General features: G+C 41.0%; 2 protein-coding genes across 3 annotated transcripts; both read left to right on the top strand.

The window, feature by feature from the left end:
* Positions 1–1,743: 1,743 nt before the first annotated feature.
* RPS10 (ribosomal protein S10) lies at positions 1,744–8,953 on the top strand. 2 transcript variants are annotated; one of them, XM_048498066.1, is made up of 6 exons: positions 1,744–1,887; positions 2,992–3,141; positions 4,034–4,205; positions 7,409–7,486; positions 7,694–7,749; positions 8,860–8,953. In XM_048498066.1, exons 2-6 carry the CDS (start codon positions 2,992–2,994, stop codon positions 8,899–8,901), a joined length of 498 nt encoding a protein of 165 aa, XP_048354023.1. In that variant the 5' UTR covers positions 1,744–1,887; the 3' UTR covers positions 8,902–8,953. The 2 variants fall into 2 exon arrangements, with proteins under 2 accessions (XP_048354023.1, XP_048354024.1); XM_048498067.1 differs by lacking the exon at positions 1,744–1,887 and adding an exon at positions 1,902–2,022.
* A 9,530-nt stretch (positions 8,954–18,483) lies between these two features.
* On the top strand, positions 18,484–56,589 carry NUDT3 (nudix hydrolase 3). Its single transcript, XM_048498065.1, has 5 exons — positions 18,484–19,138; positions 45,565–45,675; positions 48,004–48,048; positions 48,493–48,577; positions 51,971–56,589. Exons 1-5 carry the CDS (start codon positions 19,040–19,042, stop codon positions 52,141–52,143), a joined length of 513 nt encoding a protein of 170 aa, XP_048354022.1. The 5' UTR covers positions 18,484–19,039; the 3' UTR covers positions 52,144–56,589.
* The last annotated feature ends 4,359 nt before the right edge of the window (positions 56,590–60,948 follow it).

Genomic DNA, 60,948 nt, shown 5'->3' with positions numbered 1-60,948 from the left:
ACCTACGGGAGAACATGCAGAGAGAGTTACAATGCACTTACCTACAAGAGGTAAATATTTGCTCAGTGTATACATTGTGTTCCCCAAAAGGTGCTTCATTCCCACTGTGTGAGAGCGGGAGGCTGGAAGGAAGGCAAAAGTATCTTATGAAGTGTTTTGGAGCCCATCTGCAGTTTGCTTCTGCTGCAGAACTTTATTAATTACTGTCCTTCTGTTTCTTGGACTCTTTGCAGACAGCCATCCAAAAATGGTGGAGTGCAGGAGGAATTCTACCTGCTTAAGTTGGAATGTGATTTACAGTTGCAGTGATCTGTGTGTATTTAGCTACTCTAGCCTAGTCAGTTCACTAACAAATGTAAGAATATAAGAAGAGCCCAACTAGATCAGACCAGTGATTCATCCAGCATTCCAGTTCACATGGTAGCCAACCAGTTGCCCTGTAGAACAAATAGGATGTAGAGGACCAGGCCTTCCCCTGTCACTGCTTTGCAGCACTGGTATTGAGAGGTTTACTTCCTCTGGATATGGAGGCTTCCTTGGTCACCATGGCTAGTAGCAATTTTGACCTTCCCTACATGCATCTGTCGAATCTTCTTTTGAAGCTCTCTATGCTCGAGGCTCCTTCTACTACCCTTGGCAATGAATTCCACAGTTTAATTGCTCGTTGAATAAAGAAGTATTTCCTTTTGCTTGTTCTGAACCTTTTTCCCAATCGTTTGTTCTAGCCTGGCTCCTGCATCTTTTTGCAAGCTGCTTAACAGACAGTTGTTTGAGTAGCACAGTTGCATCCATTGTGGATATGACATAATAGAGGACATTCTGTGGTCTGTCAATACAGCTTGCAAAGACACAGGAACCTTGCTGGAGACAGCTGGAATCCCATTCATCTTCATTACTTCCATAATTATATTTGATGCTATTCAATAAGTGTAGCAATTGTTTTACAGTATCCACTGATAAATCTATCCTCCATGAACCTGTCTGATCCCCTTTTAAAGCTGCCTATGCCTCTTGCAATCATTACATTGTCTGTGATATTCTTATTGATCCTAATGAAAGCTATTACATGACTTTCCATTTGGAAACTGTCCTCTTGCAGTCTTCTCTGCTCAAGAACATAACTTCCAAAAGCTACCAAACAAGAATAAAACTTTTGTTGATTGCATAAAGGAACATATTTTTACATAAGATTAATAAGAAAACATTTATTCAAATAATCTTATACTAACTTGCTCTTAATCTGTGGCAGTTTTATAACATCTCCCATCAATAGGATCTTGGATAGAACCTCGCAGGTACTTGCAAGGGAATAAGCAGAATTGAGATTAATTTGTCTTTAACTTTATTTCAGTAATTCCTAGGAGTGTAATATTCCCAGAAATTTTGAGAAAACATTTTTTAAATCCCCTCTCCCTGAAAAACTGTAAATCTTGGGAAGCACTGAAATACACTTAATGCTTTCTTATCAACTTTATATTACTGCTTTAGCATCATAAAATGCATAATTAATTATTCAGCACATAAAACTGTACAATTCACATATTTATGGAAAAGAGAAGAAACCCGGGGGGCAGTCAAAAACACAGAGTGGGAAGCGATACTCCAGAGGCACTCAGAGCCTTACAATAGCTGAAAAGTCAACATGACTTTTAAATTTAGCCTTCTGAAGAAATTTCTGATTGCGCTTCAGTGGAAATCATTGTACAAACATTTATCAACCAGTCGCTTTTCTTTGGCAGCTATGAGACTCGCCAGTCTGATAGTGAGCAGGCGCTTTTAGGCTCTCACGTAGCCACCTCTAATCGCAGAGGTCCTTTTGAAGCAGGAAATGGTCACATTGCGCATGCTCCTTCCTTTTCAGCGTCTGAGCCCAAAGCTGTCGCCACGGTAGGGCCTTGCTCTGGCAGTTAAATCTTCTCTCTATCGGCCCCATCCTGCTGCTAGTCGGGCAAGCCTCGTTCCTGGCTGCATCTCTGCCTTTTGTTCCTCTTCTCTGCCGTGGTCGTTGTGGTCAGAGAAGAGGTAGAGAGCAGAAAAGGGGGTGGGGAACAGGACAGCATTTGGGGAGGCGGAAATCCAAGGCAGGCCTTGCTTTTTTTCTTTTGTAGCGCGAAAATGCAAATAGGGCAAACTTCATTGTCTCTTTTTTGTGCGTCTTGGTGGTGTTTCTCCAAAAGCGAAAGAAAATGGAGGGAGAAAAGTAATTTCAGGCTTTTAAGTGAAAGAGATCAAAATCAGGCTGATTGCGTTGTGTGATTGTCTGATATTCATTATTTGCATCTTGCATTTTCTCCCCTTTTTGGGGGGAGGGTGGTGGTGGTTACAGAAATCAATTGCTCCTCTTCTTATTTTATACTCCTAGTAACAACTCTGTGTGGTAGGTTGGCCTCACCAGAGTAACTGGCCCAAGGTCGCTTACTGAGTTTCTGTTATACAGTGGGGATTTGAAACTAGGTCTCCCAGATCCTTGTCTGACATTCTAATCAACATTAGGGCCCCTTTCGCACACGCAAAATAATGCATTTTCAAACCACTTTCACAACTGTCTGCAAGTGGATTTTGCTATTCCGCACAGCTTCAAAGAGCACTGAAAGCAGTTTGAAAGTGCATTATTCTGCATGTGCGGAATGAGCCTAGGTGTGCATTTTCAAAGAATATATATTTATTTGGATGCAAGTTCTGATATGAAAGTTCTTATGCAGCCTTCTGATAAAAGACTACAGCCAACATTTAACTGATTTCTTGTAGTTGCTAGCAGGGGGTGCCTTAACAGTTGGTAACTAAAAAGGAATTTTGCGCATGTGATGTTCTCTTACTATATTTTTGAAGACACGCACAACATTTCACTGTAAGCTTTGCCTTCATGCTGCTCAGTGTTTAGGCAGAGCAGTAAACAAATGTGTTAGATTAAATGACACAACTTTTCTTGATACAACATGGGGGTTCATTACTTGTAACTGTTGCTGATATCTTAATTTTTATGTCTTGCAGATGTTGATGCCTAAGAAGAACCGTATTGCCATTTACGAACTCCTTTTTAAGGAGGGAGTAATGGTAGCAAAGAAAGATGTTCACATGCCAAAACACCCAGAGCTGGCTGACAAGAATGTGCCCAACCTTCACGTCATGAAAGCAATGCAGGTAGAAGAGCCTATAGACTGTAATTGCCTGTTTAACATGGAGACAAAAAAGACAAGGCAGTATCAGTTTATTGCCATAGAAAGGACCCTATTATGTAAACATGTGTGACTTGATGATGCAGTGTGCTGCAGCATGGTATCTGCTTGTTAAATCTGCCCTGTTCCTTTTGTGCCCTATATTCTTTCTCTCTGTCACTTTAATCATGTTTTAAAAATTGTCATTAATGTGTTGTCAGGTATTCAGGGTAGAAACTTCTGTTACGTTGTTTAGTGTAGCTTCTGACACTTGCTGTCAATAAATGTTAGTGTATAATCAACTCATCCTTGGCTACATCAATCTCCATTGGAGATCTAGGAAAATTTAAAATTTAACAAAGTGACAGTACCATGTGGCTTGTCAAACAAATATGAAATTGCTTCAACAAATTAACAGACCTTTAAACACAACAATTTTATATCAATTAGAGATAAATCAAGTGGATATATATGTTTATGTATTGTGCAAAATCTTCAGTGCCTTTCAATAAAAGCACCCAAAACAGTTACAGACAGTGTTCAGTAAATAAAGAAAAGTGAGAAAGTCCAAACAGCAAGGCAGAGCTTCTTTATCCCATTTGTTCTTCTGCGTATGTTGTAACTGCTGAAGGTCTTTCTTCAACTTGGGTGTGTAAAAAAATAAGCAGTTTCCTCAATTAAACTGTGGGCCTTCTAATGCAGGCTGGATCAGTTGAGGAGGGTGGGGGTCTTGCAGTTGGCAATGTGTAAGCAAGCTCACTGAGCTCTAGTCCCCTGGGTCCTAAGATCCAACCAAAACACAAATATCTAAATGGCATGGGTTACACTAGCTTCAGCTGTTAATCTGCAAATGGAGTAACCTACAGTCTCTTGTTTAGTCGCTGAAATCCCGTGGCTATGTCAAAGAGCAGTTTGCATGGAGACATTTCTATTGGTATCTGACCAATGAAGGCATCCAGTACCTGCGGGATTATCTCCATCTGCCACCAGAAATTGTGCCTGCCACTTTACGTCGCAGCCGTCCTGAAACTGGCAGACCACGACCCAAAGGTAAGCGCTGGCTGGGAAAACTGGTTTTTCATTTACTTAAGTGGTACTTGCCCTGTGGCAGGCCTCCTTTGCAGTTACTGTCAGTTGAAAGAGCCACATTAACATTCATCCCTGGTGTAAGACCTGCACCTCTGGGAGTCTTTTAACTTAAGTACTACAATGGCAGCTGTTTCAAGGTGGGAACCAGTTTCTAATCATAGGGCCTCCCCAGGCAAGGACCATGCCTGGTTTCCTGAAACTCGGGATAGATGCTAAACTGGGGAGTGATGCTCAGAAAAGCGACAGGTGTCCAGGGAAACAGCCAAATGAAGCTCCTGAGACATTGAGTGACTTGTGTGGTTTTGAGGTGTTGAGGAAAGCAACGTTGCATGTGTAGATGTGCTACTGACATAGTCTCTGGGTTGCTTTTTATTGTCAGGAAGAATTGTAGGTAAGGATGTACTTGTGTATGTTAATATTGTTAGAAACATTTGGGGACATAGTTGCTGCACAACTTATGCTTATTAATAGTTATGCTAAAATAGTATTTGAAATATATATATTCTACTTTTCTCTAAAGCCAAAGCTCCTTAAAATTGAATTAACGGTGTATTTACATTAATAGTGTAACAAATACATTACTATTTTCAGCATACATGCAGCTTATTGTAAAATATAAAACATTAGTCAACAAGGAACATACTGTATGGAGACCTGAAATCACTTTCTAGTAGCTATAATCCCAGGTAAACAAACAGCTGGGCAAAAGAGCAGTCCTCCTGAAGACCCCCTGTGAAGAGGTCTTGTGGACTTCCCCAGTCATACAGTAGATCAGGAGTGGAGAAAACATGTGAACAAGCTGCAAAGGTGTGCACCCCAGTGAAAAGGAGTAGAGCTTGCTGCAGCAAGAAGTGCCAATAGTGTGAATACTCATATGCAGTTATGTGTAGCATAACAAATTGACAGTGGAGTGAGGCTACATTTGTACTGAATACAGATTTTCGCAGCTGATTAGGCTCTTGACTTTAGCACAAACCTGTGCTAGGATTCAGTTCAGATTTTTCTAAGCGTCTGCTGGTTTTGCTTGTGGAAGACCTCCCACTCTTTCTGCGAAGTATATTTCAGACTGTCGTTTAGAGAAAATGAGATGGATTCTAATGCCTCCTAAATTGGAAGCAGCTCTTGTACATGTCCAGGGCAACTGTATTTCATTGAAGCAAAGTTAAGTAGATAGTATTGTGAAGGAGCTTGATTTGGCAAAATACACATCAAGCTTTCAAGTGGTAACATCATTTTCTGGAAATAAACAAGGAAGTGAGAAAATGTGAGGTGATAATGCCAGTATGCAGATGCATTTGTTCTAAAGTGTCCCCCCACATTGTAGCCAACTACTTCATGGTCCCCGTGAGGGGAAATTATTTACACCAGTCCTGGGATCATATGCAGTTCTAACTGATCACATTTTCTCCTGTCCAAGTTAATTCCTATTGATGTTTAGGCATATTTAGTGTTTTCATGCCATTCTCTTTAGATCAAAAGAATATTTGCATTTACAGATTTCGAGTGGTTCATGAATACTACTTCTAGGTACAATGGACACTTCTCTGTTAGTGGAGCCTTGCTTTGGTGGTAAAAGTGTGTTCCATCAACCTGGAAGGCTCTACTGTTATTTAAATTTATATCCTGCCCTTCCCCTTGCAGGCTCAGCAGTGCAGATCCTTTGGATCCAACCTAGTGAAGTCTTAGTACTGTTGGGTGCACTTGTGTTATTACAGAATTCTAACAATGTTAGTTTGGGCATGATGGTTTTCATCTGACTGTATCCCCAGTCATAGTAAAAACATAAATCACTTTTGAACATAAATCACTGTTTGATACTTATTCAGCCTTTAAGGGAAGCAGATTTTGGTGACAACTTGGAACAATTGGTTTACAGAGACTTCTTCAAGGTTACATTCCATTTTTGTGGTGACATCCCATGTAGCTATTTGTTGTGTGTGCCCACCTGCCAGGCAAATTAGACTTCATTGCAGAGACTGATGCTGGTAGGGATTTGCAACCACAGAATGAAGATGGTGATAGTTGCTAAGAGCTCATATAATGCTCGAATCAATTAGGGTGATGCTTGTAGTATTTCTGTGTTTTAACAAGGAGAACTTAACTTTCCCCATTTTCAGATGGTAAGCTTGGCTTCCAATACTCATCATTTTATGGACAATATCTGTCTTGGGGATATAGTTGTGATTCAGCAGAGCCCTCCTAAATCAAATCAGTGGTCCATCTAATCTATCATCTTATTTCACATACTGGCCAGTCAGTTCTGCTAAAAGGTCCACGAGCAGTACATAAGCCAAGGCCTTTCCCTGGTGTGGGCTTCTAACACTATTTAGATATTTACTGCCTGTGAAAATGATTAGTAGCCACCTGTCCTCCATGAATCTGTCTAAAAGGTTAGTAGTGCTTTTTAAAGGCGAGGCATGTTTTGTTTAGAGTCACTTTGTAACATTTCTTGGCTTTCATGGAGATTTTTCTTGATAGCAGATTTTGACACTTCTGATATGACTAAAAGAGTAATGTTTTATTGTACCATTGTTTCATTCTCATGATTGGTTATGTAACGTAATATTCTCCTGTTGAGTCTTCCATTTATACAATAGGTTGCTAATACGTGCACATTTTTCTCTCTCTCTGTCTCTCTAATATATGGATATGGAGATCATCATGCCTTGTGTTTCTCAAGTTGGAAACAGTAGCATGGGCATGTCCTGGATTTTAAGGGACTAGGTTCAAGTGAGAGGGAGTAGTTCAGAGGGTAGTGTAATGAATAGAGTAGGCAACATGAAATACATTGTGGACAAGTGCTGTATAAGGACAAGGCAGTGTACAGTCAATGTATAGTACATTGAACTCTTGTGCAATAAGCATGTGTCTTCTGCTAGCTGTGAAGCAAGGCAGTTGTAGAGGATACAGATCAAAGGACTTGTATCTGACTTTATGGTGGATAATGGTTGAACAGTTGCTTTAACTGAGCCATTGATATTATGAAGAAATTCCATTCTGGCATAGCTTAGTTGTCCAGCTTTTAACAGTACTGTGTTGTAAATAGCTCTGGAAACTTTGAATGATACTTTAGCATTTTCAGCAAGACCCTCTTCATTAATTGTGCATTTTGCTGTATTGTTGCAGATTCCTTTAAAAAAAATTAACTGCCATTCTGATTTCAGGATTGGAGGGTGAACGTCCTGCTCGCCTTACCCGTGGCGAAGCTGACCGGGATACATACAGACGCAGTGCTGCTCCTCGTAAGTGCTGAAATTATGGCTAAAACGATAGAATGGCCAATCTTTGACTTTTCTGTATTATTCCTGTCAGAGATGACAGAGGGTGGAAAACGGTCCACAAATCTCGATTGGCCTTTTGAACTAGATACAATGATGAAAAAACTTTCAGCTATTTAAGCTCGGTGTGATACAGATGAGCTCCTTCCAAATAATAGTTTCTCTTTCCAGTTGGTGCAGACAAGAAAGCTGAAGCTGGTGCTGGGGCAGCTACTGAATTTCAGTTTGTAAGTATTGTCATGCAGAATATTTACTCTTGTACAAAGGCAATGCTTTCTGGGGGAGATTGAGGCTTTTTTCTCTACCTGAAGTTTCCTGTCAGGCCCAACCACTGTCTGGCCGGCTAGTGTACATTCCATAGTTCTGTTGATACTGTCTGGAATTCTCCCAAATTTGGGATGTGCACTCAGACTAAAAGTAGAAGTCAACTAGGACTGGGTAGTAAAGACCACAGTGTGAGTGTACTTGTGGAGGACAAGGCACATACAACCATTGGTGGTCCCAGGTGCACATTAAAGGATGCATTCAGCTAGTTTTAAAGCTTGGATGAAAATCACCAGCAGATGGAAGTGGGTTTACAAATATACCCTAACCCTGAGCATAGGGGACTCTTGGTATGCTAGGATTTTGTGCTTTGTGAAGTGATAGTACAAGATTCCTGTACTATTTATCCATTTTAAAAACCAGATAAATGGAATAAATAGTGGATATAGTGGTTTATGGTTTTATAATCTGCCCTTTTCATAGGGACTCAAGGCAGACTGTGCATAGTCAGCTTATGTGTGTGTATAAATCTCCAGTGCTGTTTTTGTACTAGCTAACTTCCCCCTGATTTTTTCCTGCATTGTCACAATGCACCTTGTAGAGGGTTTTTCTTGACCTTAGATTTTTGTTGTTTGATGACTAATCAATACAGTGTGTCTTCTCCTGCCAGCTCAGTGCTGAAAACACTTTTATATGCGATGTCTTTAATCCTTTGTAATGCATTCCATTACATTTCCAGTTTGACCAGGTTCTTGCTTAAAAACCCTCACTCACTAGAAGTTGTACAATGGTTAGAGGCTGAATGTTCAAATGCTGAAGATGTACCATGCTGCTTTTCTCCAGCATTCTCAGACCATGCTTGCTAAAGTGGTCCCTTTGGGTCCTTGTATTTGTTATAATGTAACTCTTGCAGCATCAAATCTCTCATTCTACCCATCTTAGAATATAGGGACCTGTATTAACTTTCTTCAGACAAGGGGTGTACAGGCACCAAGGAGGCATGTAAAAAACCAGAATTTAGTTTAATAATTACAATTTGCTTATAACATGTATTTTTCTTTTCCAATTTGCAGAGAGGGGGATTTGGGCGTGGACGTGGTCAGCCGCCCCAGTAGAAATCTGCAGCTATTGGTCCGTTTTGTGTATAATAAATAGGTGTCAGTTTCACTGATTGTGTCCTTCATTATTTCAACTTTGTGAAGCCTGATGCTGAAGTGAAGTATTAGTGCAGTTGCTAACCTCCAGTGTTACTTTTGTAATATAAGAGGATGATCCTCAAAATATAACGAGGAGGAGGAAAGTAGCATTATGGACAGATCATGGGTGTGTGTGAGTATTGCATTCTGATGAATGCCCAGAAGGCTCTAATTGGTGATGGACTACAGTGGCTTCCATTTGTCTAGGGGACAGATGAACCCAGCACTATTTGTTGGCACAATTCTCTGTCTTGATGCCATTCTTTCTGTGGCCATGTCCTCCATACCCTGCTATTGCCCTTTTCCTTGTTGAATATGTTACTTAAAGACCTGGATCCTGGAAGAACAGTAAGCTGCACAATATAACTGAATGTTATAGAGCTCATTGCATCTTGCCCGATCAAGCCAAACACTGGAGGAAGTTGATTTCAATTCATAAGGTATCCTGTTAATTCTGTAAGCTACTTAGGGTAGAAAGAGAATTTTGCCTCAGCCTTATCATTTGGGGGATTTACCATCTGATTGTGACCCCTCTCCCCTATAACAGGTTAAATCCAAAAACATTACCCTGAATTTAAGCTCCCACCATCCTTCAAGTCGGGGACCTGCTCCAAACTCGAGAGACCCCATGGGCAATAGAGGCGCTTTTGCTGCCTGCACATCTGCTGGGCGAGCCAGCAGGTGCAGAACCCGCAAGCTCAGTTGCTTGCTGGTTCTCAGAAGCTGCCCCGCCCTTAAGACCCTGGCTGGCTAGGAAGATACTCCCCACACAAGCACTGCAGCTGAGGGATGTAGTATGGCCTCAGACAAGCTGGGTCATTGACCAAATAGGTGGGGAATTCCACCTAAGTGTGATAGACCCCCAACCCACAGCACCACCTAGCATATATTTACATTGAAGATCACTGCCCTCCCCCCCTCAGGTTTTGGAGTCAAAATGTCTAGTTTTAGAGTCAACAGTATTAATACTTGTGATGGTTTGTTTGAGAGCTTGTCTTTGAGATACTTTATTAGTCTTTGTGAGAACCATGTTACGAAGATCACCAAGTCATTTCATGGAGGTAATGACTGGCAAAAAGCCACCCAGTTATCCAGTGCCTTTGATGGCTATTTATGGGTAAACCTTTAAAAGGAAACTCAGTGAAAGAAAAAAGTTGAGTGCAAACTTGATCACTGAAGGATGTCTTGTCTGTTTGCTGATTCCATAATGGACTACTAAAACATACAGTGTTAAAATGAACTCGAAATCTATATGGTGTGTAATACACAGTTTTGCCAGTAGATGGCAAACCAGTATAACAAGGTACAAGTCTTTTACTAATGGTCCTAACTCAAGTGTGTTCTGAAGGGGAAATTTAAACTCCAGAGGAGGGAGCGAGGACCACTGGCAAAGGCCTTTTTAGAGAGCCTGTTTCATTTGAAGATACAGAGGAATTCTGTCCTAAGTGCTATGTTTTGATGCCCTTTTGTATTGAGCCTTCTACATTTTGCAAGTAGAATAACATCTTGTGGTTGAGGGCAAGCACTGCTGCAATGTGTGGTATTCTGCAGTAAGCGCTGCTGTACACATAAAGTCAACAAGATCTAATGGAAACATTCCTGGAATTTCCCTGTTTTATCTCTGTTGTGGCGAAATTCATATCTGTGAACAGATGAGAAAGCTGGATTACATGATTGAAGACCCTTAAAACTGATTATGGGTGCGACGGAGTAATGAGCAATTGAGTTAAATCTGCTAGCCCAGCATATTTGTACAAACAGAGAAATGGGTGCAGAATTCAGAATCTTGATGTTTCCACTTTCCCCTCCTTAAAACAAGTTGCAAGCTCTTCGGACTACAAAGTGAAGCTTCCATTCACCTAACATCTGCTCCAAGCTCTCAAAAGCCTCTTTTCCAGAGGATACAACTTCAGTGGTTTGCATAGCCCCTTGCTCTCCACTAAGGTTACCAGAAGTCAAATACATTGTTGTAGCATGTATATAAAATATCGTATTTAGATTTGAATTTGAATATTTTACCCTGTGTTCAGCTCACCCCAGAGGCTCAAAGCAACTTACAAAATGAAGTAAACTCGCACCACTTAAACCTACAGCTCAGTAGGCCCCAGTACCTCCTTGAAGCAGGTAACCCCAATGGTGATCAGCCCCAGTGATGGTTCCATCAGGGGTCTGACAGGACTGTGGCTGTGAACCGTAGATGAAGAGGTAAAAGCCAAGAGTTCTTTCTCTTCTTGCCATGGGCTGTAAGCTGCCTGGCTCTCTAGTCGCACTATAGTGTAAGGATGTGGTTAGGTTGATGTGGTTTAAACGTTTTGATGATGTGCAGTAGAAGAATATTTCATTGGCTTAATTTAGATTAGGGTTAATACTGTTTTCAGTTATTTGTAGAGGATCTGAGTTAACTCTCTGGTGGTAAATAGGAAACAGCTCTTTTTCTTTTGAGTCTTTTCAGTCATGTTTTAATATGTCATGTTCCGCCAGGCGTTTGGCCAGCCTGGTTAAAAAAAGACATCTACTGTGTCATCTAGCCTCCCGTGGGCACAAGGGAGGGAGGGGAGTAGTCAGACGCCATCCACATTTAAAAATGGGTTCTGTTTTATATAATTGATATTAAATTATGTTTTAATGTTGTTTTAACCTGCTGTGAACCGCCCTGAGCCCTCAGGGGGGAGGGCGATATATAAAACTAATAATAAAAAAATAAATAAAATAAATAATATGAACTCCGCCCACCCCAAAAAATGCCTAATGCTTTGGGATCATAGTGAACGCAAGTCTTGTTTACTCATATCTGAGCTTGTGCAGACGAATATGGAGCTGTGTTGTGTTCCCTGCTTAGTTTGAGCAAGCTGGCATGTTTTCTACACTAGCTAATTACATGGATGTCTGGAGGGCATTTATTTTTGTTATTGCTCCTGCTCCTCAGTGGCTCAGTGGTGTGCTTTTAAGGCATTAAAAATCCCAAAGACTCTGCAGTTCAACTGCCCCTCCCCCAAGCCTTCTCATGGAATGTATTTAACTGAACCAATAGTAACAAAATGCAATAATCTAGCAATGACTGACCTTGAAAGATGGTGGTGAGAAATACCCCATTCAACTTCTGTAACTGAAATAGCCTTCTGGCCCAGATCTGATGAATTTTTAGCTGAAAAATTAGCATTTTTCAGCTGGCCGATATATTTTTGATTTTTTTGTGCAACTGGGAGTTAGGGTATACTTGAAGCTGTCTGTTGTTGTCCTTTTGAAAGAGTAGACCACCTTGCTAACCTTCAAGTTATGCAGCTATTCCTGTATCTTAATAGAAGGCTGATTCAACTTAAGCTAGGCTTTGCAACTGCTACTTGATGACTGGTTGATTTCACACTGCACTGGACTGGGAGGTCATAGAGAAGGAAAGGCCATGGAAGGGCCTTTGTTCCAGAAAGCAAGAGAAATTTGCAAAATATGAGCAAGAGGTCACAAAGAAAACGACATAGGAGCAGAAAAGATGGTATGGGCTGATAGACAAACACTGAATCTGCAGGGAAATTATTAGCTAGACATTTCAGCATGTATAACAATAAAGGATTCTTACACGTACTGAAATGTGTAATGTAAATTGTCACTATATTCTCACATACTTATGTTACACTATGTGTAATTTGGCTCTGGGAAGGCATGATAGTAGAGGACATACATGTTGCATGAATACACAGTGAAAAACATATAGTGTCCAATAACTTTTGTGTAGTAGATTTTTATTCCATCCTTCCAAGAATTCAGAGCAATGATGGAATTCTTCATCTTCACAACAACCCTCCAAAGTAAATTAGGTTGAGACAGTGGCTTGGATCATGTTCACAGATCATATACAGCTTTCTCACTCGAGCTGCAGCCCATAATACCCAAAAGAGGTTGTTTTGGGCTGCCTTGTGGGCAGAAAGAAATGTTTCTTGCCTAAATCTCAGGATTGGCCCTGGATTTGGGACCACCAAGGAATACTAGAATCTTTATGCAGAGGAAAGCAGTGGCAAACCGCCTGTATTAGTCCCTTGCCTCTACTGGGTTGCTGTACATTGGCTGTGACTTGATGGCACTTTACACACAATCCTTAATAGATGTGTGGCACATTTCAAAACCTTTTTCTTTTGCTGGAAAATGTAAATAAACTTCATGTGTCTTTTGGCTGTTAAGCAAGTTTTACCCTGGAATATGAAGTTTTCATATGGGAATTCTCCAGGTGCCTTGCCTAGATGCTCAGCTAAATTTGAAACAGCCCTGTTCCTAAATCCCTAGCATTTTGCTTGTGGAGATACGAGATAATATTCTGCCCAATTACTTTCTGGGAACCAAGTATGCGCTGTGGTTAAATTAACATTCCTATTTTGAAGTTCAAAAGGACAAAGCAAAGGTCCTGTGTAATACAATAAAAGTCCACTAAGCTAACAGGGACCGGGATGTGTACCACTCTTGTCCAAGCTTGAAGGATAGTGAAATAGAAATCCCATATGGCTGCTCTTCCAAAATGTACAAAAGTTTGTTTGAACAGCAATAGTTTGAAACTGCCAGGGCCTGCAGTCTGCTCTGAAAACTGGCTGCTACAAAATGCCCCAGTAGTACAGGCAGGGCTATGCAAATTTGTATAGTGTCTCCTGGGTTCTTCAGTCTACACAGCTCTGAAAGTGCAGACAGTTGCTATTTCAGCAGCTCCCTGGAAGAGAAACAGTAGTGGTAGAGAAGAGTAACCAAAAAGGCCTCTTCTTCTCCTCAAGTCCTAAAAGAAAAAGGAGTTAAAGGAAAGATCCTCACTGAAAGAAGATTTTGTGCCAGGAGATGGAACATTGAAGGGCCAGAATGAAATGGCTGGGGCAGAACTTCCAGTGGCTCTAGAAGGCCCCAAATCTATAAGGATATGTCTCAGGCCGTAGAATAGCATTGGTAGATCTCCTAAGCCCATGAAGAGCTGCCAGACAGAACCAACCAGCTTACTGGAGGCAGTTCAGTCTCCACTCCATCCAGGTACTCTAAACTTTGGAGAGGGAGCAGGAGCCATCTCTGATATTTTTGGGGCAGACACTGCAGTCTCAGGTGCCATAGGAGACTAGGCTGGAAGAACCAGGGAGTTTCAAAATGGCTGCTGCACCATCTTTTCCTAGCTGTAAATTAAACTTAATTTTAAAGCAGTCAAGACTTTTGCTGTGGTGGTGGGAGAATGTGGGCAGTGCCCCCCCCCCCGCCCCAGCCACCAATGAAGCTCTTTCCCCCCTTCCCTCTCTCCCTGTGTCTCTTGCTCTCCCTCTCCCTTTGTCTCTCTGTTTCCCTCCCCCTTTCTCTTGATGGAGGCTGCACTACTGAGTAGTAGTGTGTGAGAACAAGATCTTGGGGTACGGGTGGACAGTAAGTTAAATATGAGCATTCATTCTAATTTGGCGACAAAAAGGCTAATACGATCTTGGGGTGTATCAACAGGAGTGTAACATCCAGATCACAAGAGGTTGTGGGGAGCGGTTTGAGAGCTTGCCCTGAGTGCCATTTTCTGGAGACAAACCAGTGGTGGGATTCAGCAGGTTTGCACCACTTTGACAGAACCAGTTGTTAAAATGGTGCTTGTAAAAAACCAGTTAAAATTATTTGAATCCCACCACCGGAACTGGTTGTTAAATTATTTGAATCCCACCACTGGGATAAACCCCTGCTTTTAATTTACTACAGGCCTTTGCTCAGGTAAAGCAGCCAACACAACTGTTCTTTACATTTAATTGATGTTATTCATAGTATGAGAGTAATGTCTACCCATGCCTAGATTAATAGAGACTGGAAGGATAAGGAGATACCTCCTCCTACATTCTCTAGGAGAGCCCACCAGAATGCAGGTTTAGGGGCCACACTTTGCAGTTGCTGGGGGCAGTCAGGTTTCTATTTCACCCCAACCAGGAAGTAGCAACTAGGTTTTCAGGCTGGAACACTAGTTAGAGGAGAAATGAGGGCATCCTTATCCATTAATGGAATAATTCTCTGTAACTTTGCTTTCATCATTGCAAATAAATGTACATATTGATGATGGCATACAGTGCTCTGATATAATCCCATATTATCATTTCCAAGAGCAACAATCAATAGTATTAAACATCAGTGTGTCTACATGTGTTAGTTTGTCATGCAGTGGAGTTCAGAATGACTGTTCCATTTGTTTTCAGTACAGATTAACATAGTGGCTATTGCATTCAGTCCCTTCCCGACTGATTTCTCCACCTCTACATATCCTTATTGTAATACATTTATACATCTAAATAAATCTTGTGATATTACTGTCATGATGCCTAATGAAGGATTAATGTAACACTGAGTTTCTAAAGTGGTATATCCGTGCAACTGTTGGGCTACTGAACTGGTCCATTGGTGCAACTGCACAAAAGCAATACAAGAAAAGAAAGAAGTAGGAACTTTGTGCATTCATTTAAATAGGCAGTGGTCAGTCCAAGTAGGTCAAGGGGAGGGTGCATAGATCAGTTTCCTAGCTATTGCAAAGCAACAGACTTGGAACAGTAAACCACATTACAGAAAAAGGCTGGCAACTATAGAAGTGAATCACTTTAGTATACTCTGTAGTTATACTGTTTGCATGAACCAAACATAGTGGAAGTGAGTAGTGATCTCTGATCATGTGAAGCATAAAAGAGTGAAGAACAGTAACAAATGAGAGAAAACATTTTAAAATGCCCTTGATTTTCTGGAATTGCATTCATTATGATGGAGTGTGTGGATAGATCTCCACCATGTGGATAGATCTTCAAGGTATAACAAACTCTCTCTCCACCTTATCATGCATAGACATTCAGCATCAGGCCACAATTGCAAAGGGGAGTTTATACATCCCTTTCAAATTTCTTTTCAGCTTCCCCCTTGACCAAGTAATATCAATGTGTTCATTAAAACTTTTGATATCATTCTTATATAATAAATATATTTTGATCAGTAATTATTACATCAGTCCCTTTTTAGATGTAATGCTAAATACCAGAATGTATAAAAGGACTTTGATATAAAGTTTCTTACACATAAAATCATCAGTATTATTAAGGTCCTCTTATCCACATTATGAGAAGAGAAGACTCACTGGAAAAGACAATTAACACTAAGGAAAGTTGAAAGCAGCAGGGAAAGAGGAAGACACAACATAAGCAGCCCCTCAGTTTTCAAGACTTGAGCAAGGCTGTTAATAGGATATTTTGGAAGACATTGATTCATAGGGTCACCATGAGTTGGAAACAACTTGGCACTTAGCACACATTCAATTTACTATGGATTGAGAAATGGCCTTGCTGTCATAAATAAGTACTCCTGTGGTTTTCCTTTATATAGTTTAGGAGGGAAATATTTTGTATTGGATGGCATGTAATGGGAATTTTCTGGCTACAGAGTATCTAATCAAGCAACACTGCTTCCAAAGTTAACTTGTTTGCTACCATGGAAAACGTCTGTATAGTCAGCAACTTCCACATTAAAAGATCATGGCTCAACAGTGGAATAGAGAAGTGAACAGTGCTTCTGACTAGGCTTCTCAAAGTTCATATAACTTTTGTCTTAATGTTTGTGCAACACTTGTTGCCTGTTATTCTGGAGGCTGCTGAAGAAGGAGGTACCTCAATTTGTCATGTGGTGTAGGGCTGTTAGTTTTCGAAGAAGCTTCCTTTATATTGTTGAAGTCATTCAAAACAACATGTAGTCCATCTGCAGGAACACAGTGGATAAACTATAAAAAGGATGTATTGTCGAAGGCTTTCATGGCCGGAATCACTTGGGTGCTGTGCAGTTTCCGAGTTAGCATGGCCAGTGTTCTAGCAGTGATTCTCTCCCTGGCGTTTTATGCTGCATCTGTGGCTTGTATTGGTCATCTTCAGAGTGATCTTCAGATCCTCCTGAAGATGCTCAGCCACAGATGCAGGCTAAAATGTTTCCCAGCTCAGGAAGAAGAACTGCTGCTAGAGACACTGGCTCCTTACAGCTCGGAAACCACACAGCACCCAAATATAAAAAGGATCTTAACTTCCAGTTCCAAGTGCACAGAAAAGCTGAAGTTATTAATCAGTTAGGGAAAGACATTCTGTTCATTTATTTGGAGATATTCTTCATGTACCTTGCCTTTCCCTCCAATGTGGAACATAAAACAGCTTCCATGGGACCCCTCTCCTCATTTTATCCTTGTGAGATAGGTTAGGATGAGAATGTGTGACTGGTCCAAGGTCATCCAGAGAGCTTCTAAAGCAGAGTTGGGATTTCAACTGGGGTTCTCGGATCACAGTGGGAAAGGCAGTCTATAAGTGAAGTAATAGCTCAGTGCTATATCGTATACTTTTAGACACATAGCTAATACCACAGTCATAATCTGAGCCCATTTATTTCTGTATAGGCTGCACCAAAGGTTTTTTAGCACTTTAAAAAATCAACAAACTTGTGTGGCACAAACTTTGATAACCCAGAGCCTTCTTTTTCACAGGAGCTTATTCCACAATAAATTAACCGTTAAGGTGCTGCAAGCCTCTTTATTATTTGGGTGACTACTTCTCTGGAATTTGCTTGCAGAAGGACCCACTTTCAAACCCTAGCCTCTAACCTTAAAAAGAGAAAAATGTTGGAGAGGTCAAAGCAGAGTTCCAGACCAGATGGAACAATGATCTGTTTCTATATAAGGCAACTCCATATGTTCATAATGCCAGATTCTTAACAGCATCAGGCTTCGGGGCCTGACGTCATGGTGGACTACAATCCGTGAGATTTTATGTGTAAAGGATCTCCCATATAAAAAAGCCAAGTTCTGCTCCTTGGCAGATTAGCTACATAGACAATAGTCTGAGGTAGTATAAGTAAACTTGCACTGCTGCTGTGGCAATAGAATCTTTTTATTAGACATTTCCACCTGAATTTATGTAGAAGTCCCACCAAGTAAGTGGGCTATATTCCAGCGTCCGAGTTGTGAAGGAGGATAATAGCACAGACTTTAAAACCAACTAGCTACATGAGGTTCTGCCTGTGACCATTGTAGTAACCTTCCACAGAACATTCGGTATCGTAACATAATGTTGCCTGAAAGATCTAGAGGGGAGCGCGCCACATTTTCTCAGTGATAAAATGTTGCCGCTTGTGTGGTAGGTAGACAATTTCCTCACAAAAGACAGAAGAAAGGTCCATTAGTTTCAGTCCTTCGGTAAGGGAATCGAAAGAGTAAATTCTCTGCCACAGGTGTGATTTTCTTGTTTCTCATAACGCTACAGAAAAAGACGACACCCTTTCTTCTGCTTCTCTGAAACCGCTCTCTCCCCGCCCTCTTAATTTGAGGCTTAGACTTCTGTTTCGCTACGTTTTTGGCGTGCCGCTGCTCTTCGCAACGGCGGCATTGTTTCTCTTGAAATAGGCGTTTTACGCAAAGCTGCTGTCAAACCAGCAGCCATGTGCAAAGCTACACGATATCTGACTCAGTCTAGCATTCGCGTACGGAGGTGGCGTGAGGATGCAGCGGCGGCGGAGCGCGGCAGGCGCCCCGCCCCCTTATTCGCGAGACCGTTTTACTGAACGTAACTGGGCGAAAGCCTCGCGCTGGGAGACGCTCTGCAACGGGTGTCCAGTGTAGAAAGGGGCGAGCGATTCCCAGTTCACGTTTACGCAGCTTGCGCGGAAGCCTCTGAGCGAGAAGGGCTGGCCCGCGCCATTCTCCGCCCGGTGCCTCTGCGCTGTTGACGTAGCTTGGCCCAAGATGGCGTCGCGGTCGTCGTCGTTGGCGGCGGTGGCCGGAGCGCTGGTAGCAGCAGCGGTGCCGACGTGGGAAGAACTGAGAGGGGAAATGAGGCGGCGGGCGGAGGGTGGCAGCATTAGTAGCCAGTAGCGACCGCACAGAGGGGTCTCCCTCCCTCCCGGCGCGTGAGACCGAGACTCTCCGGGATAGCGGGTCCCCCTCCCCCCTCAGACCAGGAGCCCCCGACTGTTCCCCTCCCAACCGCGGAGCCGACGACACCCTTTGCTGGGCTCATCCCACAGCTGCTTTCCGGGTGGCTCTACCCCCCCGGCCTGCCCCCAGCAGAGGATGATGAAACTGAAGTCCAACCAGACTCGCACCTACGACGGGGACGGATACAAGAAGCGGGCGGCTTGCCTCTGCTTCCGCAACGAAAGCGAGGACGAGGTGGGTGAACGAGCAGACACCGAAGTGGGGGTGGGGGTGGAGGAGAAAAGTAAGGGAACGGGGAAGACGGAGAATTAACGGACGAAGAAGAGCGTCGAAGGGGAGATAGTACAGTATTGGGATACTCGACATGCAAGAGAGAAAGAGGAGGTGTGGCAAATGGGAGGCTCTCATGTAGGGACTGAATGGGGGGGGGGGAGGCAGCTGCGTGGTGTTGCGAGACCCAGAGGCCAGAGGAGGAGCTTGGGAGGGTGGGGGATCCCGGAGGATTAGTGGGGCGAAAAGGAAGCGAGGCTGAGAAGGGGCGCGTGCGAGCAGTGCACTTTCGTCTGTAATCTGTTCTGCAGAAAGCGTATATCTTAGTAATGCTGACCTGTAGTGGCTAATCGAGAGTCGACTCGACGCCTCTCGTTAGCACCTGTTCCTTGGGTGTAAATCATGGGGGGTGGGAAGCGGAGGTTTACAGTCCATTTCCAAAAAGTCTGCTTGCTATCTATTCTGTTGAAGGGAGACACTCTCCCTCCTTTCTCAAGAGGGTGTGTGTGTGTGTGTGTGTGTGTGAAGTAGATAGTGTTACATGGTTTATTCAGACATATGGTCCACTTCGTTCTGTGGGATTGCTCCCAAGTAAGCATCACAGGATTGCTGGATTGTTGTTTCTCCATGCGAAGTCATTTGCCTGCTACGAACAATTACTTCATTAGGAAGAGCTGAAAGTCTTAGCTGGTTACGGAGCCTTGCCCAGGTATTTCGCCAGTGTCTTCACTAAGAGGTGCCAGAAATTAATTTCTGAAAGGGTGAAATATGGAGAAACTATAGTTTTAATGGCTGGGAAGGGAGGAAATGGATGTTTTAACTGCAATTATTTGATGAGTAAGGAGAAAGAATTGAGAGTTAGGAAAGCAAAGTAAAGGTAAAAATGGAAAGTGCCGATTAGCATCGAAGCGTAACAGGAGCACCAGCATAAAGCCACGGCTGTGACCTGATATGGCACATTTGCACATAATACACACACAAAGAATAGGAAGTACATGGCTTCAAGAAGCTGCATTTAATAAAAACATATGTTGTTAAAACAAAAATTGCAGTGTTGTCTTAAGTATGCAGAACAATAACAATTGCCTGTGCAGATGCTATTATGTTTGAAAGTGGGAAGGAAGTAGGAACTTTTCCTTCTCTTATAAAGTTTTGTTAGGGCAGTGGTTCTCAACCTTCCTAATGCCACAACCCTTTAATACAGTTCCTCGTGCTGTGGTGACCCCCAACCCTAACATTTATCCATTTTACAGATGGAGAACACTGATGCAGAGAGTCTTAGGCGACCACTGTGAAAGGGTCATTCAGCCCCCAGGTTGAGAACCATGTGTTAGGAAATCATGTGTGTTGATGGCATAGAATACATAAATACTAACAGTTATAAACCAGTTTCCTGTAGGACCACATTTTCAGAATCTAAAAGTATGACATTTTTTCCACTATTGTGACTTCAGTGCAGTTCTGCAAGGGGGATATGCAGGTGCAGACAGGCCATGGAGATCTGACAGAAGGCTTCTAGAAGCTTTTGAGCACTTGAATCCTGCCTACCCTCCAAAGCTGAGAGGAGGCTGATCTTCCACCCGAACAGTCATGTGGAAGGAGGTGGGGAGAGCGCTCCTCCCTCAGTTCTCTCTTCACTGCTGTGGAGAGAGAACCTGCTTTGCTGAGCACTTTGGTTTTTTTTACTTCAGAATTTCTTTCCTTCATGATCTCTTTGTTCGAGAGGTATGTCAAGTGCAGCACAAAGATGGGTCAGAATGATAAGCATGAAGTATGCCGCTTCAGTCTTGGTGAGACCGTTGTTTCTGATACATGTCCCTCTTGCTGCCTGTTCACTCCAAAGGCCTGGCCTGAACAGGCATTGAGGCTTAAGGCAGCCCTGTGGGAAAAGTCTCTCATTTTGGTGGATATTCCTTCCACAAAATATATACACCTTTGGTGTTTTCAGTTGCTGCAATTCTGTCTTGGCAGTCTTCTGAGTTGACTTTTCATGGCAAAAGAACTGTTTTGGAGCACCCTGTTAAGAAGGTAAAGAAGAACGTTATAAGTACCTCTCACAACAAACAACTTGTTTCTCAAACCCAGGTCTCATTGCCATCACATCCACAGTTAAATTACCTGGCTTTCCATTGGAGGTATCTTCTCAACGTCGATTGTAGCCCTTGCCTTGATCCCAATAAACCGATCCAACGCCTCAGTTCATCAACCCAAGATCTCGGCTCTGTTCTGATCTCTTGTCTTCTTGACGGTGAGATCCACTAGTTCCATGTTGTCCATCTTCTTGACACCATCAGTCTACTTGTTGGAATGGCTATCATAGTTGCGGTTGGAGTCTATGAGCCTCCAATTGACATTGGTGCATTTGTCTTGTCAATCGCAAGGTTTCCTGCATCCTTCCCAGTTATCTCTTCCTTGTTGTATGCCCCCATGCGCTCATTGGAATATATGCTCCCATGCGCTCATTGGAATATGCCTCCTCAGTGTTGCATCTCTTCTTGTTGGTTGAGATCAACTGTCCACCATCCTTAGATGTTGAAATATGATTTTGTTTCTTCACCCCACTCCCGTCAAGATCCTGTTGATAGTTACCCCTTGAAGTCTGGCATTGAATATAGGCACTGCAATTCAAGAACGATATTGACAAGCTGGAACAAGTCCACAGGAGGGCAACCAAAATGGTCAAAGGTCTGGAAGGCTGGACTTGTTGGCCCTTGGGATCTCTTCCAACTCTATGATTCTATGATACTGTCATGCCTTTTCCTGGAGACAAGGTCAGAGATTCATCTCTAGTTCATCCATAGGAGAAAGCTCTAGTCAGAGCAGCTGGTTTGAATGACTAAAGCCTTGGACATTGACTATGTTCTGTCGGATCTGATGTCCTAAATCATGAGTGTCCTCTATGGTGCCAATACCCTTCCTTTAATTAAGGGCATTCAAGAAATTGCCAAGGTTGTCTGGGTTAGATCTTTCTCTGATCAGGCCTCTATGAAGAAAGTGAAGAGTTTGTATAAAACCAAACAATAGAGATCTGAATTTCTGTTTCACCACCTCACTCCTAATTCCTTAGTCATGAAGGTGCTACCCTTCCAGTATACAGCTGGTTGCCACTCATCTCCCATTAATAAAAGAGGAGGACATTAGACATGTTGGGTTGAAAGGTGTACTCTTCAAATGCATTAGACCTCACAGTTTCCAATTTCACTGTGGCAATGGGTTGCAATTATATGTTCCTTAGGGAACATGTGTTCCACATGATTGACTCCTTACCAGATGATAAAAAGATGCTGGGTACTTTTCTTATTTTCTGAGGGTTCCAAGTTAAGAAAACAGTAGTTAAATGCTGCATGATACATGGCTGACAGAGCCAGCAGAGCTATGGCCTTGGGAGTGGTTTTTAAGGAGGGACGCTTGGCTCAGGTCTTCCTCATTAGGAAGGGCCAGAATTGAAGACTTTCCTTTCAGTGGTAAGACCTTCTTTAGTGAGGAGATGAATACCATCCTAGATAGGCTCAGAAAAGGTCTCACTATGAGATCATTGGGTATTACTTCCCAGAGCACTACATTGTTTAAACAAAGGTATTTTCCACTTAATTCTGTCCAATATCCCAATGTCCAATTTTACAATATAGTAAAACACATTACAACCAGCAATTCTGTTTCCGATCTACATCCATTCCCCAACATCAAGGGAAACATTTCCAACCCAGACAGAAGGGGAGACAAGGTGGTCAGTCTCCTGGGATCCCCCATCTAGGGATAAGCAGACACATGACTATAGGACACTGAATGTCATTTTTGTGATGGGTCGCCACTGTTGTTGGTTCATCATCACTCAGGATTGTTGAGTTCTTTCTATGATAAACCAGGTTATTGGTTTTGTTTTAAGTCCTTTCCTCCCTGTTTTTTCCACCATCTCCTTCCGAGACTTCTTCACCACTCCTGGCAGCTGAGATTTTCATGCTGCTGTAAAAGGCTGACATCAGTCAAATCAGCCCTCCCTTTTCTGAAAAAGAATTTTATTTCAGGTCTTTCCCTGTTGAAAAGAAGGGTGATAGTAAGAGGTCATCCTGGATCTCCATTGTATTAATACGTTCTTGCATATATCTTTTGGCTCCAATCCTTCATACCTTTACAAAATGTTTGTCAGCCATAGTGGCCTTTCTAATTTTGAAAGTGTGCTATCTATCCCTACTTAGATAATTGGTTATTTGTTGTCACTTCCTGGACATTACTGGAGTGTAACTTGGCCTTTGCCTCCCAGAGACTGACTAATCTAGGTTTGCTAATTAATACTGAAAGATCCTATTTAGAACCTATATTGAATATAGAGTTTATTGGAGCAATGTTGGATTCAGTTTCACAAAGGTTTTCTTACCAATGGCATGGTTCAAGGCCATACGGTCTTTAGTCACTGTCTTTTCAATAATAGATTTCATTTGCATCCAAAAACTCCTGGGATTTATGGCCTCTGCTACTTCTGACATTCTGTATGCTAGACTGAATGTGAGGTATTTACAGAGTTGGTTCCTTTGGTTCAAACATTGATTCTCAATGTTGTAAGCTCTCAATACCCAAAGTGATTTTAGGTTGCTCCATTGCTGGGTGTCCCTAGATAATTTGCTAAAACTTGTACAGTTAGGAATTTTTCCTCATGTCCTTAACATTTACATTTTCCCTAATGTTTCCCTAATCGGTTGGGGAGTTTTCTGCAATTTCCTGCAAGTTTGGGGTCATTGGACAGAGGATGAATTTAACATGTATATAAACCTGTTTGAAATCAGAATGGTCAGGTACGTTCTTGCATCTCTTTCAGTCACAGGAAAATGTCTCTTCATTGCAAAGACATCACAGACAGCTGCCAAATATTACATCAACAAGCAAGAGGATATGAGATCCAGGTCCCTCTGTACTGAGGCCTCCCAATTTTGGCAGTGAACCATATGTGAAATTTCCCTGGTGGCCATCCATGTGGCTAGAGAGAGCAACACTACTCTTGATTTCCTCAGCAAGTGGGCGTTTTCCACTCATGAATGGTCTTTGAACCCTCAACACTTAATTCCCATTTTCAAAGAATGGAAGTTCCCTCATATAGACCTATTTTCCACCAAGACCAGTGCAAAGTGCCTCCTCTTCTGCTCCAGGATGGGAAGGGGCAAGAGCTCCCTGAGAGATGTTGTTCAGCTATACTTGTTGGGTCACTTGTATTATGCTTCTTTCCCTTCCATCTTTTTCACAAGATCATAGCAAAGGAGTTCTCCAGCCAATCAAGAGTGATCCTCATAGCCCCTTATTAGCCAAAAAGGTTTAGATTTTCCACCCTCTTCAGGTTATGTCAGGAAAATTTCAGGGTCCTTCCTAACGAGGACAACCTTCTCATGATAGGGTCTATTCTCCATCACACCTGTCTTCTCTGCACTTGATGGCCTGATTTATCCAGTTCAAATACCAGATTTAGGTAGGGTTGTGCAGGTGTTAATAGCATTGTGAAACCCCTCCACATGAAAGTTCTGTACTTCCAAATGTCCACTATCCCAAGGTCTGGGGCTGAAACCTGCCCTTCACTGACATTTTAAAATATTTCTTGTATTTAAAAGATACTGGTTTAGCTACTTCTATCAAGTTTTGCTTTGCTGAAATTTCTGGATTCCACGTACCTGTTGGCCCTTATTCTGTATTCTCAGCACTTGATTCCAAAAATATTTTTGAGACCTAACTAATCTATAGCCTGTGTGTAAACCTCCTCTCCCTGTTTGGAGTTTGTCTTTGGTATTGTCACAGATTATACATAAACCCTTTGAGCTTCTGACAATGTCTGACTTGTCATTTGTGTGTTATAAAGTTGCCTTCCTGGTCACTGTCACCTCTGCCAGGAGAATAGGAGAGTTACCTACTCTCATAGTAGACTCTCCATTCACCAGATTGGATCCTGCTAAGGTGGTCCTATGTCCTGGTTTAGAATTTAGGCCTAAGGTAATTTTCCATTTCCATAAATCGCAACACCTGCTGGTGTTTTCCCCAAATCCCTAAGTTCAAAGGTAAATTATCACTCCATACACTTAAGAACATAAGAACAAGCCAGCTGGATCAGACCAAAGTCCATCTAGTCCAGCTCTCTGCTACTCGCAGTGGCCCACCAGGTGCCTTTGGGAGCTCACATGTAGGATGTGAACGCAATGGCCTTCTGCGGCTGTTGCTCCCGGTCACCTGGTCTGTTAAGGCATTTGCAATCTCAGATCAAGGAGGATCAAGATTGGTAGCCATAAATCGACTTCTCCTCCATAAATCTGTCCAAGCCCCTTTTAAAGCTATCCAGGTTAGTGGCCATCACCACCTCCTGTGGCAGCATATTCCAAACACCAATCACACGTTGCGTGAAGAAGTGTTTCCTTTTATTAGTTCTAATTCTTCCCCCCAGCATTTTCAATGAATGCCCCCTGGTTCTAGTATTGTGAGAAAGAGAGAAAAATTTCTCTCTGTCAACATTTTCTACCCCATGCATAATTTTGTAGACTTCAATCATATCCCCCCTCAGCCGCCGCCTCTCCAAACTAAAGAGTCCCAAACGCTGCAGCCTCTCCTCATAGGGAAGGTGCTCCAGTCCCTCAATCATCCTTGTTGCCCTTCTCTGCACTTTTTCTATCTCCTCAATATCCTTTTTGAGATGCGGCGACCAGAACTGGACACAGTACTCCAAGTGCAGTCGCACCACTGCTTTATATAAGGGCATGACAATCTTTGCAGTTTTATTATCAATTCCTTTTCTAATGATCCCCAGCATAGAGTTTGCCTTTTTTACAGCAGCCATTCATTGAGTTGACATTCCCATGGAACTATCAACTAAGATGCCTAAATCCCTTTCCTGGTCTGTGACTGATAGCACTGACCCCTGTAGCGTGTATGTGAAGTTTGTATTTTTTGCCCCTATGTGCATCACTTTACATTTTGCTACATTGAACTGCATTTGCCATTTCTGAGCCCACTCACCTAATTTATCAAGGTCCGCTTGGAGCTCTTCGCAATCCTTTGTGGTTCTCACCACCCTACATAATTTGGTATCATCTGCAAACTTGGCCACCACGCTACCCACCCCTACTTCCAGGTCACTTATGAATAGGTTAAAGAGCACTGGTCCCAACACGGATCCTTGGGGGACGCCACTCCCGACATCTCTCCATTGTGAGAACTTCCCATTTACACCCACTCTTTGTTTCCTGTTTCTCAACCAGTTTTTAATCCATAGGAGGACTTCCCCTCTTATTCCTTGATTGCTGAGTTTTCTCAACAGTCTCTGGTGAGGAACTTTGTCAAAAGCCTTTTGGAAATCCAAGTAGACAATGTCCACCGGTTCACCCCTGTCCACTTGATCCTGTCCTCCTAACTTGATGTTAGGAGGGCATTCCTTTTTTACTTAAGTCATACAAAATCTTTTCAGCAATGCAAAAATGCTTTAAGGATCCTAAGAAGGGAAAAGTTACTTCTTCCCAAACCATTTCTAGTTGGGTAGTTTCTGCCATTATGTTAGCCTACTCCAATGCCAAGGTGGATTATCCACTTCAAGTTAGGGCTCATTCTACCAGGTCCAAGCCCCTTCAGCTGCTTTTCTTGCCTGGGTCGACCTTTGTGACATCTGTAAGGCAATGATCTGGTTTGCTACATCCACTTTCCTCCAACATTGCTCCACTGATATAGATTCCAGGCAAAATGCAGCTGTTGGGAGAGCCTGTTACAGTCATTATTTCACTACCAAGCCCACAACTGCCTCCATGCTAAGTGAGCTTGGTATGCTTCCATGTGGGACTGCACTGAAGATACAACAATGAAAACAAAGTTGCACTTACCTGTAACTGTTGTTCATTAAGTGTCTTCTTTGCAGGTATACATCTCTCTCTGTTGCTTCCAATGGTATTATTCCATAGTGGTGATGTGAGAACTGAGGAAGGAGTGCTCTCCCCATCTCCTTTCACATGAAAATTTGGTTGGGAATTCAGCCCACTCTTCTCCATAGATGTGAGAGCGCTCCTAGTGCTTCAAAGCTTCCAGAAGCTTTCTGGTCAGATCTTTGTTGCTGGCCTGAACCTACGTAGTCAGTCCTGTATGCACAGAAGACACTCAGTGAACAACAGTTATAGGCAAGTGCAATTCTCCCCCCTCCCCCATTTTTGGTAGTCCTTAAAGGAGTAGTCCTGGGTATATTTGCGAAAAAGCTTCATTGGATTCAGTGCGACTTCTGAGATAACGTGTATAAATTTTGGCAAAAACTGAACTCACTATAGGAATAGCTTTTCCAAAGTATAATTGAGAAAATGAGAGACTTTGATCCTCAAAAGCGAGCCTCCCCATTAGGGAAGCACACAGAATGAAAGATTTACAACAATGGAGGGTGACGTGAATTGGTATGACATGGCATGGGATTTGGCAAAGGTCTACTGCTTCCATGCTCAGTTGAGCACATCATATGACCTGGCGGAAAGAAATTTGATTCTGGATGTAAAAAAAGAAACTGGGATAAAAGGGACTGATTTCTTGCCAGACATTGCCATCAGAAGAATTGGGATGGAGTTAGATTAGCTCATCCTGAGTGCACTCTTCTGTGTGGTCACTGGAAGGAGTGAGCTTGTGCAAATAAATACAGTAGTTCCTTTTAGTTACAGCATTGATTGTGATATTTGGAGTGCCATGCCATGAAATAAGCCAAACGAGAAAATGTGCTTCTAAGCAATTTACCAAGCATAAAATTCAAAGAGGTTATCTTGCCAGTCTTTTGCAGCAGAAGCACAAAAGAATATTGTTTTTAAAGTGCCTTTATGTTTTTATTTAGGATAAGTTTAATTGAAATCTATATTTGTATAGACTGTGGTAACACATGCAAAGCTCTGACTATTTTCTGTCTTATTGATCCTTGCAAAAACATTTTGAAGTACATCAGGTTTTACTGTACCTGCAGATGTGGGGCTGAGGCATCTTACCTACAGCTATGTGCTGATCTAGAGTTGATTTTTTTTTGAGTAACATTCTTAGCTACTTCACTGTATCCTTTACTTAAGGTTCCCACATAACAGATTAGGGTATGGGAGAAATGGCAAAATGGTGAATAGTTCAATTATGCACAGGCAGGGCTTTCATGCAGTGGGAAACAGATCGTTCAAGGTGAGACTTCATTAGCTTCTCAAGTCCACTGATACTAACTAGGCTGTAAGTTGCAGTACATGAACTGGCCATCTGCCGGATGGTGCTGTAGACCAGAAGCTTGGCTGCAAACTATCATAGAACTATTGTAGAATGCAAATGCGACTACAAATGTAAATGGACTGATAACCCCACCCGCAATACAGTGCACTCAATCACACCTTTGCATAGCAAGTTCCACCTAAACACTTACCGATTGGTTCCCCACCCTGGGACATGGACAATATATACCCCACTAAACATTCCCTTCTCACTAGACACAGTGTGTAACAGACTTCTCTCAGAGGTGTATCTTGAAAACCCACCACAACCAGTTGAATCCAGCTGTGAAAGCCTTCGACAATATATCGTAGAACAGAAAATAAGGTTCCTTGGCTTGTTTGCTAAAGGCCTTATTTCTGACATCTGACGCCTTACAGGGTGCTGTTATTGTTCCATTTACTTTCATTTAGTTTATTGTTTCCTAGATGTGTATCTGTTATATCTCCAATAGAACTGAAAGTGAATAATTCCCTGAAAGGGAATAGAATACAACTTTTTTGATAGTATGAAGAAATAACCATGTTGCTGTGTTGTCAGTTAATTTATGTTTTGAATCATGATGGTTGTTATTAAAATTTATTAGTGAGTTTTCTTCATTATCCAAAGTAGAGACAACATAAACATTTAAGAATCTTTAGTACAGTTCCTTTTATGTAATGAACAGTGAGTGGCTCAAAACTTGCAGAATGTAACATATCTGCCTCCATCTGCTGAGTCTCCTGAAATTTTGCTTGTAGGGATAAGAGGATCCTTTCAACCCACTTGGTGGCCAGAGTGGGGGTCTGCATTGGGTGCTGGTTTTAGCGAAATCCCCACCCCTCTGCTGAATGAAGGGTACTTTTTCAGTAGACACAATCTACTTCATTTTCTGAAATGACTACATATTAAAAGTCATATCAATAATAATTCTATTTCACTATATAAATATTCTCTTATATAAGTGTTTTGCTGTTAAAAAGTAATAATGGCTACAAAATCTAACATGTTGTAATGATTTTGTGGTGCTGGTTAGATATATAAGGAAGCTGTATTTCTCCAAGAGAATATTTTATGTGCACGTTTGCATTCTTGTAACAAACTTTGCTATTGTTATTCTCTATAAGCATTCTATATCACAGCTGGATGTCACTTGGGCTGACTACGAATCACTGGAAAACTCTGATATACCTATTATATCTATTTTGGCTTAATTGATTTCCCAAAACATGTGACTTTAAAGCTTGAGATCTTGAGATGTTTTGGAGGCAATAACCAGTGAACTGCATCTTAGCTAATATTTTAACAAAAGGGTGTTGTGTGGTTTCCGAGCTGTATGGCCATGTTCTAGTAGCATTTTTTCCTGACATTTCGTCTGCATCTGTGGCTGGCATCTTCAGAGGACTGATGGTAGTTAAGCAAGTGGAGTATATACCTGTGGAATGTCCAGGGTGGGAGAAAGAACCATTTGCCTGTTAACAAGTGTAAAGGGTGCAGTTAGCAAGCTTGATTTGCATGTGTTGGATGGTATCCACCCATTTAGCATGTGAGTAACCATGAAGATAGCATAATCAATTAGTAAGGGCATCTGCATAGTAGTTGCCTAGCCTTTTGATCCCTTTGATTGCTTACTGCCTGGAGACATCCTTTGTCTGGGTGGTGTTCATTAGTCACTATCTTGATTGTAATGTTTTTCAGTACTGGTAGCCAAATTTTGTTCATTTTCATGGTTTCTTCCTTTCTGTTGAAATTGTCCATGTGCTCGTGGATTTCAATGGCTTCTCTGTGTAGTCTGACATAGTAGTTGTCAGAGTAGTCCAGAATTTCTGTGTTTTCAAATAATGTTCTGTGCCCAGCTTGGTTTATCACGTGTTCTGCTATTGCCGATTTTTCTGGCTGAATTAGTCTGCAGTGCCTTTCATGTTCTTTGATTTGCAGGGCCCAGACACAGTTTGTTTTCAAGCTTTGCTGGGCAGTCACCTCTGTCCTTCATTCTGACTCTGCTATTTGATAACTTTGCTGAAAGGTCATGGATAGTGGAGTATTAGAGTCTAATTCTTGATATATCCTCTCACAGATGAGCAGTCTCTAATGGGACTATGTACACCACAGGGAGCTTTCAGAAAGTGTTGTCTCAATTTTGTAGTTTTTTTAAAAAGTCAAAACACAACTTAGATAATGCTAACTGCAACTGAAAAACAAATAGAAGTATTGCGCACATGCTTAACTGTCACTGAAATCATAAGTCTTCAAATGTATAACTCAGTTGGATTATGCATCCATTATTTACTGAATAGTTAACTACCGTAATTAAAATATTGTTTAATAATTTAATTTTAATTTCCATTAAGACAGACTATACCTGTTTGAACCTTGTTGAGAAAATGTAAAAATTGGCTTGGCAAAATAATTGTAGTATGCATTAGGTGCTTGTTTCATAATTCTGCTTCTGTGTTCATTTCTGTGGTTGCCCTTTTTACCTATGAGAGTAGGTTAGGATCCTGGTGGCAGCTCTCCTGACCTTCAGGCATTTAAACCTTTGCCTTTTGCAAAGCCGGGATCCAGCTTTACAAACCAAGGGGGAGGGTTCCAATGGAGATGGGGAGAACTCCCCTCATCTTCACAGGCACCATGTTGCCTTGGCAACATTGAGGGGGGGGGGTGCAGTTTCAGTGTTTGCACTGGGTGCCATTTTCGGTAGATATGTCCCATCCACATCTCTTGCCCTGGCACAATTAGTTTCTAGACCCAATTGTATTTTTTAACACAATGGGCTTTATTTCATGATATCAGTAACACAGTTGAAGTACTTTGTTGGTTGAACCTGTGTGTTTCATTGATTATGGTTTTCATTTTTAAAATGTTACTAATAGTTGGAACACATGCAGAACATTTATAATATTTAAGATATCAATATTAATAATGAAATCCAATTTTGTTCCCACAGCGCTAGGACTAGGTACATGAATTCCTGCTTACCCAGCTCTAAATTAAGTGTAATTGCTTTGGGTAATTGAAGGTATTGCTTATCTTGCTCTTGACTAGATTGGTACAATGCAGGAAGGGAGTATTTTTACTTCTGCTTCCTGATATAATATGGGGGAGTTGGGAGGGAATTTCTTAGAGGAGTCAGAATCAGTCATAAAACACAACTCTCTAGTGTCCCATCTTCATTCTAGGATGTTGAGGCTGTGTAAAGAGTCCTGAGTGTGTGTGTGCAGTTACGATCGGAAGTACTACTTTCCTTACTGAAAACCTCTAACCACATATTCATAGATATAACAAAAATGGTTTGAGTTTGTAAAAGCGCATTGTGTTCTGGATTGTGCATGCATCTCCCAAATGTAATCTCTTTTAACTTTAATATATTAGGGGTTTGACAGGTTGACGTTTCCCTCTCCTCTCCTGTCTTCTAATGCTCAAGCAGTCATAATGTTCCTTGTCTCCTGAAGTGCAGTGAGCATTGTTCAGTATTTGTTGGGCCTTTTAGGAGTGATGATGGGATTTTTTAAATATCTGGGAATTATCTGAGTGTGCATAGAAACCGTTACTTAGTGGCTGGCCCAGTTGGCTGTGGGTGCCCTCTACTGTTAAGAATTTTATTGTTAGGTTCACTAGTAGAAAGATACATACATAGTTTTCTGAGATCAGTCTTGAAGTTAAATGATGAATACTATGGAGATGGGTTGTCCCTTAAGTGAGTATAAGCCTAATCAAAATTCTGTTCTAGAGGAGACAATGTCTGCCTCTGTAACTGAAGGACAGTTTCACCCACAGTGATCAGGTTTATCTAAAGCGTATGTTGAAAGAACTTGTATTCCACCTGGCTGAGCAAAAGAAATACCGTGGAGACTAAGTGGATTGACAGTTTTACTGTAGTTGAGGCAGTTTCTCTGCTGTTATGTTGCCTTGCTGTTGAATTCTGTGTGCATTGAAGTTTGAAGTAGGTTGTCAGTAACTTTGTTGTGGACTGGGGGTTAAAATATATTTCCATGAGTTCTGTGTCCTTTTATGCACAAGGCATTTTTGTCATTCCTAGCCCATAAATAAAACGTTTATTCTGCAGAGTTCCACACCGATTTTCCCCTTTTTGGTTGTGAAAATGTTTCCAACTACCTTTGTATCCATTGTTTCTGAAAACACTTCTACAGTGATGTTTCTTGTTGAAACGTTTCTGAGCTGGCTTCCCTCATAATGAGATCATACTGAAACGTTCTTTCCCACCATAATGGCAGGCTGCTCCTACCCTACCCCCATGCATTGCCAAAAGCATCCCTTCAGTGCTTGCTGGGCTATTTTTTGGTCCTCAACCTAATTCCTTTATCCGTCTCCTCTTAATTTTTCCTGTTTTTGTTGGTTTTCTCCCTGCCCCCCACTTTTATGGACCATTGAATCTGAGAAGATATGTAGCATTGTTGTAGTGCATGCAAGGAAAAAGGGGGGAAATCATGGTGGCCAGAAAACCATGTTTCGAGAAGAAGAAAAAGAGTTTGGATTTATATCCCCCCTTTCTCTCCTGTAGGAGACTCAAAGGGGCTTACAAACTCCTTTCCCTTCCCCCCTCACAACAAACACCCTGTGAGGTGGGTGGGGCTGAGAGAGCTCCGAAAAGCTGTGAAAACAGCTGGTGTGTGTTGGAGTGCACAGGCTAATCTGAATTCCCCAGATAAGCCTCCACAGCTCAAGCGGCAGAGCGGGGAATCAAGCCCGGTTCCTCCAGATTAGAATGCACCTGCCTTAACCACTACACAACTGCTGCACAGGAGTGCAGACAAGCATTGAGGTAAACAATGGGATCGAGAACACATTCAAAATGTGGTAAGTTCTGTGTGCAGAAATGGCCTTTGTCCTGTTAGATGTCTTCTTATGTTTGTATTGTACATTGCCTGCATCATGTACTCTATTTTTCAGTACATGTGGCACAACATAACCCTTAGTGAAATATACACGCACAAGAGTAGATCATAGCCTAACATCAGAGCCCTAAGAGGTCTTTACAGGACTTCTGTCTTTTGAGGGAGCTGACCACACTTTCAGCATGCAGAAGAGAGAAGAGCTGTTGCAGTTTATTGTTCGTGCTCGATTAAACTAGATTAGTATTCATGCCAAAAGTTGAATGTGCAAGAGAGGGGAATTGTAAATGCTGGCACCTTTTGTTTAGTGATAACTTCCATTAAGCAAACTGAGTAGTTAAGAAAGGGTGTGTGACATGAAGAGAGGAAAGTTGCTCCGTCATAACAGCATAAAAATAGTCAAATGAGGAAAGTTTTCCGCTTTCAAATCTGCTGTTTGTCTACTGAGTACAGACAAAAAATTCATAATCATTCTCACTTGGGTTATGCACAATTTCATTGTTTTGCCTAACTAAAGTATTATTCATCTTTTGTTTCTATAGATCAGGTTCCTTTCCTTTAATTAAATTTCACTGACTGGGCAAGACAAACTTGTTTTGTGTTCACATTTTAATGTGCTTTTGTAAACAGCTGTAAAGGTTAGGTTTCTGCTAGATTTTGTTCTTTTATTCTGCCAGTTTAATTTCAGTTGGAGATCAGAGATGCTGGACACATGTGATGAAGTTATGTGTGAAAGGCTATCTGGTAGCAGTGAAAGCTCTCCTTGGAAGTTAACCTGCAGCAACTTGATACTTCCTTTTTTAAAGCCTTTCTTTCTTTGGAAGAGAAAGTGTGTGTGAGAGAGAACAGTCAATTAAACTATTATCTTAAAAGTAGTGGTGGGCTACAAGTAATGTTACAACAAATGGTAAAAAATGTACAGCTGAAAATTGAAATCTGGAAAGTTGGGTTGCTTGCCCAAATAGGATGTGTGTTTCCTTTGGATCTGCCATGTTTTGGAATAAGCAGTATTATTCAAATAACAAACCGTGGTGTGATGAATACCCATTGCGTGCCAAGAGACTTAATGTCTGCCATGTTCACCAGACTTTATCAAAACTTAATTTTAATGCATTATAAGAGGAGGCTAGTAAACTCTTTGTGGGCTAGTATATCCTTTGGACTTGTATGTAAAGCTAGCTTAAAATGACTATGGGCCTATATTTGAGGAGACTCTCCCTGGAAAGGATCCTTTCAGAACAGGATATAGCAATGATATTTCTGAATGATGTTTCAGGAATGTAGCAGTGATGTTCCTGAATATAGGTTTGTCTACTGTTGGTTTATTTAGAAAATGTATGTGCCACTTCTCCAGGGATGTGCTTGAGGTGACTCACCAATAAAATCAGAAAAACAATATACTGAAAATTATCAATATTAAAATGAGCAAGAAAAAAAGCGTAAAAATAAGCTATAAAGACTGAACCTTTCAGTTAAAAGCCTGGATAAAGAAAAAAAACTTTGGGATCTAAATGATAAAAGAGTAGATTCCATTGTAAAGTCAAAGTGCCACCACTGAAAAAGCCCTGTTGTTGGTCCACACCTATTTTAAATCTACTACAGTTCTCTAGTTCTGGGCAATAGATTTAATCTATGTAACAAGAATTTCTTGTTAAGGTCAACTGTGAGTGTCTCCATCTAAAATTATTTGGAAGCAGAGTTTTTTTACAGTATTTCCCTATCATACAGAATTTCCTCTTTGCTTCACTATGGCTTTCTAAAGTAGAACAGTATCATTGTGACTTCTTCTTTCTAGGCTATTTTCCCAGGGGAGGGGTTAGCACTGTGACTGTCGTTTCCACAGGTTTTGTGCATCTGCAGGACTCAGGTTGGCAGCACGCACATCTTCCTTGATGGTGTCCATCCATCTTCAAGAAATAAAAAAAAAATAGTATACAAAACCCCATCAAGCATCAGATAAAGTAATAATATATCATTATTGTTATATAATTCAATGTATTAAATGTACATCTTTTTTTTAATGTCAGAACAAATAATTTAAACTGAACATAGTTTAACCAATTTCATACATTCAGCAGAATTCCAGTATATAATAAAAGGCATCCAGCAATCAACAGAAATTCCTTGAGACCAACCATTGGTACTTACCCGTGAAGCGTCCTTCTCCTTTGAGCAGAAGAGAACGTCTGGGTGTTTTCCACTGACCAATCAGAGAAGGCAGGAATAAATTAATTATTTGCTTCCTAGCTGTGCTGGAACATGCTCACTTCTCCTATCTGGAAACTCCAACAAGCAGTCTCATACCTTACATTAGGAAACAAAAACACTACTCTCTTCATGAATTAACAGTTAAAGGAAGCACAGAGGAAAAGACCACACAAGGGAGCATAACTTGGAGAAGTAACACAAATAAGCTTGAGCTCATAGAAAACTTGAGCTCATAAGAAACAAGAATTATACAATGCAGTTTCCTGGTAGACTTGAAAGGAAAATGACGACTTGGGAGGGCAGATATCCTCTTCTGCTCAAAGGAGAAGGACCTTTCATGGGTAAGTACCAGTGGTCATTCTTCCTTTCAGCTTGAGGACATCTGGGTGACCTCCCCTAGCAGTGTCACAATAGCTATGGGTGGGGGTCATTTTCCTTATTCAGAATGTGTTGAAACTCTTTACGACCAAACCTTGCATCTGCAGCACTGGACACCTTTAGCTTGGAGTGCCTGACTCCAAGCGTAGAAACTGATGACCATGTGAACTGCTTTGCAGATCTCTTCCCTCAAAGCATTGTTATTAAAGGCGGCATTGGTGGAGGCATTGCGAACCGAGTGAGCCGGGATCCCTGCCTGAACTGCCAGATTCTGCACCTTATAAGCCTCTTCAAGGCACTCTGAAAGACCCTTGCTAATTGTTTGAGAAGATAGTTTGGATCCTTAATTGTGCTTAGCTACCGAAATGAACAATTCTTTTGATTTTCTGGAATCCTGAGTCCTGATCAGAAATGCCTTCAAGGACTGTCGCACATCAAGCTTATGCCAGTATATCTCCTTGGGATGCTTATCCCTATGGAAGATATGCAGGGACAGTTTAACTGACAAGGCACTCAATTCAGAGACTCGCTGAGCTGATGTGATTGCATCTAGAAAGATTGTCTTCATCTGAATATATTTTAGAGAGATGTTTGAAATTGGCTCACAGGGATGTCTGGTTAAGGTATGTAACACAGTATTCAATTTCCAGTTGGGAAATAGTGCTTACTTGGTTTGTGTTTGAGAGGTGCTCCTTTTAGGAATATTGTGATTTGAGGATGTAAAGTAGGACTCCACCTAGCTAGGTCCTGGACCACCGAGGCTATGGCTGCCACCTGCTTATGAAGCATAGAACATCGTAGACCAGAGTCCAGACCATCCTGCAGAAAGTCAAATGCATGCTTAACCTCAGGAGCAATGGGATCTACCTTCTTTCTCCAGCACCACCTAATGAATGCCTTCCAGGTGGTGTTATGTATCCTTCTAGTGGATGCTCTTTTGGAGTCAAGGATTGTATTGGTAACCTCATGACTGTAGCCTTTGGCAATCAGGTTCCCCCTTTCAATCTCCATGCCATCCACTGTTCTGGTTCTGGGCGTAGCACAGGACTGAGGTGTACTAGATCTCTGGCCTGAGTCAGTCTGAATGATTTCGTTCAGACATCTGAAGAATGTTGGAGAACCAAGGACGTATCAGCCATCAAGAAGTTACCAAGTTCACCTCTGCCTTCTCCTCACAAATCTTCCGTAAAGGTCTTGGAACAGACAGAAGGAGAGGAAATGTGTAAAGAAGACCTGGTGGCCTTCTGATAGACAGTGCATCCTTTGCTTCCGCCATGGAAGTTAAAACCGTGAAAAGAGTCTGGGTGCTTGGAAATTCAGGTTGGAGGCAAAAAGATCTAATACTAGCATTCCCATCTGTTGAACAATCAGAAGGAGGACTTCCCTCTTTAAGAATCATTCTCTGAGATGAATCTGTTGTTGACTCAACCAATCTGCTTGGACATTGTGTTTTCCCTGGCTATGCTCCGTGTGAAGGGACAATAAATGAAGCTCTACCCAAGAGAAGATCTTTTACTCCTCCTTTGAAGTAGTGAGGATTTGGGTCCTCCTTTTCTATTTAGGTGCCTATTAGCCACCACATTGTCCATTCTGAAAAGAACATGAAACCCTTCCAGCAGAGATTGGAAGTGGTGAAGAGCTAAGTAGATGGCCCTCATTTCCAAGAGATTGATCGGACACCCTGGACTGGACGATCCTCCATTGTTGCCCCCCAACGTGACAAGCTGGCATCAGTAAAAATCTGCTTGGTAGAGCTGATCCAAAAGGATTTTTCTTGATTCACATTGGACAGCTTGGTCCACCAAAGGAGGCTGACCTTGACCAGGTGAGGCACCACCACCACCAGGTAAGCCTTGCTGGTAACCTGGAATTGGAAGGATCGGAAGAATTGCTGCAGAACTCTAGAATGGAAACGACCCCATAGAACTGCTTCTGAACAAGCAGTGAGAAGCTCCATAGGGCTGATCAAAGATAGAAAGGAACTCCTTTGCTGTTCATGACGACTGTTATCTTGGCCCTTAACTTCTTTGGCTTCTCCGTTGATACAAACAGTTTGCTAGCAATCCAGATGAGCTTGCTGTTTGGAATCTGATCTGATCAGAATGTTGTCTAATATGGATGAAGATGAAGTCCCTTCTCTCTGAGGATCACTATAAGGAGAACACTCTGGGGGCAGTGCACAGGCTGACTGGTAGAGCTCGAAACTGAAAACGATCTTTCCCTATGCCAAACTGTAGGTGTCGCCAGTGTCCCTTGAAGATGGGAATGCAAAGATATGCCTCGGAACGGTCAATAGACATGATGTATTCACCTGGTTGCATAGATTCTGCTATGGACCTTGTCTCCATGCGGAAGTGACGTAACTTCATGAATCGTTTCACAAATTTTAAATCCAGAATCACTCTCTATGCTCCATTTCTTGCCAAAGGAGAAACCTTTCTTAAATTGTTGAAGGCTTTCACGGCCGGATTCAACTGGTTGTGGTGAGTTGTAACAGACTTCCCTCTGTGATATACCGCCAAAATTACTGGAGGCAGGAGCAGCCTGATGACTGAGCTCCACAATGGAAGCTTGGGTTAAGGCAGCCCTCTCTGGGAATGTGCTTGCCCAAATTGGCTGCTGAGCGGTTCCAGCAGTTACCAGAGCATCCTCCTTCTTGGAGGAAGTAAAAGACTCCTTTTTTTCTCCCCGCTTGGCTGCATGGGAGAAAACAAACTGCTCCTGAGCTTTGTGCTCAGAAAGCCTCTTTAACACAGGCCTCAAAGGCACGGACTGTGTTCCTCTCTCATTGCCAGATTAGAGAGAAATTGGGGTGGTGGTTGTAGAAAAACAAAGAACAGAGCCTGAGTAGAAATAGAAAAATAAGAATAAAAATACAGAAGTGCAGGACAGGCAACTGGCCACAACTGCTCTCCTTGGAGGCAGGAAAGAACTGGAGGAAAAGTGGGCATGCTAGGAAGCAAAGAATTAATTTATTCCTGCCTCCTCTGAGTGGTCAGTGGAAAACACCCAGATATCCTTGAGCTCAAAGGGAGAATAACTTTTCTTCTCCCACTTCTCCCACGTGTACAGAAATTGTATTAAGGAACAGGACAAATTTTAAACCTGGTATTTACTTTGTAAAATATGTGTGAAGGGGTTTGAAATTGGCTCACAGGGATGTCTGGTTAAGGCATGTTGCCAAGACAAGAAATTTCATAGAGGGGAGAGGGGTTATTTAGTATATTTTTAATTGAGCTTTTAAAAAATCTAAACTTGTTAGCTGCCTTGAGCTGCAAAGAATGGCAGGATATAAATATTTTTAGAAGATCACTCATGTGACAGTTCATGTTCTAGGTTTGCTACAGCTAGTTGCAGAATAAGGAATGAAGAAGGGTTCTCTGATCATTATGGCTACATTTTAATAGTGAATAGAAGGTCATCTATGCTTTCAAGGCTTTCTTTCCCGGGATGTCTGGGTTATGAGAAAATAAAAATATAAGGACCTCCAAAAACGTATTCAGCTTTTATTTTGGTCTAAGAACTTGAGATGGGTATTTTAATACCGGAATTAAAGCTAGTCGTGTTAGGAAAGCAATCACCATTTCCTTTGTTTGTAATGGAAAATACATTTCTTGCTGCAGCTTCATCCCCACTCTCTGGAAGCATGAAATTTTCAGGGGTTTTCCCCTCATGCAAGGATTCCTACCTTCCAAATTTCAGGCAGATTTGAGGAAAGTGTTCCTATTCTATAGGCAATCAAACTTCTTCCCTGCAGAATAGCATGGTTTACCTGAATTGGCAGGCTTTTGTCCCCTTTCAGTTATCTGCATTCGGCTCTCCAGATGTTCATGGACTACAAATCCCATCAGCCCCTGCCAGCACGACCTGTTATCCTCTAGTAGGGATTGGGGTATCTGTAGTTTTGTTGTTTATAGAAATGGAGCATGCGGGTAAAGGGAGCTGAACTCTGCTCTTCCCGCTAACTCGCTGCCTCCATTTCTTTCAGCGTTTTTCTCCCAGACTGGCTGACTTCCCATATTGGAGCTTGGCCAATTTTGCTTCAAACAATGGAGCCAAAGTAAGGTAAGATTGGATGCGGGACAGGGTTAGCTTCCTTTGCCCATGTCTTCAAGTTTTATTTAAAAACAATCGCCTTGCTTTATGCATGGACAAGCAGACTCATGCATGTTGATCCATCCCTGCAATTTATTTAAGTATATCATAGATTCCTGAGAAATTTTGGATAGTGTCACACACTGATTCTTTATCATCACTTTATTGTCATCATCTTGGTCTCCTAAATATGAGTACTTGCTCTTCAATATCAAAGGAAGAAGCTTTTGCATCTGTGACCTCCTTAGTAGAAAAAGTAGACTGTTAAGAGAACAAAGGTTGTTTATCATCCAGCATGTGCGAAGAAAACATTTGTTTCCTGCATGGCAAGTAGGCTGGCTGCCTTTTATGGCCAACCTCTTCATCTATTTATTTACATTTATTTATTCAAGACATTTCTATACCTTTCTGCCCAGTTAGGGCCATAAAGTTAAACAATTAAAAAGACATGAAAACATACCTTTTAAACTTACATACATAAAACCAGCAATTAAAAACAAAAGGAGGGTAAGTAATGGTATGTCAGATGACACAGAAACGACTTCACCCACTAGTGAAAGACAATGATTGAAATTCATAGATGAATCTTCCTGGAGAGGGAATTCCATAATTTTGGGGCCATGACCAAGAAGGTTCCTTCTCTAGTTACCACCTATCTAGACTCAGATGCCTCTCTCAGTCTGCTTTGTGTACCTGTCAGTGAATATAAACGTAACTTTGTCCCAGTCTACTGTACATAGTTCCAGAATACAAAATTAATGCCTGTATAAAATCAGAAATCCCTCCCAGAATCATTGAGGTGGTGATTGGCAGGCAGTGGAAGCAGTGTGTACAGAAATTCCAGTTGGGACAATCTTCTTGCATGGAAAGGTAGGCTAACAATTCAGGTTGGATGACATCCTGCTGAGCTGAATTTTCCCCTTACTGCATATCTCACTTCATGAAAAACTGAAACCAATGAGGTAGGGTAACCTTATCAGACTGGAAGTTTTCTGATTACTTTTGACTATTATGTTTGGATTTGGAGCATTTCCTGTATTTGTGAATTGACATAGCTTGATTTGGATCTTGATGAGTGAATAGCTATCTTTGCATCCATAGATGACTCAATTGGCTATTTTATGGTATTAATTCGGAATGCTAAGTTAGCAATTTTGCGTATACTTTCTTGGGATAAAGCCCTATTAAATATGGTGTGACTTCTGAGTAAAATGCATTGGATTTGTCTGTACATATGGAATTCTTAAACCCTGTAACAACAATATATTTGTTGTGACATTGGTTTTTTCTTCATTTTTGAGTTTGATGGGAATGTTATTCAGATTCTTCCATGCCTTTATCAAGTTAGGCATTAACTGATGCTGAGGAACATGCACAAAGTGTGAATTAATTTTGCCAAGGGTGAATTAGTTTGCCAAGTTCCACTGCCAAGTTAGCAGGACCAGTGTGTACAGACTTGAGATTCCAGGTGTATTGTGATTGATATTTTCAAGTTTAGAGGCATGCCTCTGTTTTAGGAGTCCATTTCAAGCCAACCAGCCCCATAGATAACCATGAAGAAGAAAATGGCCAGAAAACCAGAACTGTTACCTCCCAACTGTCCTCTAGGAACTCATTCAAAAGTATATCATTGTGGAACTCCCCATCCCCGCTTACGGTGCAGCACAAAGAATGCTCTGATATGTGGAAGCTGCCAAGAGTGCTGAAGGTTAGCTACGTGGATTGTTACAAGGGAGGAGCGTACCTATGTAATGTTTCGGTCACAACCTGGTGCATGGGGGAAAGTGTCCATGAGGCCATCCTGCTTGAGAAGATTAGAACAACAAGAATGAAGATGGATGTGTGAGCCCCTGTAGCAAAGCTTCTGAATGTAGTAGAGTGGGAAGGAAGAGACTCTTCTGTGGGAAAAGGACACCAAAGCCCATGCCTGGTGTGGTTAAATGGACTGTTTTGAAGATATTGTCCATGATGGAGTGTGACATTGACTGAGATGTGATGCTGGTTGACTAGTCAGATAATGATCCAATTATGCCCCCTACCAAAACTATTATAATTAAAATGAGAACAGAACACTCTCAAGGATACATAGGAGGTACTTTCCCTCTTTACTCTCTTGAGCTCAGGATTTTTCATATTTCCTTACAAAATTTCTTGAGGAAGGGAAGGTTCTTGTCCTTCACCGGTATCAAAGTAACTGTTGGTCTTAAAGAAGATACCTACTGCTATCAGGCTTTATAAAACACTGTACTATTTGTGTGCCAGTATTGAAATATAAGACCTGTGGTTTCTTTTTGAAATCCATATTAAGTCATACAGAATTGGAACTGAACAACCATCTGGTCAGGCCTGCTAAAATATGTTATAATGGATACTATTGGGATGTAGGTGATAAGCTTGTATATTGGTGACAACTGAAGAAGGTGCAAGTGGTCAAAACACATTTGATTTTTTGTGGTTTATTATGAAATTCATGTTTCAACAACTTTGTATGATCAACTTTTTTTTTATCTCAGCAAGCCTTTGGTCTTCAGTTACTTCTAGTAAGACTTTTTTACTGTTGTTTTTAATTATCCATCAGTACATGCAGTATTTCTATTTTTGTTGTCTTTAGCTCAACTCTTTAGGCTTTTCTGTTGATTGTTGGTTGAGATACTTCCCCCTTTTTATCAGTCATTTCTTTAAGCCTTCTGCCAGCAAAAGTATAACTGGGATTGGAAATTTATTTTTACTTTTAAGGTTTTAACAAATAACTGAAGTTGCATTATGAGGTGATGCATTTTATTGGGAGATCAGTGAGTGGGAAAAAATTAATGCATTAATTTTTGATGGAATAATGTCATAAAATCAGCTCTTAAACAAAAGACTGGTTAAACCAGGTCTTCAAATAGGATGTGATATTAAAAGTTAAGTCACTTTTTAAAATTTACAGAGACCATTAAGATGCCTAACTTTTTGTTGTGGGTTTTCTGGGCTGTGTGGCCGTGGTCTGGTAGGTCTTGTTCCTCACGTTTCGCCTGCATCTGTGGCTGGCATCTTCAGACATGTATCACAGAGAGAAGTCTATCGTATAACAGACTTCTCTCTGTGATACACCTCTGAAGATGCCAGCCACAGATGCAGGCGAAACATTAGGAACAAGATCTACCAGACCACGGCCACACAGCCCGGAAAACTCACAACCACCAGTTGAATACGGCCGTGAAAGCCTTCGACAGTGCATGCCTAACTTTGTTAATGAACAGGAAAGAAGTTATCTTCTATAATCTATGTTAGATCATGGCATGACTTATTTTCAGATGAGTTGGAAAATAATTTGCTTAACTATTTCAGAATCCAAGCAAAAGTTAATCTTTCTGGACTTTTTAGGCATCTCAGTTGAAAGACAACTTAAAAATACAAACCAATGGTATTAGAATCCTTCAACAGTGAAGCAAACTTATTATATTGGTACAATAACATCTCATTTTTCTTTTTAAAAGATGGTGTTATAGAACAAATGATTAGTGTTGTTATACCAGTTGAATTATTGTGTTTTACAGTAAGAAAAGAAAATTTAGGATGTTGTGTTTACTAATTGCTGCAAAAATTGCTGTACCATTTTGTAAAAAAAGCAAAAAAATTCAACTTTTAAAAATGGTTGTATGTGGTAATTTGAAGGCAATCTTTATATAAATTGCTTTACTTAGTATTAGTCTCATATTCTGGAATAATAATTTTTTTAAATTTTTTTTTTGATATTTTGGATCATTTCTTGTTTATGCTTTACAACATTTTATAACATCATCCATATCCTTTTACCCCCCTTTTTTCCCACCCTACCCCACCCCCACCCCCGTTTTCTTCCTTCTGTTCTTCAAATGTGCAGCAGCAGGTTCATTCTTTCTGTTCTTCTTTTCCAGTTTCCTTCTATGATTCCAACTTCATTTAGCCAGTCTATGAATTCAGTCCAGATCCACAGAATGGCCTTTTGTTATTCTTGCCATGTTTGATTTCTTGTCATTACTTCAAAGATTTCTAGTTGTATTTGTTCCCATATATATTCCATCCATTTCTGTATTGTCCAGATACTTTTATCTTTCCAACCCAATGCTATTAATGCATGGACTGCTCTGATCATAAATTTAAATAACATTTTCCTTTGTTCTATTATTCCATAATCCATTATACCTATAAATAACAGATCTATACTTATCCTTATTTTTACTTTTACATATTTTTCGATATATGATATATATCCACAAATGTTTCACCTCTGGACATTCCAACCACATATGAATATAGATTACATTTTTTTCACCACAATGCCAACACTTTGGACTAAAACCTCTTATCATATATGCCAATTGTTTTGGTGTTCTATACCATTTTAACATTAGCTTCTTCTCTAATTCTGCATATTTCTCTATTTTTATCTTATGTATGTTTTCTATTATTTGTTTAATACAATCTATGTCTGTTACTCCATCTTGTTGCCATTTTCCCATAATAGCTCTTACCATAAACACTTGGTCTTCAATCATATATTTATATAAAACCCCTAATATTTTCCCCTTCGTCTCATCGTATATTTTTATACAATTCTTCATTATACATTCTCCTTTAATTCTGGAGCTTTTATCTTCTCCCAAATGCCTCTTAATACCAACCAATTCTCGACACCACCTATTTCCATGAAGTTTGAAAATGTTATCAACTCCCCTCTTTCATTATACAAATGTGCTACTTTATGTAGACCTTGTCTTTGTAGAGATCCTATCGCTTGACCCCCCTCCTTACTGACCATGCTTCCTAATGGCGCCATATCCAGAATCCCTGGCATCCATAACTCTTTCCATTTCTCCCACATTTCCAGCATCACTTTTCGGGGTCCTGTTAATTTTTGTCTTTCTATTTTTGAACAGCTTGAATATATTCCAAATCTGCCTATATTCTCATTTATCTCATTTTCAAATTTGACCCATCTATCCTTTTTGTCTACTTGGATTCCCATTAAATTTTTTATTTGAAATGCCTCATAATATTCCTGTAGTTTCGGAATTCCCCAACCCATAAGATTCTTAGACATATATACTAATTTGTTCATTACCCTTGGTCTTTTTTGATTAAATACCCATAATTTTATTTTCTTGTCCCACTCATCAAATTGCTTCTTCTTAAACACTGATGGAAGAGTATGGAATAAATAAAAGATTTTTGGCATAATACACATTTTTAATGCCATAATTCTCCTGGAAATTGATAGATTCTTCACTTGCCATTCCTTTAACTGCTTCGTTATTTTCTTCCATATTGCTTCATAGTTATATTTAAACATCTTGTCTCTTTTGTTTGTTATTCTTATACCTAAATGGAATAATACGTTTAATGGCATAAGACTTTATGTGCAAAATCCTTTTTATGGCATTAAAAAGTAATGACAATAGTTATTTCAAGCAAAAAACTAAGTATAACTGGAGATTTCTGTTGTTAACTTCAGTCAGTTCACTTCAGCAGAGAGAGGATCAGGGACAAAGAATCAGAACATCCGTATTAGAGTTCAGTTATTTCTCCAGTTTCACCTGTCTTATGCAGCAAGGTAATATGCCCCATTAATGGAATCGAACATTGCACTGCCATATGTTTAAAAAAATTGTTTTATTTTTTCATCGGTAGGTCTTGTTAGTAAGCAGTAGTCGTCATCCAGATAGATGGATTGTTCCTGGAGGTGGCATGGAGCCTGAAGAGGAGCCCAGCGTGGCTGCTGTGCGGGAAGTTTGTGAAGAGGTAAGTCATTGATTAGAGAGACTTGCTTGAGGTAAAGACCAAAATGTTCCATTAATAAAAATAAATGAATATCTTAGAAAGCAAAACTTACATAAGATTATACAAAAGCAGAAACTTTATTATTATTGGAATACGCTACCCCAGAGGATGGTGGAGTCTTCCTCTTAGGATGTTTTAAAACTTAGATGGCCATCTATTGAAATTGCTTTGATTGTGTGTGGGATTGGACTGGATTACCCTTGTGGTCTCTTCCGACTGTATGATTCTATGATTGTGAATGACACTATAACAATAAGAGAAATGGTGGCGGCTATAAAAACTTTTAAAATCATGAAGGTTCCCAGTGAAAATAGTCTGTTGGGATTGTATTATAAGTGTTTTGAAGATGAAATTTTAACAACCTGAACAAAATACTATGAACTCCATCTTGCAAGGAGGAAAGATGCTGGAGTCATGAAAAGAGGCTAATATGACATTAATACCTAATGAAGAATAAGACCTAACTTTGACAAGAAACTATAGACCGATATCATTACTGAATAATGACTATAACAGTGCAATTGGGTGTATCTGTGTGCATTGTGAGGCACGATGCAGGAGCAGAATAGCGAAACCGCTTCCTAAGTGGTGTGGGGCACCATGGTGTGCCCTGAGATGGCACAGAAAAAAACAGCACTAGGAAAAAGGGATGACAGGGTAGGAACACCAATATGGAGGGGCTGGGGCTGTGACTGATAGATCAGCTGAGAGGCCGCAGGGGGCAGAGGAATGCAAAGAGAGAGAGAGAGAGAGAGATGGTAGAGCCAGCCACAGTTGGGGAAGGGGAGAGACCAGGCACAGAAAGGTTCAGGAGGGGCTAGGCCAGTGGTGGCGAACCTTTGGCACTCCAGATGTTATGGACTACAATTCCCACCAGCCCCTGCCAGCATGGCAAATTGGGGCTGATGGGAATTGTAGTCCATAACATCTGGAGTGCCAAAGGTTTACCACCACGGGGCTAGGCCAACACATCAATGAAGGGAGTAGCTCGGGGGACATCCTCCCAGAGGCAGGTAGCCCCCAACAGAGCTCGGGAAGATACAGAGGCACCAGGGGAGCGATGGGGTCAATGGTGACTCCAGCGGCCCAATGGATGACCAATCTGGCAAGCGACCCCTTTGGATAGGTGCAGAAGGAACTGCCAGAGGCAAGGTAGGCAGTACTGTGGTACTCAGACAACCAAAAAGGGTGTCCATCTGTGTCTGGCCTCAGTGACTCCTATGCCATGTCAAGTAAAGGAGGTTCTTTGTGGCACTGGAATTAAATGTGTGCTCTCACAATTGGGCTATTGTTAACCAGATTCAAGTGTCTGTGCCGTTAGGAGGGGCTTTGTCTGACGCACTGCATTCTTAATTTGGGAAGGGAAAGAATGATGTCATTTGTCAGGCAGACCTTGATACCAAATCGTTGAATTAAGACTGGCATCAATCTTACCTTTGCTCTGTTCCATGAGGTTGGGCTGTACATGATATCAAGATTATGACTGATAGGCCCCCCTGTCAGACTATAGGCTTGCCTGAGTATCCGCTTCAATATGTGGTGGAGACAGAGGCATTGTTGGAATGCTGTTCCATGATTAGTTGGTATTCCTATGGACTCCAGTACAGTTTCTATCCTTTCAACTGGAGTGGTTCTTTTTAAAATTTCTTTCATTTACTGATGTAGCAAAGGGTATGCATTGTATTTGTTATTTGTCTTATATTTATTTTGTAGTATATTTTATATATTTAATTCAGATCCATGCTGGAAACTGCTCTGTGGCAATGGTATTAAAATCAGATAAATAAGTACTGTGCCTGGACCTTAAGCAGCTAAAACATTCTTCAATATTTTTGTAATAAGTAGTTGAGTTGGATGCAACTCCTTTTTGGCAGAACAGGAAAGAAAGTTTGTACTTGTATGGGGCAGGAATGGGTGTTACATTTGGCTTTTCAAACAGGTGCTAAAATAAGTCTTGGATTTAATTTGTCAAAGGATGTTAACTTGAATATAGTATTGCTCCTGGAGCTTGACTTGTTTCCTTTAGGGTTGTTTTATTTTTTAATTTGATGGGGACAGTGGTCAGATGCTGATTTGTGAATTGTTTTAATTTAACATATTCTTAATGTATTCACTAATGAAAAATAATTATTTCAGTCCTGCTTTGTATGCATTTTTCATAAATTGATGCTTGCACTAAATTGCTTACACTATTTATAAACTGGGTAGTCAAACGGAAGTAAGGAATGCAGTCATAATGTAAGTTAGGGAAATGAAACATTTTTTCCTTTTCTTTTGAAATTTTCCTAGGCTGGCGTGAAGGGGACTTTAGGAAGATTAGTAGGAATTTTTGAGGTAAGTATCAAAATAATTACTACCTGCCTGTGAAATCATGCATGTCATGTGATTATGATTTGAAAACTTGTAAAGCTTTCAGTGAGATGGATAGCAAGGTTATTCATTAATTTTCTTGCCATTTATAGTCTTTCAAGTGTCAAAGGACATAGAGAACAGTACTATCTGCCAACAGGCAAAAACTACGAAGATTTATTCTGGAAATATTTTCACATGTTGTCTCATGTTATAATCACCTTCTTAGTATCCTTAGATGACCTTGGTGCAGTATTACTGTCAGTATATCTTTGTGGAAGGAATGGTCTCACTATCACTAGTATAGTGTTCTTGCTTTTTTAAAGGCTGTTCTATAACTTCCTATACTGTCTTACAAAAATAACCTTTAGTCGTTTCTATGGGCATTATGTGCCTTTCACCTTTAAATATTGGCCTTGCTCTTTTCAGAATCAGGACAGGAAGCACAGAACATATGTTTACGTACTTATTGTCACAGAAGTGTTGGAAGACTGGGAGGACTCTGTGAATATTGGTAAGACTTTTACGATTGTAGATAATCTAGCCTGAGACTTTTCGCTAAATTCTGTTCCTTGTATTCTAGTTTTATTCTCTTGTTTGTTTCTTGGAAGTCAAAATATACTGGCCTTTGAAATGATTTTCGTAGCATTTTCTTCACAGTAGACTGGGGGTTCCAGTGTTCTTGAATAACTAGGGAGCTCTTAGCGGATTCCTGAGAATTCTAGGTTGTATTTTTTTTAAATCTAGTTTTCATAACTGTTGTTGAATAGTGGTAAATTCTGAATAATCAAAGCAGTACTAACTGCCCAGCACTGCTGTATTTTTTAAAAAATTAGATGTGTATATCATACTGCTGGTGGTTGTTCAGCTCTTGCCTTTCAGCGTGAATCAACTTGTGTTACCTTTTTAATTTCAGTGGTTTTTGTCAGTGTCAAAAATATATGCACATTTATTTTATGTGTTGAAAATCTGCAGATTGTGGCTCTTCTGAATTATATATTTTTAATTGGCCCTCTTTGCTGGACTAGTGGCCAACTGCTGTCTTGTCTTGAACGTTTCAGTCAGCATAACAAAGTGCATGAAATATGTATTCATCTTGTCTTCCAAATCTTACCCTTTTATTTGTACCTAAGCTTCTTACAGTGCAATCTGGTGCCAGGTCACGCCAGTTAACGTCCACTGAAATCAATGGATTTAGACTGGAGTGGTTCTGCCTAGCATTGCATTGTTAATCTTTTATTCTTGAATTTTAAAAAAACCTGTTTTTCTTAATTTAAGAAAAGAGTTGAAGCTCATGTTCCAAAAAGCATGGGAATTGTAACAAGGTTTTTTGCTTTAAACCTACCTTGTAATCAGTGAAGATTTTATTTATTTTTAGTCTGCCTTTCTCACTGAGACTCAACAAGGATTATGGGATTTAAACAGCACTATCTTGCTTATTGTGCTTGCTTAATATCCTAGGGTTGTATCTTATGTACCTAGGTTGTACCTTGGCCTCTTAGTAGCTAGTGGGTTGATTAGGTGTACCACATTTGCTTTAACTGTAAATAATACCAAAATTATATAACACATACAAGTGTAACCATAACTAAAGACAATTATTAGCTAATGGGTTGCAGAGGGGAGTGTTGATGGCTGTGACTGTACAGCTCTTTGAAGGAGCAGTGGGTGCTATTAAGGTAGAGATTTGAGGCCAAGACAAAGTGCTAAAAACAAAGTTCTGGGTGTATTTAGTAATCCATACAGATGTGCATGATTTCAGTAGGGATTCTGCTATGAAAGCACAAATGACACGCAATCTGAAATCTTCATCAACTGTATTGTAACATTGTCCTGACTCTGTTGTTTACTAAATCTGTCCTTTTCACTTGTTTCAACCACATAACAATGTCATGCAGCACTAGGTGAAAATGGTTTAAATAAACAAAGCAACGGAGGTGAATCATGGGAGGGGGAACAACATTGAAATAAAAATCAAGTATGTCTCAAATATGGACGACTGCACAAGGATCCCTTAAATGTGAAACATCCAGAGGTTCATTCCACTATTGACTTTGTTGATAAACAGCATGGAAACTGTCACTTCAGCTTTTCTAGAAACTAGTGGGTGGTACCTCTTTGAGAGGTATTTATTACTATACAAGTGCCACAGGCTAATAGGCTGCATCCTTTCTTGGCATCTCAGAGTGTTTGCTAGTTGCTTGCTATGTATGAGCCTTAGGATGGCTAGTTGCCAAGGTATACTGTACAACATACATAGAAACAAAAGGGTTTAGGTGAGAGATTGTTAATCTGTGTCTAGATCTTCTGTGTAAAATGCCCTGCACGCAGGAAAGTCTTTGAATACTCATTTTCTGTAAGGATTTTTTAAATGGAGAAACATTCAATTAAAAGAACTTCCACTAGCAGTTTGAAATGTCATAGCCCAGATACAGGTTTTACTGCCTCAATGAGAACAAGGACCTGGATATGACCTGTTTTTGTAGAGCAGGCTTAAACATCGTAATGTTACAAATACACACTGGGTTGTCAAAAATTAAACAAAGGACAGAACTTGACGCCAACCTGAATTTTTGCCAACACTGAAGCCTCCAGACAGATAATTAAACAGTGTTTCTGCTATCTACAGAAAAGTCTCCTTTTGACAACATATAATCCTTCATACCCATTTTTGCATTGATTAAATAACTCAATTTCATAAGGGGCAGAATATAGCGAAAGCAGTGGCTGCCTCATGCCTTCATATAGAGCTGCTTGCACAGCTTTATAATTTGAAAATCTTCATTTAAAATTTTGATATCTGCTGAATGAATACCTAGTTTGTAATGGATATTTGTCAAAGTAGATAAGCAACTGCAACTCAGAAGCATGTGTACTGTAAAAGGGGCATTGACTTGGAGCTTCAGCTGAGTCATGTTGTAAGGCAGCAAATTGTATCCTTCTGGCTCCCTGAAACCGAGGCTGTTTCCGCACGGGCGGAATACAGCGACCCAGGGACGCTAAAAAACAGCATCCCTGGGGAGGGGTTCGCATGGCCGCCGCCGCATCGCAGCAGTGGTGGCCTCACAACTCCCGAGCGGTGTGAAGCCGCTGTTTCTGAACCTCGCTCCCTGGGCGAGGTTTTTCAGAAACAACGGCTTCCAAACGCTGCCGTGCAAACGGCAGCAGCTGGAAGGCGCCATTCCCCCCCTTCCCGAACGCCTTCTCTTCCCTCTGACCTTCCTGCACGTCGCCCAGGCCTGGGGACACGCCCCCACTGCCCTGCGACTCCAGAGCTGTCGCGCAGGGCAGGGGGGCGTGTCCCCTGGCCTGGGCGATGCGCTGGAAGGTCGGAGGGAAGGTAAGGTGTTCAGGCGATGGCGCAGCCTCCGCACAGGCTGCGCCGTCTTACCCGCCCCTACCGGGACCGGTTGTTCGAACAGTCCCAGGGGGGTGCGTCGGCGTCATGTACGCCGACGCACTCCCCGATCGTGGCCGTGCGGAAACGGCCCTAGAGTGGGAGATACCCTGTTGATCTGCATCAGGAGTGGGGAGAATTGGCAAAAACCACTGTCCTCTGCTTCACAAACAGAAAAGCATTTCCATTGGTGAAGCGGCTATTTTTTCAGGCAACTGCTATACTCCATCTGAAAGTTAAGGGAGAAAACTGTCAGACTATGTTCCATTTGTCCTAGATGTGTCCTTTCAAAACACGTTCTTTCTCTCAGCTTTACACTTTTGTAAATGTTACAAATAAGAACTTTGACTTCAGTCAAAGTCAGAACTGGAAACAACTTTTTATGTACCGGTATTGTGAAAAGTTGAATCGTACAATTTGCCTGTGGACATTCTATAAGGAAGGAATTGTAAAATATTCAGTTGTTTTGCTGTATTACTAACTCTTCCCTCTTTTTCTTTTTACCTGCAGGGAGGAAAAGGGAATGGTTTAAGACAGATGATGCCATAAAAGTTCTACAGTATCACAAACCTGTGCAGGCCTCGTACTTTGAAACCTTGAGACAAGGCTGTTTGGCAAACAACGGCACCCCTGTTGTGACCACATCATTCTCAAAAGAGAGCACTATGTCTGATATCAGATGACTGAGGATGTCTGTATAAGAAAAACAGATTTTGAAAAATAGACTGAAACTTGGATTTCCTTTCCTTCTTCCCTCCTCTTGCCTCTTTCACATGCTTCCTCTGTCAAACAAGACATGTCCAGCAGCCTTTGGCAGAGCAAATGTTTGAGTGTTGCATTCTAGTGGAAAGTGGGTTTTTCTTCCTTTTTTTTGGATATGTATTTTGTAAAACACCTCTTGTGCATGAAGTGCCCCTCCCTATTACCCAAACTTTAACATTCTGAAAGGCAAGGCTGTTAACTTCACCTCCGCCTTGTCTTCTGAAATGTTCTGCTGTGTTGTCCCAGCCATAACCAGACCTTTTATCTTTTCAGTTAAAGAAGGGTACAAATGTGAGATTGGTTCTTTAAGTCTTAGACTTTGTACAGTAAGGTGCTGTTGAGATCCGTTTGGTCACCTTCTCAGTGCATGTGTGTAATTTTTTTCAGATGGAGAAACCTAACAGGGGCTTCTTCTATAAAGAAGGGCTTCATACTCTTGTTTGCCTTGTTTTCTAAAGAAACTTTTTTTGTGACAGTGCTAGTGGCTGGGCCAGTTTTACTCCCTGCACCTACTCCCTGATCCAAATTTAGTACTTTGACACTTAGAGGAGAAGGCCAAGCTATAATCACTTGCAAGACATCCCTGGTGCTGTGTTCTTTCTACAGTTTCAGTCAATATGACATCTTTAACACTGGACACAAGGAATTGGTCACTACTCTATCAAAAGCTTATGGCCTCGGAAACTAAATGAATTCCAGCCTCAGTAAATAGGAATCAGGGATTCAAAATTAGTTTAAAAACTAGTGAACTGGAGCATCAAGCATCAATGCTTTCTGCTGGTCTGGAATTCTCTCCCTTCCTGCTGCATACTGCAGATGTCTCTTCTTGTCCACATGCCTTACACTATACTGAACTGGATATTGCTAAAGCATTGGATTGTACTTTCTGAGTGTCATTGCATGGACTTTGATGAGATGGTCACAGAGTTCCCTGAAAAGAAGTCCCAAGGGAAAACTTTAGGTGTTCAGTGTCCTTTGTCTGTAGCATTGAAGCACTTGTTATTGCACCAAGAAGCATGCTCAGAATGGTAAAATTTTACCCCGCAGTGGCAAAGGTGCAACTGGCTCCCAAGCAGAAATGCTGATGTGGAGAACTGTCATCGAATAGGATAGTTAACCTGATGCATTGGCACATGTCACATTTTTGTTTCTATTGATGTATGTTTCATGCTGTCTTGATTTGCCAACAGTGTTGTCTAGTTGGGAGACTTTGAAAAAGGTTTGGGGAGGTAGCCGGGTGGGTGGGCTGGGGAAGGTTGGGGGTGGGGCATTAGTTAATCCCTGGCTTGGGACAGGACCTAGTTGCTATATTTGGTGACTTCTTCTTTGTCAGAGTATAGCCAAGATGTGAAATTAAATCTGCAGTACTCTTCTTTAACTAATCATTCTCTTCCCATTAAATACAGCATGCATGCACACACACACATTTGAAATGGTCATGCAGCTTAAAGTAATGTAAATTAGTATACTTTCCACTTTGGATTTCAGATCAAATTTTATTATTTTCATTTCAATTCCATGTTTTCAGAGAATGGAATCGCATTCCACAGTACGGGATCACAGAGACAAAAGTGATCATTATCGCCAAAAACTCTACACAGGAAAAGGTTGAAAGGTGTTATTTAAGAAGTGGCTTAAACCTGAACATCTAGACTAGAATTATGCTATGCCACTTCAGTGCCCTTTACCTTAAAAATCAAACAATAAACAGTTAACTCAAAGGGCTTGACTGGTGTCTTCAAGTGTACAGTACAATATCTCTTAACCTATATGTGGCACTTTCCAATATAGCAAACTTGCCTTCAGCTAAGAGTTTTGTGTTTCACTGAGTAGATTAGGATATGAAAGATTGTTGAAAGAATCCCGAAAGGGTGACTGCAGTTTTAATATCTACAGCATGCACAGATTTTTTAAAACTCTAAAATGTTTTTATAGGGCTGTTAAACTGACAATTTAGGATAGAATATTGTTAATGATTTGCTAACAGCTTTTTGTTGGGTCAGGAAAAATAAATTGTGCCAAGAAAGTAGTGTAATGTGGGATGAATTGATGCTGTATTTGCAACTGCATTGGTTGACTGTTTGCTTTCTTAACTGGAAACAGAAGATGTAGCTCCTTGGGTGAAAACAAGCTGGAATCTTCATCAACTGTATATTCTAACCTAGTCCTTGTTCCTGTTGCTTACTAAATCTCACCTTTTCACTTGCTTTTACTGCACTGTAGAGAGAATCCACAATTTTCCCAGTATCTCAGGGTATTCTCTAATAAATGAGTCATGGAACTACTTAACAAATATGAATGAAAAATCACATCAACTCATTTTTCAAAATATATTTAATTACGGTGGAATTTCCTACATTGATAGACCATGCATCTAATATAGTACAAACAACTGGGTAGTTTGATTTGAATGCAATCCATATTAAGTATTTAAACTGATCCTCAATTTGAAAATTTAAAGTATTTTATATTTTTTAGTTAAATTAGACTTCATTCTGAATTTCATGGTAAAATATAGTCACTTTCAGACCATACTTGTAAAACATGTGAAACATACCTAGACTTGCGTATTGTATCAGAGCAAACAAGAAAAATGTGCTTGAAAGATTCTTTATAATAAGCCTTACATTCTGAAGACTACATATGGCCCCAGATCTCTCTGGGGCATCCCATGGACTCTGAGAACCCTCACTTTCATTTTTATAGGTACATGTCTAATCCGCTGCAGTAGCCGAGAGGAGGTTGAATAATAAAAATTGCTCACCTTATGCACTTCCTATTTTAGACAAATGCTAGAATAGCATGAGCAGTGTTACAAATTTTTTGGTATATATTTACAAATAATTTCTTACAAGAACAGATTTGGTGCCAATGCTTTCTGCATTGCTGACCTCACTTAGTCAGGGTCTGAGTGGGTATTTGCATTGTGCACATTATGTCTACTTAAATCAGGGTTGACAGTGCTGCTTAAAACTATTTGGCAGTGAATCTTCACATAGCTGCTGGATATCCTTAGTGAATCTGAAACAGTAGTACTGTGAGTGAACCTGCAACCTGTGCTACATCTGTTCAGTATGGAGAGGAACGATGAAGCCCACTTTAAGCTTTCAGCAGTAATATCTGTCACCTTGTTTTATACAATGCAATAGTGATTTTTAATTATATCACTTCTGTGTTTCAGTGTCATAGATTAGAAAGTCTGTGGTATAAAAGTAATAGCATATGCTGGAATCTTTTGATGTAGCTGTTAATCTTTTTGGGCTTATCTTTGATTTAGCTCTTGTTAGATTTTCTAACAATGGGGGGAAATCATCTTTGTATGAAGAGCTTACCCTGAAGTTTTGTCGTGTTTTTAGATGTAGCATAGCTGCTTATCTTCCAAAACATTCTATTTGTTGTTAACCATACTTGTGTAATCTGTTCTATCTACCTTGACTCTTCCAAAAGACCCTTCTTTATTTCTTAGTTTTAAAAATCAGCCAATAAGAAATTGAAGTGCCACGCTATCTTAGTAGTGGTTATATCAGAACGTGTAAGTGGGAAACTGTAGAGATGTCTGCTGTGATATTTTAGTGGAACTGAGAAAGTTGCTTAGACTTAATTTCTGCTAGATAGATAACTGGTTCTGAAATTAGATTCCTGAAAATTAAGTATGCCTACAGTACAGGAAATGAAATATGTGCTAGTGAAAATTTCAGGAACATTTGTGTAGTAGTGTCTCTGAAACTGATTTTTCTACTGTTAAAAGTGTGACTTTTTCTGAAGGGGGCTATCTGTTTTAATCAATGATTGTGCATATTTTCTAATGCTTTGCCAAGTTTTGTTCATCTGTTAACAATACCTGTACCCAGGCACTGGGTGCTGTGCTTGGGAGAAAATGAGAGAGAGAGAGAGAGAGAGAGAGAGAGAGAGAGAGAGAGAGAGAGGTGTTATGTGTCTACTTTACACTGGAAGGGTATGTATGTATGCTCTAATTCCTGTAATAAAGCTGCTGCTTTGAGTACAGTTTTGGTATATCTTATAACAACGATTTTATCAGGGCTGCTAGTTTTTTCAGTACGTTTATTTGTATGAATGCTGAAATGTTCCTGTACTGTGTAGTTTCTCCTTCAGAGGTGGTCATCAGAGAAATTACAAAAAAAGACTATCATTTCAGAGAGTAGCTGTGTTGATCTGCAATAGTATCTGACAAAATGAGCTTTGCCTCTTGAAAGCTCATATGCTGAAAATCTTGCTGGTCTCTAAGGTGCTATGGACTCAAATCTAGCTGTACAAAAAAGAAGCACGGTCCATTTTATTCTTGAAGTGTTCAATTTATTCTGCCAGTTTTAACAAGTGTAGAAACATGAATAAACTGTAGGATTGTGGTGATTGTTATTCTTTTGCTATGATGAAAGTGTAATTAGCCTTGTGAATGTCAACCCCTTGGAATTCCCATTCTGGCTTATCCCTCCCTGAACAGCATGGACCATACAATGTTGGAGTTGACTTCATGAAATTAGCATGCATTTTTACCTTGGCAACGTGGGAGCATGACCACGCCCTCCCAAAGCCCTGCCCCCTGCCTCAGTGCTATAAAAGCAAGTGTCGGAGGCCAATAGATGGCAGTCTTTTCTGCCTCCCCAGAGGGGAGGGCAGAAGGGACTCCTGGCTGCCAGCTCCCTGGGAGCCGGGAGCAAGGCCCCCCAGAGGCTAGGGGTGGGACTTGGGGAGACGTCGCCATGCCCCAGGTTGATGTGCGGCATGGCCACACTTCCTAAGCCCTACCCTGATAGACATCTGTCTCGTCTGCATTCCCGGAGGGGAGGGCAGAAGAGACTGCAGGGCGGGAGCAAAGGGGGATAGCCATTTCCCCTCAGTATGCCTCTGCTGAAAAGACTACCATTCTACAAAGGTAAAGATTATAAAGCAAAATCTAAGGAAAATCTGGCCACCAGATATCATATGAAGATAAACATAGCTGTACTCTCTTAGAATATATTATGTAAATCCTACATAACATTTTGTTGTACTTCCTGTTTTGAGAAGGATTTTTACTTCAGTTGTTGCTTTCATAAAAATTTCATGCAAATTTACATTTAACAGTATTAGGAAACATGAGAAATATGTCACATGGCCATTTGCTAGCCCATAGAATTCTTATGTAATTTTCACAGTGGCAGTCTGGAATGGGAACTATTGGGCTCTTCTGCTCAGTAATCCAGTAAACTGGGCTACAAGAGCTGCAAAAGAGAAAAGACTAATTTCAGCACTCTACAAAATAATTTAAATATAAACCCCTGGTGTATATAGGAAATAAATATCAGAGAAGCTGTTCTTTAACGATTCTGTTAATTTGTGTCTCTAGAAATTTGTACTTGCAAAGAGGTGTATTGGCATTTTAAGAGCATTCTTGGTGATACTGTAACTGTGAAATGGACAGGAGACGTGGCATCGCTTGTTGAATACTTTCAAATGATGCTTATTTAGATGCTAAAAGTTTCAAAGTATGGGGAAAGCACTGATTTATATAACTAGTATTTTTTTCAGAATAAGTTAAGTATTAGTTTTTTACCTCAATTTTTGTTTTATAAGAATTTTCTTTCAACTCTTCCTTCATCTGATTTATCCCTGCGAAACTTGTGCAGTGGTGAAAACATTAACAGACCCACTATGTGATAAACGAGACATCATAAGCTGTATTGCAGAGCCCTTTAAAACCGTGTATATAATTTTAGATCAGTGTTTTTGTTAATGGACCAGCTGGCTACCATCCTATTTCCTAATCCAACTCAAACTGCAAATTCACCAGTTCCCCTGTGGAAACTATAAGCTGTTTCTCAATTAACTATTTGAAGAAATACAGTTTGCTTGCTTATTTGAGACATGCACACACAAATTAATACTGGACATAATTGTATTTAGTATGAGAATGTAAAACAACTCCCCTTTTGGCATACCTAGGGGAAAAATAGCATTTGAGTAAATTGTCATTCTCTTGAAGGCAGAGGACATCTTGGTGGGTGATTTCCACCCCATCTCACGGAGGCAGGAAAAAGAATTCCATCACTTCCTGTCAAGGCTCAGGCTCCATTTTAGCCAGTATTTTTCCTGCTTCTATAGGGAGTGCACGGAATTCTTCAGTCTCCTGCACTTGATTCTTGTTTTCGCACCATTTGGTGCCTGATCCGTCCTCCTGTCTTTGGCTTTTCTCTGTGTCTCTTCTTGTGCTTTTCCCTACTTGTATCTAGGTTGTTAGAATTTTGTCTGTTGTAGTGTGCTCTCTCTTCTAGGGACACTCATTAGCGACCTTCCTGCCAAAAAGGCCCGCAAAATGGTTGACAGGGAGTTTTCCCCTCATAGGCTCCAGAGCAGCCCTTAGGAGGGTGGACTACCCCACTAACAACACAGAAGATCTGGGCGAGGGACAATCCTCCAGCCCAACATTGCGCATGAGAATGTGCACTGGTATGCAGGGCTGAACCGGAGGCTCATTGGCCTCAGCAGCCAAAAGGCTCATGGGGCAAGTGGCAGGTGGGATAGGAACACCTGCCTTCAAAAAGTAAGCGGTTTGATAGCCACAAGCCTACACCATGTCTAGAGCACATCGTAGCACCTACTTCTCTGGATGTCTCTGCAACATCCCAGCCGGAGCCCCCTGCAACAATCCAGCCTGTCAGCAAGGCAAGATCACAGTGGTTTGGGGGGGAGGTGTGCAAACCTCGGAGGAGGGAGATAGTGCTGGAACTGTTCCCTTGCGTGCTCCTTTTGACTGGCAGTCTCTCACCCTGTCTGATTTTGCCAATTTCTTGAATAAGGCTATAGATGACAATTTGCAGCAATTCTACTAAGGCAGAGAGGCCAGGGCTACTTCTCCCTGTCCAAAACAATGCAAGCTCCTATGCATGGGTAGACTAGGGGCTACCCTAGGTCCCCATTGCAGGTCCAGATCCTCCACAACTGGGACAGACTAGGGGTTACCCTAGGTCCGTGGTGGCGAACCTTTGGCACTCCAGATGTTATGGACTACAATTCCCATCAGCAGGGGCTGATGGGAATTGTAGTCCATAACATCTGGAGTGCCAAAGGTTCGCCACCACGGACCTAGGTCCCCATTGCAGGCTCCAGATCCTCCACAACTGGGACAGACTAGGGGTTATCCTAGGTCCCCATCCCCAGGACCCACATCCACCAATTTATGGACATACTAGAGGTTACCCTAGGTTTCCATCTCGCAATCTCCTGGCCTTCCCACGGGAGGAAGATTATAGCAGGGATGAGGAACAACAGTCAGCAGATCATTTCTCTACCTTCATTCTGCTCACAACCATCATATCCCCGAGAGTGCTCATGACATTCCTTGGCTGTTAGGAGGGCAATCAAAGCCTTCTTAATCAGGACTGACTCCATACGCCAAACACAGATTCTGTTCATCAACACGTCTGCCCCTAGCCTAGGCCTTCCAATGTCAACAGCATCTATCAGCTCACATCTCAAGGCCTGTATTATAGAGGCACATAAGGCCCTAAATATCCCAGTTCCATCAGGTATTACAGCTCACTCCACTCGTTCCACAGCTGCCAATGTGGCATTTCAACACAGTGCTACAGTGGAGTAAACTTGCAAGGCAGCCATTTGGTCTACCTCCTCCTCATTTGTTAAGCACTACAAATTACAATCTTGGGGGGCTGCTGAAGCCGTCTTTGGATGGAGGGACCTTGAACACATCATAGACACTTAACGAGAGCCCACTCTAATTAGGGACACTGCTTTGGAAGGTCTCACCAAGATGTCCTCCGCCTCCAAGAGAATGGTCCATTGGATACTCACTGTGAAGGGACCTTCTCTTGGTAGGCAGGAGGACATCTTGGCCCTCTCTGTGCGTTGTTGGTGTCTTAAATGGGTCCACGAAATTCTTCTCCAAAGGAAATACTTCCTTCTAAGGGCTATATGTAATTGTTACTGTTTTTTCCCACTGTTCCTGTTACAGTTAACAATGACTTCTAATGTTCTGTGGTTATATGTTTTTTGCATTCTTTACTGTTATTTCTACTGCTCGGTCAGGCGAATGCTGGCTAAAATGGAGCCTGAGCCTTGACAGGAAGTGATGGAATTCTTTTTCCTGCCTCCGTGAGATGGGGTGGAAATTACCCGCCAAGATGTCCTCCTGCCTACCAAGAGAAGGTCCCTTCACAGTGAGTATTCAATGGGCAGTTCCTCAAACATGGCAGGACCAGGAAAAAAAATCATTTGAAATAATAGTCTTTAGTTCTGTGGCCCAGTCTTGGAACTCTGCTTATTGAGGAGATAGGGATAGAGTATGTGCACAGACTAAGATCTGCTTTAATTAAAGAATCATTCCAAGAACAAGTGGAAAATACAGGTTGACAGGTCAGGTGAGCAGACTGTATTTTATTGGTTCATAGCTTCTATTACTAAGTTATTCAAAAACATGCTATATATGTTTTTGCAAGAATAAGAACCTTCATGAATTTTTGTTTTACCTTTTTTGAAACCTTGGCATTTAGTCTTTCATATAGATTTTTGTAATAATGCAAATAGACTTTCAAGAAACTTTCACAGCATTAAGATGCCAACCACAGCAATATTTCAGAAGGATTTCAGTAAGACTGTGAAATGAGTCTACTGACATTGCTGAAGGCTCATTAGCTTTACATCAACTGTAGTATCTAGCGACTTTTGTTTGACTCCCCTAAGAGGAAGCTGTAAAATAATTCACAAAGAGC

Source organism: Sphaerodactylus townsendi, linkage group LG05, assembly GCF_021028975.2.
Source record: "Sphaerodactylus townsendi isolate TG3544 linkage group LG05, MPM_Stown_v2.3, whole genome shotgun sequence".
Taxonomy (NCBI): Eukaryota; Metazoa; Chordata; class Lepidosauria; order Squamata; family Sphaerodactylidae; genus Sphaerodactylus; species Sphaerodactylus townsendi.
This window is presented reverse-complemented; position numbering and strand designations above follow the sequence as displayed.

Excerpts from the sequence above, each read along its gene's own strand:
- RPS10 (XM_048498066.1), top strand. The coding sequence starts at position 2,992 with ATGTTGATGCCTAAGAAGAACCGTATTGCCATTTACGAACTCCTTTTT. Across the intron at positions 3,142-4,033 it reads ACGTCATGAAAGCAATGCAG|TCGCTGAAATCCCGTGGCTA; the intron begins GTAGAAGAGCCT and ends TCTCTTGTTTAG. Across the intron at positions 4,206-7,408 it reads TGGCAGACCACGACCCAAAG|GATTGGAGGGTGAACGTCCT; the intron begins GTAAGCGCTGGC and ends TTCTGATTTCAG.
- NUDT3 (XM_048498065.1), top strand. The coding sequence starts at position 19,040 with ATGATGAAACTGAAGTCCAACCAGACTCGCACCTACGACGGGGACGGA. Across the intron at positions 45,676-48,003 it reads TGCGGGAAGTTTGTGAAGAG|GCTGGCGTGAAGGGGACTTT; the intron begins GTAAGTCATTGA and ends AAATTTTCCTAG. Across the intron at positions 48,578-51,970 it reads GGAGGACTCTGTGAATATTG|GGAGGAAAAGGGAATGGTTT; the intron begins GTAAGACTTTTA and ends TTTTACCTGCAG.